The 65,667-nt window shown below is 50.2% G+C and overlaps 2 protein-coding genes and 1 long non-coding RNA gene across 13 annotated transcripts; 1 reads left to right on the top strand and 2 right to left on the bottom strand.

The window, feature by feature from the left end:
* Positions 1-12,350: 12,350 nt before the first annotated feature.
* Positions 12,351-15,825, top strand: LOC119527370. Its single transcript, XR_005215372.1, has 3 exons — positions 12,351-12,567; positions 13,305-13,398; positions 15,772-15,825. It is a non-coding gene; the product is annotated as an uncharacterized LOC119527370 (long non-coding RNA).
* PDZK1IP1 (PDZK1 interacting protein 1) lies at positions 13,924-19,575 on the bottom strand. Its single transcript, XM_037827296.1, has 5 exons — positions 19,470-19,575; positions 19,062-19,238; positions 16,618-16,726; positions 15,206-15,301; positions 13,924-14,659 (listed from the first exon to the last, which is right to left on the bottom strand). Exons 2-5 carry the CDS (start codon positions 19,126-19,128, stop codon positions 14,590-14,592), a joined length of 342 nt encoding a protein of 113 aa, XP_037683224.1. The 5' UTR covers positions 19,129-19,238; positions 19,470-19,575; the 3' UTR covers positions 13,924-14,589.
* A 20,453-nt stretch (positions 19,576-40,028) lies between these two features.
* TAL1 (TAL bHLH transcription factor 1, erythroid differentiation factor) lies at positions 40,029-54,963 on the bottom strand. 11 transcript variants are annotated; one of them, XM_037827292.1, is made up of 8 exons: positions 54,717-54,963; positions 53,404-53,540; positions 52,957-53,110; positions 50,277-50,305; positions 49,029-49,469; positions 47,535-47,629; positions 43,376-43,617; positions 40,029-43,289 (listed from the first exon to the last, which is right to left on the bottom strand). In XM_037827292.1, exons 3-8 carry the CDS (start codon positions 52,963-52,965, stop codon positions 43,227-43,229), a joined length of 879 nt encoding a protein of 292 aa, XP_037683220.1. In that variant the 5' UTR covers positions 52,966-53,110; positions 53,404-53,540; positions 54,717-54,963; the 3' UTR covers positions 40,029-43,226. The 11 variants fall into 11 exon arrangements, 10 of the variants coding, with proteins under 10 accessions (XP_037683220.1, XP_037683219.1, XP_037683215.1 ...); XM_037827291.1 differs by having other exon boundaries at positions 43,390-43,617; XM_037827287.1 differs by having other exon boundaries at positions 40,029-43,617; positions 53,404-53,787.
* Between the last annotated feature and the right edge of the window lie 10,704 nt (positions 54,964-65,667).

Here is a 65,667-nt window from a genome sequence, read left to right as displayed (position 1 = left end):
TTGGAATGGCGGGTGATGACGGTAGCACAGAATTGTGAACATAGTAACGCCACTGAATTGTATACCTAAAAGTGACAAAAATGAGTAATTTTAGGCTGTGGTATTTAGAATTATACAACACAAAGAGAGATCCCTGATATAAATTATGGACTATAAGTTAATAATATAATTATGATGCTTCAACAAAGGTACCACACTAACACAAAATGTTAGTAATAGGGAAAACTCGAGCGCAGGAGGTACATGGGAACTTTGTACTTTCTGCATGATTTTTCTGTAAACCTACAACTATGCTAATTTTTAAAATTTTAATTTAAAAAGTTTTTGAAGGCATGGGAGAATTTTGGGGTGTGATGGAAATGTTCTTTATCTTAATGGCATGGTGGTTACACAAGTGTATATTTCAAATCTAAACTTTAAGTTCATGCAATTTATTGTTTTTAAATTATACCTCAATAAAGCTATTAAGAATTATCCATATTAAAGTCAGATAAACATTTAAAATACTCATAGGGAAGAATAAATATCTGAAAGCAGCTAAGAAAATTATTGAAAGAAAATCTAGTAAGAGCAATTTTGTGAGATTTGAGAGGAGTATTAAAATGTAAATAATCTCTCTAGGTTCATATAGATATAGGCAATTAGAGCAGTGGGAAAAAGTTAGGGAATAGAGATATTGATGGCAGTATGTATGGTATTTTATTAATATATGACAAGGCTGCTATTTTGACTTAATAAGAATTGTTTTATTTCATCAATAGTGTTACACAAATGACCATCCATATGGAGTCTAAGGTTGAACCCCTATAATACAGCATGCAAAAAGATTAATTCTACATGGACTAAAGAAATAAATGTAAAAAAGTAAATTTTAGAAGAAATTTAGTAGCCTATATGAGAAAATCTTTTTAACAAAGGCAAGAATCCAGGAATTATAAAGGAAAAGGATCATATATAGTACTATCTATTATGTGGCAAAAGATAATAAAAGCAAAGTGAAATAAAAATGATATTCTGGAAAAATATTTGCAACTCACATTACATATAAAGGATTAATATTTATCATACACTAAGAGCTCCTCCAAATTCACAAAAGGAAATAAAAATCCAGTAAGAATCCAATGAAATTTCTTCAAATGGTGGATCTCTTCAAATGTGGATCTCTTCAAATGGTGGATTCCAATTCCTTTCCTCTTGAATATGATCTGGCCTTAGAACAGAATGCAGCAGAAGTGATGCATTGTGGCCTTCGAGTCTAAGTCATAAACTACAGTTTCAGTCTCATCCTCTCTTGCACTTGGGATCCTTGGCCTTGGAGCCCAGGCAATATGCTGTGAGGCAGCCCATGCGGAAAGACCCTGTGAAGAGAACTGAGGCCCCCAGCCAACAGCCATTGATTGCTAAACAGGTAAGCATTTGAGCTGCCAGATGATTCCAGCCCTCAGACTCCAAGCTCTGCAACAGAGAGTGTGGAGCAGAGACAAAGCAGATCCAATGCCCTTTCCAAACTCCCAACCCTCAGAAACTGTAAGCATAATAAATAATTGTGTTATGCAACTAAGTGTTGGGTAATTTGTTATGTGGTCACAGTAACTGGGACAGATATGCATAGGAAATCCAAGGGGGCCATAAATATGTGAAAACATGTTCCATCTCACAGCTACCAAATTGTCTGAGTTCAAATCCTGGCTCTGCTAATTCCTAACTGTGGAAACTTTGACAGGTTTCTTAATCTCTTAGAATAAATGTACCTTATTGAAGTAAACCCTCAATAAATGTTCACTGATACTAGAAATAGCAGCAACAGCAGCCAGGTTCTATAGGCACCAGAAGGAGGCAGGAAGAAGCAAAAGGTTGAGGAGTTTAAGGGACATGGAGAGATGTATTCATTAAAATGCCTCAAATTTGAGGGAGAACATCTTTTAATCTATAATATGCAAATACACAAATGCTCTCAGGTTGATTCTTACAGTAATTCTATGATGGGTGTAGAATAATTATTATCATTCCCATAGGAGAGAAATGGTTCACTCAAGACCAGACAGATAATGCACAGCAGAGGTGAAATCGAACCTTAGTGTTCTGAGTCTAAGGTCACAGTCATTCCCAGTTGGAGATTTCCAGGGGGTTCCTGGGAATCTGAAAATGGGAAATTATGGAGTATGTCCAGGCTGTGATGCAGGGACAAATTATACCGTGCACTCCATAGGCCACACACCCACTCCTTCCCATCAACATTTAGAAATAACTTGAAAGTTAACAGTCAAATGTAGCTATGGTGGTAAAAAGGAGAGATATCAAAGAAGCAATATGTACGTAAGACATTCATTCTTCTTTGTCTTTTGGCTACTTAAAGGATTGAGAGCTGGTTGTGCACAGTCTCAGGTCTCTGATTTCCACTGGATTCCACTATAAGCAGAGGGAATTGGGCTAGGAAGCAAATGCTGGGCCAGGGCTTTGGGACGAGTGTGACTTTCTCTATTTTAAAATGAGAAATCTGTCACGTGCATAGTAAGTGGCAGAGTCAGGATTTAACTGAGGTCTGTTCAGCCCAAAGCTTTAACCCATTCTTTCCTCTTTGTCACATTATCTTCTCTTCCTATATTGCCCAGCCTCCACCCCCACCCCCAATGCAGCAAGGGGCTAAGGCCCCAAGAGAGAAAGTGACTCTCCCAAAGTCACACTGCTCATCCCTCTCTTGAGTTTATTTTATTGGCTCTATTTTTATAAGGAATGAAATTCAGACTCCTTAGCTTGGGTGATGAGCCCTGGACAAACAGTCCAAGTCAATCTTTGTGAATTCTGTCTCTTTATTTCTAGCAGTGTTTCTTATCTTAATGTCTACTTTGTCTGATATTAGAATAACAACATCACATTACACAGTATGTCTTTTCACATCCTTTTAACTTCAAACTTTGTGTCATTATACTTAAGTCACGGCTCCTATAAGCAGCATATAGTTGGGTTTTGTTTTTATATATGATCTCTAATATTTGCATTTTAATCCACTTCATTATAATTATTGGGTTTCAGACCTGTCATCTTACTATTTGTTTTCTATATCTTCCATCCATTTTGTCCTTTGTTCTTACTTTCTTGCTGTCTTTTGGAATGATAAAGGGTGTCTATTATTTCATTTCTTCCCTCTGTTAGGTTGTTAGTTCTATATTCTTATTTTGTGTATTTTTAGTGGCTACACTAGTAATCACAACATGCTTTCTCAAATTGCTATAATCTACCTTAAATGAATGCTTTTGACAATTCCCTGAAAAGCAAGAATCTTTCAATACTTTAGCTCCTTTAATCCCCTTACAAGCTATTGCGCTATTATTTTTAAAATTTTAATACTCCTTATAATTTAAACTCCACTAGATATTTATTATTGTTTTTATTATTTTTCCCATTATTTTATTAAACAACAGTCATTAATTTAGATTTACCCTTCTCAGTGCCCTTTACCATTCTTTCCTGGAATCATTTTCCTTCCATTTGTAGAACTCCCTTTAGTATTTCTCTTAGGACAGAATTGTGGCAATGGATTCAATTCATATTTATCTAAAAATATCTTGATTTCACTTTCAATTTGAAGACAACTTTCCCAGGATTTAGAATTTTAAGTTGGTAGCTATTTCCTTTCATAATTTTGAAGATGTTATTTTCTCATTTCCTGTTTTCCTTTCTTGTTGAAAAGACGTCAGTCAGTCCTGTTGCTGCTTCTTTAAAGCCAAAATATCTTTTTCTCTGGCTGCTTTTTAAAAAATTAACTAATTAATTTTTTTATTAGTGCAGTTGTAGGTTTACAGAAAAATCATTCAGATTTTTCCATATACCCTCTCCCACATGCACACACACACAGTTTTCCCTATTATTAGCATTTTGTATTAATGTATCCAGCTACTTTTAAGATTTTCTTTTTATCTTTGCTTTTTACAATACTACTATCTTATGCCTAGGTCATGTTTTCTTTGTATTTATCCTGTTTAAGTTCTGTATAATTTCTTGAATCTGATTTGATGATTTCCCCTGTTTTGGAAACGTCTCACTGATATTTCTTCAAATATTACTCCCATGCCTTTCTCTCCTATTTTTTCTTCTGTTTTAAACATATCTGACTTGCCTCTTACACACTTTTCCTCATTTTCCATCTTGTCTTCTTTTTGTGCTGCAGTCTGGATATTTACCACTAATCTATTTTCCAGTTCACTAGTTCTCTATCATACATGTCTAATGTGCTATTAAACATACTTATTAAGTTTTTATTTCAGTTGTACTTTCCATTTGAGAATTTCCGTTTCACTCTTTTTTATAGATTCAATTCTTCAATGAGTTTCTCCATCTTTTCCTCTATTTCTGAAACCTATTAATCAGTGATTGTAATGTCTCTGCCTGATTACTCAATATCTGGATAACCTGTGGGACTATTTCTATTTTTTCTTTTGCTTTTTGGTCAATTGAACTGTTTCTTGGCATGCATGCTGAGCTTTTATAGAATACTGAACATTTTGTACCATAAATCACAGAGGCTCTGGCTGGTGTTTTCTTTCTGTGGTCTCAGCTGAAAGCCTAGGGTATTCACCAGAGCACTTCTGACTTTCCAGATCCTGAACACCAGTCTTTCTCTCCCAAATACCACGAGACCACAAATATTTGCTTAGTCCTTTGGCTTCCCCAAAGCTGCTTTCTGCTTGGTTTCTCACTTTGCATGTGCCTGTAAGGAGGTGCAAACCCCTGAGGGACTTAAAGTCAGAAAAGGTTGCAGGAAAGGCTAAAAACACTGGGCTTCCAGGTAGAACACCCAACTGAGTCTAAGGGAAAAGGCTAGGAATTCCCCTGGAGGGAAGTTTGCTCCTGCTTTTCATCATTTATTCTTTCCTTCTGTATTTTATCATTTTTTTTCCTGAAAAGAATAAAGTATTTTGTACAATTTCTTTCTACTTCAGAACCCAAAGAAGCTCTAAAGGGGTCCATAAAGGTTTGAGGATCCAGGACATGCAGGGCAAGAGGTTGATCCAACAGATGGGCATTTGTATGATGTGATTTTCATCTGTTGTTCCAAGACAAATGGGAGAAGCAGTATCTGGAATTCTTTGGACATGTTTCCTAATACCCAAGACACGGTTTTCACCCAGGTAAAAGAACAGGAAGCAAACTTGTTCCCCTTCAAACATTTCATCCATAGCATGTTCCACCTCTTCTCTTCCAGTACCTCCAGCTCTTACCTAGAAGCAGTGTTTAACATGACCAAACTCATCCACCTTGTCCAGCACATTTTCCTGCTTCCTGATGACCTGGTTTACAAATTCAGCTGTCAGCCTCCACTTTAATAAACATCGCCAGGTGGCCTGCGAGCACACAGGCTCATCCTGGGGCTTTGCATTGCCTGAGACCTCCACGAAACAGCCAGTTGCCTGAGACACAAACCGTGGTTATGGGCACTTCTGCCGGGGTGAATTGGACAGAATGTAGTATTTGGGTAGCCCTCAAGAAATAAATGGTGGCTTGAGGCTAAGCCTCAAGGTTTATCCTTGATAAGCTCAAGGCAGGGCTGGTACTAGAATCCCAAATTCCTGATTTCCAGCCAGGGCTCTGTCCACTCGGGCAGCTGTAGCACCTTCCCATCAATGTCCACTCCACACAGACCCCCCGCCTGGGCAGACTCCCCTCTCTGCACAGGAAAAGGGGTAGTTGCTGGCCCAGCACTGATCCTCCCAGGTACTGGGTAAGCTCTGCCATCTGCCAGCAAGATATTGCAAGCAACACAAAAAAGGTAAAGAACAGGAGCAGCTATTTGGCAGAGAAAGCACTGTATTTTGTAAACTGGCTTTGGGAAAGTGTTTCACCTCAAAGAAAACTGAACTACCCTGCACTGTTTACACTGTGGTGGAATTGATGAAGTGTAAATGGGTTCAACCCTTAGGGAAATAAACAGAGTGCATGTGCCTTACAAGAGCTTCAGAAACGCTCATATTTCTTGATGGAGTGATTCCACTCCTAGGAGTTTGTCCTAAGGAATGGTCATTGCTTCAGGGCCTTGATGTAAGGGGCACACTGACCAGGGTCACCCAGCTAGAAGCAGTGTCAAAGTACAGAGATGAATGAAGAATGGCCAGAAACCACACACCTTTAGCCCATCCCAGCTCAAGCTGGCGTGTTGGGAACTGGGGTGAAGAAAAAGATGTTCTGAAGTGCAGCCATCCAGGAGGCACGGAGGGGCTTCCGGGGTTGGGGGAGGCTGAAGCTATGTTTTCCAGGCAAACAGGAGCCCCACTGGGCCCAGCTGATCCATCAACAAAGCCTAGGTCCACCCAGCCCAGCCAGGTTGCACACTAATTCCAAACCTGGTAAAGAGGAGCCTTTTGGAAGGGGTAAACCAGTTTTTAATGCTAACTGGGCCAGGTGACAGGGGTGAGCAAAGAGTGGGCAATAGCTGGTGGACAAGGCAAATGGGCAGTTAATGGTTGGTAGGTAGAAGGAGGCTGTGCATGGTGGCCCTGGGTCTTATGCTAAAACCATCACCACAAATATGAAGCAGATGCTCTTTTTAACATCCATTTAAGGATATGAAAACAGATCCAGAGAGTTTAAGTGATTTGCCCAAGGTCCATGACTGATACAAGTGGCTGAGCAGGGACTGACTAACTCAGATTCATTCATTCAACAAACACTGGACGCTTGTTCTATGCAGGGACTGTGCCAGGAGTGCCAAGGAAGCCCTGCCCGCCTGGAGCTCAGAGACAAATTGCATAACCCACCTGGAGTGGCCAGGTGGGGAAGAGCTGTCAGGGTCAGGTGGATGTGCTCAAGGAGGTGAGGCTGGCTGTAGGAAAAATCATGAACCCTGAATAAGAGCAACATACGCAGTTGGGGATGGGGTGGCGGGTAGGGAAGCTTGGTAAGGGAGAGGAAGGGCAGGAGAACTTCAAGCAGAGTGAAATGTATGGCAAAGAACAGAGAATCCAGGCTGGAGAAGTAGGAGGAGGTCAAGTCACAGATGGCCTCAAGTGTAGCCATCTGGTGGCTTAAGATATTGCAGGCCAAACAGCTGTTGCTAACCTGCTTTTTTTTATTTTTCAGCATGCATTAACTCATTAACTCTGCACCACAATCCTAAAAGAGGGGTACCAGGTACCTTGGTTAACAACTTGCCAACATCACACTAATCTAAAATTAGCAGGGCGGCGTCTGCCCAGGGAAGCCTGTCTTTGAGCCCATGCCCACTGCCACCAGCCAACACCTGCCTCGAGGAGTTTAGACTCATCTCGCAGGTGTAAAGGGCTGACTGGTTGGAGCTGTTTTCGGAAAGGTCTTTCTAGCTACAGTGTGCAGGGAGGTTTGAGGGAGCAGCAAGAGAAAAGCAAGGGAGAGAGTAAGGAGGCTTCTGCCACCCTAGAGGCAAGATAGAGACCAGAATCATGGGAGCTGAGGGGGTGGGGCAGGAGGAGGAGTGGAAAGGCTTGTTGGAAAGTAAAAATCAGTGGGACTGGGCATCATAGTGGCTGTGAGGGAAGACAGGGACTGGGGTGACTCCCGTCTCTGGCCTGGGTACACAGGTAGTAGTGGCAGTAACCGGAACAAATGACACAGCTTGGTGAAAGATCAAACTTCAATTTTGGACCTCAGGAGTCTGTGGGGGGTGCAGGAGGCAACTGGATCCCGAGGGGAGTTAGGCTGAAGGTGCTGATTTGGAAGTTGATACTTCATAAGAAGTCATTTAAATGAATGCAGTAAAAGAGGTCCCCATGTCATTCATTCAACAAATATCTACTGGGAACTTCCTGTATCCGGGTCTGTGCTGGACAGTCAGACACTACGATAAACAAGACAGATATGGTCTCTGCTTTGCGGAGTTCAGAGTCCACCATCTGGCGGAGAGACAGTGAGCGCTGCTCTGTCCAGAGTGAGCCCCAAGCCCCAGGGAAGCCTGGTGAACCAAGGGCAGAGAGTCAGGAACGGCCCCCAGAGAACATGGCTATTAGCTTGTCAAATTGAAAGCAAGAGGACCAGACAGACCATCGTATTTTGCAAGAAGATGGGACTGCGGTGTCCTTGGAGAGAGCAATCCCAGCAGCAAGTTGGTGGCAGAAACAAGGCCACAGATGGTTGAGGGGGAAATGGTGGGGGATGGAGGCAGAAACTGCAAGTGCAGACCACTCCTCTTAGACACTTGGGGTAACCCCTCTACAATTTCCCAGATGCAATGACAAACACTATTTTCTTCTTCAGCTCCTCACTTCACATGCATTCACACACACACAAACATGAGAAATAGAACAGATGCTGGGGTAGAATGAGGAATGGATTTAAAGAAAAAAGACCAGGGTTCAACTCCAAGCCCTGCTGCTAACTGGCTGTGTGACCTTGAGCAAGTTGCCTCCCTCTCTGGATCTGCATTTCCTCCTCTAAAAAAATGGGACCAGTTTGGCCCACTTAATAGGATCATCATCAAGTTCCATCAGAAGTGTCCTACGTGTCATATACTAGGCCCCCAGCTTTGATGTAAAAACACCACTACCACCCTGACTGTGTCTGAGTTTATGGAAAGGCCCTCCCCAGCTTCTTATTCCAGCTCACTAGCTCTTGGGGCCTGGAAGATTCTCCCCTCCACCAGCCTCTCCCCATCCCTCTCTCCTTTTCCCTTCTGCTCCCTGGAGCTCTCTCTCCTGCCTGATCCTTTCCCCACTTTGCCAGCACCTGTCTACAGCACCCACAAGTTCCCAGCTAGAACCAGCCAAGGACCAGTCATTCATTTACAGTGTCCCTGGGCAGAACTGTACAGACTTCGGCAGTGCAGACCAACCAGTGTAGCCAGCTCCCTTAGGCTGGCATCTTGGTATGTCCAGGAGAGCAAATGGGCCAGTATGTTCTGTACCCAACAGCCACACAAAGCCTCCAGCCTGCTCCTCACTCTGACTCACTACATGACTTTGGACAGCACCTTCCCTGGGCTTCGTATTCCCAGGTGTAATATGAATGAGTTGAGCTAACTGATTCTAAGGCTCTTGCTAGCTCTGACACACTGTGGTCATGCATCCAATTCAGTGCATCCTGTAATATTAGTAGCAGTAAAAACAATAGCTAACATGTATTGTGCACTGTGTGCTAAGCACTATTCTATGTGTTTTAAATGCTTTATCACTTTTAATCTTTACATCGCTTATTAGATAGATACCATTTATTGTTCCAATTTACAAATGAGAAGAATGGAGCTCTGTGAGTTTAGATGATTGTTCCAGTAACACAAGTATTAAGTGTCAGAGCTGTGCTGCATCCAGGCTGCTTGATGCAGACCTGTGTTCTTTACCTTCCTGCTACCAGGGGGCATCCAGTGGCATCCAGTGACATCAACTCTTTAGACAGAATCTCTGGCTCAACCACTAACTGCTCAACTGAGTGTCAGACCTGAACTGTGCATCCAATGGCCCCTCCAGTACATCCTCTGAGGACAGCCCATGGGCTCCTAAACTCCACATGTCCATAAATGCATCACCCCCCACCCCTCCTCTCACTCATGCTCCGCCCCTGGCATCTGCCATTCTCAGTGATAGCTCCACCCAGGGTCCATGGTGCCTTCGTGCCAACTAGAAAAAGCACAGTCCCAAACTAGGATGCAGGGCCTGGTTAGCAGAGGGCAGACTGGATTTCTCTCCCCACCCCCACTTCAGTCAAGCACCCTTGTGTGGGCACAGTCTGCACAACCCAATGCTCCTCCAACTTCCAACTTGCTCAGGACGAACACTAGGATTCATCCTTGGTGCCTCCCTCTCTTCTCGTCAGGCTGCCTCTGTTCCGCATTTCCAGAGGGCTAGGGTCGCCAGGGAGCCGGGTCCCAGAAGCATACTCTCTGGAATAGTGGCCATTTCTGAGGGTAGGGGAGGTGTGAGGTCAGGGCAGGATGGCTAAGCCTCTGCCAGCCTAACCCCACCAGTAGTCCTGTGCTATTCATGGACTTAGCTCTGGGGCAACAAGGCAGGGTCACAGGAGGGCCGGCTGCCCTTGAAGCCCAAGGAAAGACTGGGCAGAGGTCTGAGGGCATTCCCAGCTCTTGAGGGGGTAGAGCCTGCCTGAAGCCCAAGTTCAAAGGCTCTGCTGAATTTGCTACAGAGTGTGCAGCCACCAGGTGGCAGCCAAGGCTATGGGCAGACAGGGTGAGCAGCCCCGGCAACTAAAGGCCAAAGGGACCAGTGATGCTCAGGGAGGTTCATCACTAACCCTAGGACCTACAACCAAAGAAAGCGCTTATGCATGTGCACATTTGTGTGCCTACGCCTGTGTGGGGTAGAGGAAGGGATACGGACAGACATCCAGCTGGACAGACGAACAGTTTCATCCCCTTCCTTTGGGCCTCGTCACCACTTCCTAGACTTCCCTTTCTCTGAGTTCAGCCCTGCCCTGGATGCTGGTGATGCAGAGAGAAATGTGGCCCAGTTCCTACCCTTGGGTTGCTCCCAGACTTGGGGATGGGTGGGGCTGGACAAAGACAAGTAAACAGATAACATGCTGGGGTGAGTGCAGAGGAGGTAGAAGGACAGAGGCTGGAGTTGCCCAGAGGATGCCCCTAACCCAGCCTGGTGGGTGGGGGGTGGAGGGGGCTTCCTGGAAGAAGCGACATCTAAACTTACCATAGAAGGATTTCTAGCAGGTCTCAAGTATGACAATAAAACAGTATCTCTGTTTCCTCCCAGCAACCCTGCAGTGACTATATACAGAACCAATTTTACCGACAAGGGAGGGAGAATCTGAAAGGCTAGAGGGCCACAGGTAGTGAATTTGAACCCGAGTCTGGCTGATTCCCGAGATCAAGCTCTTGGCCATGGCACACACTGCCAGAGACTGAAAAATGGAATGAGAGCCGAGCTGGAAAGTCAAGACTCAGGGTCAGATCTGGCTGGAAAGCAGATGCTTCCCACCCTGGTCCCACAGCAAGTTCTGAGCGCTCCAGCCATCTGACACACCCCTGAGGTTGATCCAACAGGACAGGACAGAATGTTTGTGAGTTGCTCCCCATCTTGCTTTCCCATTCCCTCTCCCCACCTCCCACCCCTTGCCACACCCCATTGAGAGGAGACTCGGCTGGTAAGCCTGGTCTGATGGCTCACTGGAGCACAATAAGCAGGCGTGAGTATTTCTGCTCACGTTACTCTAAGCATGAGTAAAGGAATCTTGAAAATCATCTTGACCACCTGGCATTCTGTCCTATAACTGGTGAGACTCTGGAGATAGTAGCTCCACAGCCTTTTTTGGAAATCAATTCGAGGCTGGAAGTCCCCCTTCAGGTCTCACTGAAGAAAGAAGTGCGGCAATCTGCTTCCCACTGTGCATCCCTGGGTGGAGGTTTCCGTGCCTGAGTTTGGGTGTAACCTATAATGCAACGCTATGAATTTCACATCTTTTGGCTGGCAGGGAGGGAGGGGGTGGGGTGGGGGATGTAGGCCCAGTTCCAGGAAGCAGGCCCAGCGAGAATGCCCTGCAGCAGTGAGACCCTCCTGGCCCCAGGCCTTGGGAGGCCAGAGCTGTTCTGCCCAGAGAGCTAATGGAAGGGAGCCACGGGAGCTGATGGCCCACAAAAAGGTGAGACTCCAGTGCGCGGCCAAGGGGCAGCATCAGGGCAGCTTGGGAGAGCGGGGAGAACTGGGGAGGAGGCAAAAGAGGCAACTAACTGAAAAGAGAGAAGGGATGCAGGGTGAGAGGGGGGACCATGGGACGGAGAAGAGGCAGAGAGGACAGAGAGACAAGAAAACAGAGATGAAAACAGATGCCAAGAGACGCGCTCAGAGAAACAGACTGAGAAACAGGCAGGGGTTGGCAGAGGAAAGAGACAAAGGAGACCAGGACTGGGTGGGAGGGGTGCTAAATCGGGAGAGAAAAGGTGCGGTGCGGAGGGAGCGGGACGGAGCAACCGAGCGCGGGGCTTAGGAGATTCGCGCCTGAGCCCAAACCTGCGCCCTCGCCAGGCTCCGCCCCTCGTCTGTCACTCCAGGAGCTCAGAGTCCCCTCCCAACCAACCCCAGGGATGGCGGGGAGAGCTCGCCTCCCGCCCCGCCCTAAATCCAGAGGCTCCCCCTCCGCAGGCCCCCCCTAGCGCTGCCCCCGGGGACTGGCTGTGCGGCCCGATAGGTGGTGGGGGACCCAGCTGGTGCGTTATCAGCCTCCTCCAGGAGCGAGCCCGAGCCACTCGGCGGCTGCCAGTCTGAGATTAGGCCCCGGGAGGGTCATTAAGCACCGCCCTGGCCCGGACCCAGCCTCCTTTCTCTCCCTGATCTGACCAGGCTGGCAGGTGGGAACTGGCGATAAGAAATGGGGGGCTCCGGCGTGCTGGGGCCGGCAGTTCCGTGCTCCCAGCCCCCTGTCAGGGCAGGAACATGGGCCTGGAAGGAGGAGGGGGTGGAGAGGAGGGGAGGCCAGTGCCAGCCCAGCCCCTGCAGGGACCCCCAAGGTTCCCACAGTCCTGATCCTGCCCAAATTGATGGACCCAGCATGGGGAGGGGGGTTCTAGAGAAGCCCCAGACAGAGCGCCAGGGATCCTGCCCAGGAACCACGTGGGACGGCTCCAGCAACTGCAGGAACAAGGTGAGCAAGAAAAGAAGCAGGCCCCGCCCCATAGAATCTCGCAGGTGTGAGTGGCCCGGCTTCACTTGCAGCAGGGACAGAAGCATGGTCAGGCCCTGTCAGGCTGGTAGGGGGGTCCAGGCTCACCCCCAGGAAGCAACTGGAACCAGAGATGGGAGGGAATGTGGCCCCAGGCAAGGAGAATCAGTCAAAAGATCCAGACCAGGAGGATGGAGAGGAGGAAAGGGGAGTTTGTACCTAGCAAGGGCCTGGCCCCCTGGGAACCTCCATCTCTCCGTCAGTAAGTTTAGAAGCTGAGCTGGCCACCTGACTCTGTCCTCTGGTCTAAACAAGGAAAACTTCTCAGAGGAAGAGGAACCTTAGCTGGGCCAAGAAAAAGGACTAAGGGGTTTCAACTTCAGAGGTGGGGTGAGAAAGCATCAGGCTCAGAAAACCTGGTGAGCTAGCAAAAGCCTGGAGTAGGACTCACAAGAGCAGCAGCCACCATTCACTAAGCTGAGGCCCAGAGAGGGCAAGCAACTTGACCCAGGTCACACAGCAAGGCAGGGGTAGCTCTGGGGCAAAGACCCTGCTTTCCTCCACTCAGGGTTTTTCCCTCTGCTGCAGCCTGTGCACTAAACCCCAGTGAGGTGGGAAGAGATAATTCTAATTTAAGATGTGTCTCCCCTCGAGCTATTTGGATGAAGCCTGGAATGGCAAAGGAATGGTTATATTGCTAAACAAGAGTGCTGTGACAGGTTGAGACGGATGGCAGAGGGAGAGCTTTGGGACAAGGTGTTCTGCCCACTACCCTCAGGCCTGCTCCTCTGGATCTGGGAATGCACCTCCTAGGTGAGTCTGTCTCAGGTTGTCACCGGAGAGAGAGCTAGCAGCTGTTCCCATAACACTGACAGTCCCAGGGAGGCAAGAGGCCTCCGGGGTCAGTCAACCAAGTTGAGTTGCACCTCCTCTCTCCTCTCCCTCCTGCTTCATTCCCACTAGGGCCCCACCCCCACCCCAGAACTGGGAGTCAGGTGGATTTTACTCCAGCTCTGTGGTGAGACTGGCCAGGTCCTCCACAGAGGGGAATCTGATGCTCAGAGAGGGCAGTGACTCTCCCGAGGTCACACAGCAAGTCAGCCTGGGACCCAGGACTCAAATCGGGGCTTCCTGAGTCACAGCCCAAGACTCTTCTCCTCTGGCATGTCCTATGCCCAAAGTCTGGGACAGAGGGTCTGTGACAGGGGATAGAGCTATAGCAGTGAGAAACAATTGAACAGGCTGCAATGCCGGGCGGAATGGACACAGGGATGGGGGTGGGGGGTTGCCACAGGTGGAACAACCCAGAATCACAGGTGTGCAGGACGGATCAGTCTTGGAAGGGGGTTAGGGGATGGCTGGCAGGAGGGGCTCGCCTGGAACAAGAAGTGGAGGGGTGAGATCCCTGGCCCCATGGGGCCCTCCACGTGGCCTCTAACACACTCTTCCTGCCCTATATACGTGAAAGAGGACCTGGACACATCTTGAAACTGACCAGCACTAGGGGCACCTGGCTCACGTCAGGGTCAGCCTCCCCCAGGAAGCCTCTCCCAACTGCTCTGCCCCTGGCTTCCCCTTCCTCCCCGACTCTCCCACGCACATGAGCACAGCAGACGCTCTCATGCATGGGTGTTTGCACACTCACAGACCCTCCTATACCCACCTTGGACACAGCCTGGCCCTTTCTCAGCCCCAGCTGCCCTATGGGCACAGGAGGTTCTGGGTAGTTCTCCAGTCACTATGACAGTGGCCTCAGGAGGTGATTGTCAAGCGTCAGAAAGATTTGGCCTCACTGAATGCCTGAAGGACTGTTCCTCAGTCCTGGGGCCTTCAGCCCCAGAAGTACAAAAAGTTTTTATTTCACAGAAATAAGGGCCATTTCCACAGTTCTGAGGAAGGAGATGAGAGGCAGGATGGGAAGTGCTGAACTGCCCATCCTCTTCAGGAAACTCTTCTGAATGGGACAGGAGTCCCCACAGAACTGGGGGCCCCAGGTGAGCAGGGTCACATGGGGGTGCTCCGGACCTTGCCCTCCTCGGGGACGTTCTCATAGGCATTCTCGTGCTCGCTGGACCTGAAAGAGGGTGACAGGGGCCTGGGGGTGCCATCATACCTTCCATCCCACCCCCTTCTCCCTGCTCCATCCTGCACTGGTGAAGTCAGTGTCTTCCAGAATAAATGCTTGATGCCCAGAAGGGGCTTCCCCTGGTCGCATCTGGCCTTGTGCACCTGAAGCCGAAGGCCTGTTAGCACCTCAGCCCTGAATCCCATCTCCCTCCCCTACAGACCACCCTCTCCTCACTGCAGTGATCCCCTCTCCACACCAACACCCCCCACCACAGATCCAGTCACTGAATCCCCTGTCCTATTGAGCCCCATTCCCTCATGCCCCTTGAGTCCCAGTCCACCGACTGAGGCCTCCCCCAGCTGAGCCCCTGTCCCCTTCCTGAGCTTCCTCTCCCCATGGAGCCCCATTACCCTAGTGGCCCTTCCCCTCACTGACCCCTCTCTCTCCACCACAAGCCCCTCCTCCCCAGTTTTCCACCCACCCCCCGAAGCATCTGGTCATAAGGACCCTTGTGCTCTGGAGCAGGCGGGCAGCCCAGCACCAGTGCCTCACCTGAAGCTGGCTGCCATCGAGGAGTACTTTCCATCCATTCCGACCAGGACCCCATCTGCCTTGTCTCCGATGGTCATGACCAGGTTCTCGGGCTCCCTGGGGGTGTGGCACATCAGCAGGGCTCCACAGGGCCTGACCTCTCTCCCCTATCAGCCCTGTTCCAGGTCCTGGTTCTCATAAGCCCATGGGGCAGAGGCCGCCCCTGCACAGAACCACCTCTGTCTAGCAGGACCCCCGTCAGCAGCCTGGTTCTGGCCTCACTCCCATGGGCGCCCACACTCTTCTCCCTGCCCCACTGTGGGGGGCCTCGGATCTGGGCCTGAGACTTGCAAAGGACTTATCCTAGGTCCGAGGCCTCTTGCCAGCCCTCTCCCAGCCTCCATTGCTGTTTTTGTTCTGACCTCAGCTCAGCCTCCAAGGGACCCAGTCAGACTCAGGCTAGGCCCCAGATTCCTACAGGACTTCCCTCGGGCGGTAGGAGCAGACGTGGTCAGTGGCCACTGAAGGCAGAGCTGGGGCCAGTGGAGAAAGACTCTCTGACAAAAAGTATCTCACCTCTTACTCAGGTTTAATCCCACTGTCCCCGCCACCATAGACACTGCTGGCACGATGGTCACCGGTCACCCTTATACTGCTCAGCTTTCCTTGGGCATCCCACAGACTCAATATGCCTCAAATTAAACTCAAATTAAACCCCCCAAACTTGCTCCTCCTTGTGTGTTCTCTGCCTCAGGAAATGGTCCCCAGGCTTCCTTCCCTCTGCCCACGGTGGCCTCCATCCTCCGAGTCCCAGGGAGCCCACTTCCCAGAGGACTCTCAGACCCGGTCCCTCTTTCCATCTCCTCTGCCGCCTCCACAGTGGGGACTCTCCACAGGGCTCGGACACAGCATCCTCGCTGGTCCCCCTGCCTACACAGCGGTCCTCCCCTACCCAGCCACCACACAGCAGCTGGAGGGATTGCTAAAGCCACATCTCATCCCAAAACTGCCGTGAAGACTTCAGTGGCTCCCTCTTGCACTAAGGATAAAATCCAAAGTTTGGATCATTGACATACAAGGCCCTGCTGACCTCACCAGCCTCCTCTCAGGCCTCTCCTCTCCCTCTCACCCCAACCACCTTGAGCATCCCGTATTTTCCCAGGGGAGCTGAGCGGGGCTGCTGCTAGCACCCAGGCCACCGTGGGAGGGGTGGGAAAAGATGCCCTTCTGGACAGATGCTGCCTCGCCCCAGGGTGCGTGGCCTGGCCAGCATAGAGGACTGTGTTTCAGCCCACCCACCCTCTATGTTTCTATCTGTATAGACGAGATAATGGCCCATCCTTCCTGGAGGTCAGCTATGTGCTACATGCTGGAGATACAGAGGGCCTGCTAGGGGACGGGCCCAGCACCCAGCACACTTGGACAGCACTCACGGCTCCTCCTGGCACCAGAAGTGGTTGATGGCAAAGGCGATTGCGACGAGGACCAGGAAGACGGCCATGGCGATGAGGCCCTGCATCCAAGGCTGCAGATTTCCCAGGCCTGCAGAGGGCAGTGAGTGGGCTGCAGCAGGCTGGGCCACAGCGGGGGGGCGGTGAGAGCAGGGGGGAGGGAGGGGCCTCACACCCAAAGGCTGGGGCCTGCATTGGGGGAGACTGTCCGGACCAGAGGAGACATTCTGGGGTGCCAGGTGGGAATGAAGGCCCGTCTGACCCCCACTGAGCTTAAGAAGAAATGGGGTTTTAGAGGAACGCAGCTCAGAGAGGGCAGGAAGTTCAAGAAGGGGTGAAGAGGCCAAGGAGGGAACAGGCTCTGTCTGAGATCCAGGCAGACCAAAGCCTCTTCCCCTCCCACCGGAGGGTCACATGCAGAGACCCCAGGGAGTGCCTGGGCCCCAGGGACCAAAGGGCAGCCCTGCCGGCCTGGGGTGGCTCCCCCTCCTCCTCCTCCCCTGCTCCCCCTGGCTGAGGGGCAGCCCAGAGCTGACACTGCTAGGCTGGCATCCGGAAGATCCTGTTCTGTCACAAGAGGTTTCCCGGGTGCTGGGTGGGGTGTGGGAGAGTGGGGCAAGCGGGGCTACTCGGTTAGGGCTGCCAGGGCTGCCCAGAAAGAAGCCTGGGGCAGAGGGAATATGGGGAGCAGTGAGCTTTCCTCTGGGTCTTGGAAGCCAAGCCCCTTGTAGCTCCTCCAGCCACACGCGCAGGGAATCAGGACCAGAGACCAGACCAAGGTCTTGCCCCACCCCCTTTCTGCCTTTTGATCCCAGACACCACCTCAAACCCTCAAGGTTTCCCAGAAGTCTCTGCCCTCAGGCCGCTGACAGCCACCAAAGGGCTCCCCTCTCTCCTGAACATCACTGTGCTCTTTGAGCCAGGGGGAAGTCAGCCATGTGGAGGAAAGACTCAGAGCAGGTAGAGCCCCCAGGAGGGGACAGAGGCCAGTAGGGGCTTCCTCAGGGGTCCTGCCTCCAGGCCAAAGCACCTGCATACTTAGCACCATCCAGGCTGAGCATCAAAACTTCCACTCTGCCTCACTCCTGCTCAAAAGTCCTTCCTTGAGTCTGCACTAAAGCTCTCCTGCTGTAGTGAAGGCCTTGCCTCTTTTCTGGGCTCTCTCTGAGCCTGGCAGCTATTGGCGAAGAAGGGGGAGTCTGGGAACTCTCTGGTAGGTAGCCAGGTCAGACCTCACTTATCTCCAGGGACAAAAGAATGTATGGTTATCCTGAGCACCATACCTGCCAAAAAGCTGTGTTTGGGGATTCATTGTTTCCCCCAGAAAAACAATGCTTCAGACCTATTGCTTCCACAGGTCAGTAGTTGCTCAGGACTGGAAGTTAAGGCTCAATCCCTGGGAGACCCCTCCCTGCTTCCTCCAGGTCCTGCAGCCAACTCCCTCCAGATACACCAGGGAGCACGGTCCCCTGATCCTCCTTCCGGGTGGCTTCTGAGGCACACATGGAACAAAAGGCAGAGCCTGGGGCTAGAGTTGAGTCCTGTCACTTTTGCCCTACTGTGTGACACATGCAAGTCACTCAACCTCTCTGATCTTCAGTTCCCAGAGAGCTCCCAAGAGCTGGAAGCAGACATTCGTCAGAGCTCGGGAAACCTGAGCAAAGGAGGGGGTGCTCTGGAAGCAGCTTTGCAAGCCCCCTCTGGACCCAAGTCCCACCTGCAGATTCCCAAGACTGGTTGCAGAAGACAGCGCAGGGCAGGTGCCAGGCCTTGGGGTGTGGTGCTTTACTGTGTGCAAAAACCTTCCACACCCTTGACTTGGCGGCAGTCCCGGGAGGTGTGCAGGGTGTCCTCACTTTATGGGTGAGAAAACTGAGTCTCAGAGGGAGGCAGAAATTTGCTCAAGGCCACAGAGCGAGAGAGAGACAAAGCTGAAAGGAGAGCTCAGGTACATGGCGAGGGCCATGCCGGAGCACTGTCCCCTCCTTAAGCCCAGGAAGTTGAAACACGAGCAAACACCGGATAGCACTTCCTCTTCCCTGAGTACAAGCCTCCACCCCCACCCTCCTTGTAGCCCACGACCCCTGTCTTCAGGACCCAGTCATCTCTAGGGCAATTCCTGCTCTTGGGGCTTGGGTCCCAACTCCTGTTATTCCCCTCAATCCTAGACCCAACATTTCCCTTGCTACCCCCATTTCTCACTGGTAGAAAACAAATCACAGACAGAAGGCTGGCTCAGAGATCTCTGCCTTTGGAGGTTTCGTCTCTGCCAGCCCTGCTTCCCCCTGCAAACTACAGGTGGCAAGGGAGATGAGGGAAGCCAGAAGACACACGCACACACCCGCCCCCAGCCATTCCTGGGTACCAGCACCCGGCCCAGCCCTCTCCTCACCGCAGCCAGAGGGGCTGGCCCAGCCCTGTGCTACCTTGTTGACAGCTGGCAGGTGACACTGCTGCAAGCAGGCCCAAAATGAGCAGGCTGAGAGCTGGCATGGCTGCAGGCAGCTCCTGGGGCTTCCCTCCGGCCGACAGAGTCTGGGCTCCTGGTGCTGCTGCAGGGTGTCTGTCTGTGTGCCTGAGATCAGCCCTTGTTCAGTCTGGCCCTGGAGGAGAGGAGCTAGTAAGGAACACAGAGAGGGAGGGAGGGGGAGGGAGAGGGAGGGGAGAGGTGGTGGAGAGAAACTTCCCTCCCTCCCCTGGTAATGAGCTGCCAGAACCTGGCCTCCCCAGCCAGTGCTCAGCCCGCTGGACAGGTATTTGAGGTCGTGATTCCTAGGCTAGTGAAGGAGGGGTTTCTAAGGACCAGGAAGGTGTGAGGAGAGTTTGAGCCTCACCTCTAAACCCTGGGCCTCCCCGGAGTTTCTGCCTGAGCTCCCCCTTCCTGGAAGTGGGGTTGGGCTCTGGGGAGAAGAATGGTACATTATCACTCCTGCCTTGAATGAGCAGGTGGGGCCTCTCAGAAGGCTGACGGATGGGATTAAGAAACTGGCTGGCTCAGGGAGGACGGGAAAACCCCAGTGGCCCAGGGAAGGCTGGGAGCTGCCTATCTTCCCTGGGGCCTGACCTGTTTCCTGTTCTCCCATCTCAGGTGTCTTGTCAGCCAAGCCAAACCCCTGCTCCTCCAATCCTGGGACAAAGACCCTGTTTTCTACGACCCCCTGGCCCTGCCCAGTAGCTCCCTAAATCCACCTGCTCCCATGGGGATCACTACAGAAGGCCTGCAGGGCCCAGCCTTCCCAGCTCTGAACCAAGCCACCAGCCAGCCCAGTTCAATGCTCCTACTTGGCCCCAGATGTGGTCCCTGGAAACTGGGCCAACATGTGCTTCCCTTCATAAAGCCCCAGGAAGGCTCCCTTGGACAAGATCTGATCTTGACCAGAGGCCTTTACACCTCAATTCATGCTCTATGATCCATCTCAATCCATCAGAGGGGAGAGAAGCAGGTGAACACAGCTGTGCTGCTGGACTTCCTGGCTGAGGGTGAAGGAAACCCCTCCCCAAAGTGGCAAGGTCCGATCTGGGGCCTGGAATCCCTGGGCCCTCAACCCTCGCAGCTGAGAGCAGACTTTAGGAAGGTTCACCCAGCCCCTGGAACAGGGAGGACCTGGAGTCAGACTCCTCAAAAGAGGCAAAAAGCCCCCCAAAGGCCCCTGGAGTCCATCAGGCCCTCCAGCTCAGGGACTGAGAATGGCCCAAACATCTGTTGAGGCCTGGGGCCAAGGGTCATGCTGGATCTCCTTACCCCACCCCATCCCACCCCAGGAGTACAGGAAGCTGCAGATGCTGACAGCCCCGCTCCACAGACACCAAGAAAGGAGCCCCCAGACTAAAGGCAGGGGGCCCAATCAGGAAGTCCCCCCACCCACTCACACAGCCTCCCTGCCAGGAGACCACCACCTGCTGCTCACACGACCTCCTGGGCCACCCTCTCTATTGCAGGGTGGTTCTGCCAGTGGGAGTCCCCAGACATCACTCCTCATGCCTGCTTCCTGTGTGTATGTGTGCACGTGCGTGCCGTAGGACCCACTGCCATCCAAAGAAGGGGTGTTTCAAGGTGACCCCGGGGAACCTTGGAGTTGAGCGCTGCCTCCCAGGCGTGTATGCCCTGTTCTCCTCCACAGCCCCACTTGTCCTCAGAATCTTCTGGCACAAAGTCTGGCTACAGCAGGCACAGTGCATGTTAATCAACAGCCAGCGAATCCGAACTGGAATGTAAGGGAAGGGGTTTAATTCAGCAAATATCCACCAATGCCTTTGTTCTGGTTTGCTATTGCTGCTGGAATGCAAAACACCAGAAATGGATTGGCTTTTATAAAGGGGGTTTATTTGGTTACATAGTTACAGTCTTAAGGCCATAACGTGTCCAAGGTAAGGCATCAACAGTAGGGTACCTTCACTGGAGAAAGGCTATTGGCACCCAGAAAACCTCTGTTAGCTGGGCAGGCATGTGGCTGGCATCTCCTGATCCTGGGTTGTGTTCCAGCTCTTCTCTCAGCTCCTGTACATTCTTCAAGATGTTGCTCTTGGGGCATTTGTCCTTGCTTAGCTTCTCTGGAGCAAAAGTCTGCTTTCAAAGCCATCTCCAAAATGTCTCTGTAAGCTGCAGCTCTGAGGTCTTTCTGTTTGTGAGCCCCTTTATGAGACTCCAGTGAACTAATCAAGGCCCATGCTGAATGGGTGGGGCAAAATCTCCACGGAAATATTCAATCAAGAGGTCACACCCTCATCAAAAAGATTAATTAATCTGCACCCACAAGATTGTATCAAAGAACATGGCTTTTTCTGGGGGAAATAATATATACAAACCGGCACAGCTTTCTTCAAGGGTTTTAAGCAGGAGACTCACATGGTCAGGTTTGCATTTGAGAAAACACCTCTGGACACAGTGTGAAGAAGGAAAGGGGTGTGTAAAGATTGGAGAAAGGGAGACCATGGGGAGGCTCTACAATAGCCACACAATCAATGACCAGGCCTGCACCAGGGGAGTGGCCGAGGAAGGGAATTGAGCTCTGTTTGGGAGGTAGAATAGCCCGGCCGTGGTTGCTACCACATGGTGACTGGCTGGAAATGGGTGGTGTGGGAGGGGTTGGAGCTGAGGGTGAACCCCAGGTTTCTGGCTTGGGCAGCTGCATGTACAGAGGTATCTTGGATGAGGCCAGAGAAAGTTTGAGGGGTGGGAGGATTGATGAGCTACAGGCTTGGATGTATTGTGTTGGTGGCGCCCGTGGACACTCCAGAGAGAGATGTCCAGAGGCAGTTGGAGCCTTGGGTCTGGAGCTCAGGCAAACGGTCTGGAAAGGACGGCTAGATCTGGAGTCCTCCTTGGCGCGGGAACGGTAACTGAGGCGTGGGGGTGCGTGATCTCCCCAGGAAGTATGTGTGTGTGTGGTGGGAGGAGGGCATGTAAGACCAGGGCAAAGGCCCAACTTGTAAGGATTTTCCAGAGGAAGAGGAGGCAGGAGGAAGCAGGAAGAAGACACCTAGAAGAGTGGGCATCCCAGAAGCCCAAGAAGGAGGGATCTGAGAAGAGGCCAGCAGGGAATCACTGCTGTGAGCCCCTCACTCCAGCCAGTCTCCCCAACCCCCAGCCCGGGGCAGCCCATTCTCTCCCATCTGTCCCCAAGCCCAGGTTCTGCCTCCCCTACTTCCCTAAAGCCAAAGCATTCCCTGAGCCAGGCTTTGTGGATGGGGGAGTGGGGGAGGCGGATGAGCAGGAAGGACATCGGCTGACCAACAGGAGAAAAACACACCTCCCGGGTCAAAGTCCCAAGCTTCAGAGCAAAACAATTTGTTCCGGAACAGGGGGAAAAAGAGTGGACGCTTGGCTTTCAGGTTGGTCCCTGCCCCTGGGGGGCCCTGACCCAGCTGGGTCGGGAGGTCAGCTCCCCAGCTGTACAGACACAGGCCTGGGTCCCATGGTAACGAGGTGCCCCCCACTGCTGGCCTGGCTTGGGCCCAGCGTTTGGCCTCAGGCCTCAGCAGCCCCACAGGGCTGGACCCCGTGTCCTCATTTCCGAGCAACAGGTCCCGCAGCTCCCTCCTGTTCCCAGCCTCAGCTCTGCCACCCCAACCCATCAGGCCCCCTTGGCCAGGCTCGCCATTGAGCTAGACCTTGTGAGATTCCTCCTTAGAAAAGCCAAAGTGGGCCTGGACGGTTTCCAGGGGTCTCCTCCTCCCCACCCGGCCCTGCCTGCCATCCCATTTGGTGCCAGCAGGTGGCAGTGTCCTGCTCCAATCCCAGGCTGGTTGGGGCAGGCAGAGCGCCAGTTGGCCTCTGAAGATTCTGTGACTTCCCCTCCCCCCAGCCCCCGACTCCCGCCCCCTTCCAGGGGTGGCTTGGAGAAAGGTAGGGTGGATCCTGATGTAGAAACAGTTAATGACAGTGCACACGGCATGCTCAGAAAGCACAGACACCTAAACTGTTAAGAGCTTATTCTGGAGGAGGTGCTGCTGAGAAAAGTTCGGTGGACTGTCGAATTTAGCAGAAAGACAACAGAGAGCTCAGCCAGAGGAAAATCAGGGAGACATGCAAGGAGGGAACTGCAAGCACATAAGGTTTTTGTTTTTTTTTTTTCCATTCATTCTTATATTTATCTTGTAGACATCTTTGCTGCAAGCCTGAGAGCTCCTGGAAACCTTGTTTTCTTCATTCAAACAGATCCTGCTGAAACTCTTTGGTGGCTTCTTATCATTCTTAAAATAAAATCCAACTTCTTAGCATGGGCTTGACAGTCCTCCTCTCCAGCCTCGCCCGGCTCCCGATGCCTCCTGCCACTTCCAAGCTCCTTCCCACATCCCTGCCTCCACACTTGCTCTTCCCGGATCACCCTTCCACTCCTGTTTGCTTGGTTGACTCTAACATATCTTCCAGGTCTTGTCTTCATTGTCACTTTCTTCAAGAGACCTTCCTTGACCTCCCTCCTCTGCCATCTGAAGTCCATCCCCTCAAAGAGTGTCTCTCATAGCACACTGCTCGTTTCTTCATAGCCATCATCACAAATTGCAGTTATACATTGATTTGTGTGTTTACTCACTTAATCTCTCTCTCCAGAAGGAAGGCATCGCGGCTGTCTCATCCCTGTATCCCCTGGCACCTAGTGTTGAGCACAGTGCCTGGGCACACTCTCAACAAACATCTTACAAAATAAAATCTCTGTATATCCAGTATATCTCTGGCTCGGCAGAAAGCAGAAGCTCAGAGAATGATATTTGAGTGAATAAAACATTTTAGCTCTAGTTGGGTCCTTGTCTCTCTCTCCCTTTTAGCTGTGGGGTAGGGATTGGGTCTGAGCCATCTCTTTGTGCAGAAGGGAAGACACACTCACCAGTCCTCTGAGTTCTGGGATGGGTGTATCCAGGAGAGTGAGCTCCCCACCCCTAGAGGTGTGCAAGTGGAGGCCGAGGACCAGGTCATCAAAAGGTTAGTCTGCAGAAGAAGTTCCAGCCCTTCCAGCTCTGGAAGCCTGTGCTTCTGTGATTCCACAAACAGAATATGATTGATTATATTTTTATGTTTTAAAAAGGTTCTTACGATGAATCAAAGACCAAATTTAAGAGCCAGAACTATAAAACTCTTAGAAGAAAATTCATGGAAGCATTTTCAGGACCTCATGTCAAGCAACAGTTTTTTAAACATTACTCCCAAGGCAGAAGCCACAAAAGGAAAAATAGATAAATGGAACGTCATCAAAAGTAAAAACTTTCGTGCAGCAATGCACTTTATTATGAAAGGAAAAAGACAACCTACACAATGGGAGAAAACATTAGGAAACCATATATCTAATAAAGATTTAATATCCAGAATATATAAAGAAATCCTTTTATTCAATAACAAAGAGACAAACAACCCATTTAAAAATGGGTAAAAGACATGAATAGGCATTTCTCGAAAGAAGATACACAATGGCTAAAAAGCACATGAAAAGATGCTTAACATCACTAGCCATTAGAGAAATGTAAACCAAAACCACAGTGAGATACCATTTCACACCTGCGAGAATGACTATTTACAAAACTGAAAATTACAGGTGTTGGAGAGGATTTGGAGAAATAGGAATGCTCAGTCGTTGGTGAATGTAAAAATGGTGCAGCACTGTGGAAGACAGTTTGATAGTTTCTCAGAAGTTAAGTATAGAATTACCATGTGGCCTGGCAATCCCACTTCTAAGTATGTACCCAAAAGAATTGAAAGCAGGGACTCAAACAGATATTTGTAAACTGGTGTTCATAGTGGCATTATTTACAATTGCCAAATGATGGAAGCAACCCGAGTGTCCATCAGCTGATGAATGGATAACAGAATGTGGTATATGCATACAATGGAATATTATTCAGTCATAAAAAGGAATGAAGACTCAATACATGCAACAACAACCTGGATGAACCTTGAAGACATCATGTTGAGTGAAATAAGCCAGATATAAAAGAACAAATATTGTATGATCTCACTGGTATGAAATAATCAGAAAAAGCAAACTCAAGGAGTCAGAACCTAGAATACAGGTTACCAAGGGACCGGGTAGGGGTAGGGAATAGGGAATTAATGCTTAAAATGTACAGTTTCTATTTGGGGTGATGGAGAAGTTTTGAAGTTTTGGTAATAGATGGTGGTGATGGTAGCACAGCACAGCAAATGTAATTAACACCACGAAATTATATATTTGAATGTGGTTACAAAGGGAAATTTTAGGTTGTGTGTATGTTGCTAGAATAAATTTTAAAAAAATCCATGGAACTGTACAACACAAGTAGTGAACCCTAAGTTAAACCATGGACCATAGTTAATAGTACAATTATAAAAAGAGGCTTTCATATATTGTAACAAATGTACCACACCAATGCCAGGTGTTAATAATAGGGAGGTATTTGGGAGTCCTGTATTTTATGCATGATTTTTCTGTAAACCCACAACTTCTCCAAAAAAAAAAAAGAGTTTTGAGGACAAAGCCTTGGTTAGAAGCCGTGGTGAGTCCCTCTCCTCTCTGACTTGAGAATTTCATTCACCTGCCTCCTTTCACTTAACGATCCCTTCATAAAGCCCAGGGTAGAATGTGCTATCCTTGAACTTGGAAGGGGAAAACATTACATCTGCTTTCCACTAACCTCTAAGTGAAATTTACCATTTCCTTCCATCAAGAATGAAGGTAACAAACCACAGTCCCTCTGTGACATTTTCATGTCAAAACCATAATGAGATACCATTTCACACCCGCGAGAATGACTACTATTAACATCAACGTGATGTCTTCAAGGTTCATCCAGGTTGCTGTTGCTTTAAATCCTGGAAATATCATTTCTGCTCATCATTATAACATCATAATAGTCATTGGACCCTCCACTAGATCTTATTTTTGAATACATTATAAAGTTGTACATAAGTTACTATATTGCAAACTTACTATTTTTATTATTTTGATAACTGTATTTCAATACAATTTATTTCCTTTGCAATGCTGTATGCATTTTATTTTACGTATTTAAAAGCATTACTCCGAGAAGAAGACCATGGGCTTCACCAGACTGCCCAAGAGTTCCATGGCTCAAAATGGGTCAAGTCCTGACTCACCAGAGGCCTGAGACAGGTCTGCTGAAAGCAACGCCCTGTAACCTCGGGTCAGACTGGGAGAAAGGCCGGCAGCTCTATGGACAGAATTAGCGCAGGCTTAGAGCCGAGGGCTGTGGTCTGATTGCATAGGTGCTCATCCCCACAGGGCGCCCCAAGGCCTGGGTGCTGGAAGGGGCAGAAAGCACCAGCTCGGAGTCAGCCAAGCCAGGGAATGTGTTGGCTGTGACTCCTGGGTCCTAGGAGACCCCACTGGGCCGGTAAGATTTTTGGCCAGGAACCCCCAGTGGGTAGGATAAATCACCCCTTCCTGCTGCCCACTCATCCAGCCAAGAACCAAAGAGCTGGCCCAGTACCAGGAGCCCAGGCTGCTAGCAGAGGTCCCAAGGCCAAATCTTTGCCCAGTGATTCCAGCACAGCCTTGGTCCCCCACCCAGAGCTCCAGGCCAGCAGGGGAACAGAGCTGGGGCTTCAGGTTTCTAGGATCACAGTCCCTCCTGGCCTACAGAATCATCCTGAGCCGAGCCATCTACCATGGGACTTGCCCTTGGGAAGACTATTACTGCAAAGGAGAGGCTAGGCCTGCTTACAATTGCGCCTAAGTGTCTCTCCCTGAGTGCCTTTTGGTTGCTCAGATGTGGCCCTCTCTCTCTAGCTAAGCCAACTTGGCAGGTGAAATCACTGCCCTCCCCTACTATGTGGGATCAGACACCCAGGGGTGTGAATCTCCCTGGCAATGTGGAATATGACTCCCGGGGAGGAATCTGGACTTGGCATCATGGCATAGAGAACATCTTCTTGACCAAAAGAGGGATGTGAAACGAAATGAAATAATTTTCAGTGGCTGAGAGATTCCAAAAGGAGCCAAGAGGTCACTCTGGTGGGCACTCTTGTGTACAATATAGATAACCCTTTTTGGGTTCTGGTGAATTGGAATAGCTAGCAGTAAATACCTGAAACTATCAAACTACAACCCAGAACCCTTGAATCTTGAAGACGAGTGTATAACACTGTAGCTTATGAGGGGTGACAATGTGATTGGGAAAGCCATATGGACCACACTCCCCTTTGTCCAGTGTGTTGATGGATGAGTAGAAAAACGGGGGCAAAAAAAAAAAAAACTGAATGAAAAGTGGGGTGGGATGGGGGGGATGATTTGGGTGTTCTTTTTTACTCTTATTCAGATTCTTTATGACGTAAGGAAGGTGTTCAGAAATAGATTGGGATGATGAATGCATGACTATATGATGGTGCTGTGAACGGTTGATTGTACACCATGGATGATTGTATGGTATGTGAATGTATTTCAATAAAACTGAATTTAATTAAAAAAAAAGAATCATTCTGAATAGCAGGATCTTGTTCTTTATTATTCATCTGGGGAAACTGACCCCAAAAGGGAAAGTCACCAACTGGAGGTCACACAGTAAGTTAGTAGGAGAGATGGGGCTGAACCCTGGCATCCCGTTGTCTAGCTCATGGCTCAGTCCCTCTGACAAGCACCTACTTGTTGGTCAGTTTCCCAAATAGCATTCTGGATTTCTTTCATTGATTCATTCAACATATTTAGTGCCTACTGCAGGACTAGGAATACAACTGTGAACAAGACAGAGCTTATATTACACGATTGTCAAATTACAGTTGCACTAAATGCTTCAAAGGAGACACACAGGTGCTAAGAGTATATAAATGAGGTCACAATCTAGTCTAGGGAGTCAGGAAAATGTAGTATTAAACTTAAGATTCATTTATTCATTCAACAAATATTTATTGACCAGACACCATTCAAGGTGCTAGAGATACAACCATGAACAAAATAAAGTCCCTGCCCTTGTGGAGCTTACATTCCAAAGGAAGAAGCCAGGAAACAGATTAGACAAATAGATGATTGATGATGATGGTGATGATGATGATGAAGATGAAGAGAGAGAGATAGAGATGGAGATGGAGTTGGAGGTGGAGAGAGAGAGAGGCGGATAGCAATATGGGAAAGACAAGGTAAGATTAGGAGATTGCAGGTGCTAGTAGACAGGGGTGTGCTAGTAGCAAGTAGGCTGTGGACGGAATCTAGGAGAGAAATGGTGGTGGCATGGAGAGTCATGGGAAGATTGAAGAGGAATTTAAAGATTTTGGCTGGCGGGTTGAGGCAACTGCTTGCATGCAGCAGAGAGGGACTAGGGGAGACTTGAGGGTGGCATCTAGTTCTCTGACTTGGACAACTGTCTGGATGTTGGTGTTATTTTTTAAACTAGAGAGTACGAGAAGAACAGCAGGTTGCAGGTGAGGAGAGCATTTATTCATTCGTTCAACAAACCTTTACTAAATGCATGCCCTGTGCTCCTCATAGTTCTAAGCACTGTGGCTACACAGCCCTGCCCTCAAGGAGCATGTGTGTTAATGGATGAGACAACGAGCCACTGACATTGAGCTCCAGTGCAGATGAGTTGAGTCTGCAGGGCCTGGGGGACCTGTTAGGGCACAGCTCCATGTGTGGTCTCGTGTTCTGGGGGGCAGTCTGGCCTGGGAATAGAGGCTTAGAATTCAACCGCTTACGGGTGACGACTGAGACCTTGGACATAAATGATGCAACCCAGGATGCAGAAGGATGAAAAGTTGGGCTAGGATCCTGCCAAACTCATGGGAAAATGAAGAAGTAACACAGATAGCTTTTTATACTGCTTATGATAATATTGCAAGCATCAACCATGCTTCAGGTTTCAGTGAATTTGGAATCCGGCATTTAGTTAACATTTCATCTTAACTAAAACTATTTGCTCCCCTTGTTATCAATTTTGCTATTGGTCTATAAAATATTTGAAGAAGCTGGAGTTTTCAGCCTGAGAAGGAGCAGCCTCAGAGGTCTGTTTTCAGATTATCTTCGGAGTTGTCCCAGATCAGAAAAAATGTGCTGGGAATGATGAGAGCCGTCGAAGGAGACTGGATTTGGTTCAGCAAGAGAAAGACCTGTCTCGCAGAGCTGTCTAGTGATGGCAAAGACAACTCTGAAAGGTGGTGAGCTCTCCATCACTAGAGGTGTGGAAGCAGGAGCTGTGAGCTTGTAGAGGGAGGTAGTGCACAGCAAGGGGCAGAAGAGGGGTGAATGGACTCGATGCGGGAGTCTCTGGGGCCCAGGAAGGTGAGCTGAGGGTTAAGAGCCTCAACCACTGTTAGCTGTGTGACCTGAGGCAAGTGTCTTCACTTCTCTGAGCCTCCTTTCCCAGTAATATTCCACTGCATTTGTCAGAGGTCAATACATCTGAATGTCTTGTAGCAATGGATACTTGGTAAATGTTAGGAGCAGCCAAATCTGCACAGGGTGTCAAGTGTTTGAGCCACACAGCCCTGCCCCAAACCAATCCTTTTTTCAGAACAGACAGCCCCAGCAGGAGGTGAGAAGTGTTACAGGCACATTCTGCCAGCCACGTGTTCTTTTTCTCAGTCTTGAAGGAGCCACAGCCAAACCATCTGACCATTTCACACTTGGAGCTTTTGTCTGAAATGGTCAGATTTTAATCAGGGAGGGCCAGGGAGGACTCTCAGAAAGAGGCAATATTTGAGTTAAAAATGGGTAGGAATTAACCAATGATATCTGAAACTATGATGCTGTAACTCATTACATTTTTTGAAATTTCCTATATAACTACTTGTTAAATCATACTTTGAAAGATATTTTCTATCTGTATATATGTGTTCCAGTTTGCTGATGCTGCCATTTTGCAAAACACCGGAAATGGATTGGCTTTTATAAAGGGGGTTTATTTAGTTACAAAGTTACAATCTTAAGGCCATAAAGTGTCCAAGGTAAGGCATCTACCATGGAGGGCCTTCACTGAAGGATGGCCTTTGGTGTCCAGAAAACCTCTGTTAGCTGGGAAGGCACGTGGCAGGTGTCCGCTTGCTCCCACATTGCGTTTCAAAATGGCATTCTCCAAAATGTTGCTCTTGGGGCGTTTTGTCCCCTCTTAGCTGCAGCTCCTCTTCAAAATATCATTCTCAGTTGCTCTGAGGTCCTTCAGTCTGTGAATTCCTTTATAGACTCCAGTGATCCAATTAGCACCCACCCTGAATGGGCGGGGTAACACCTCCATGGAAATTATCCAATCAAACATTTCACTCACAGCTGATTGAGTCACATCTCCATGGAAACGTCCAATCAAAAGTTTCCAGCCTAATCAACCCTAATACATTTTCTGCCCCCACAAGATTGCATCAAATATAGTGGCATTTTGGAGGCCGTAATACATCCAAACTGGCACAATATGTTACATTTCACAATAAGGAAATAACTGAAACTGTGGAACTGTAACCCATAACATTCTTTGAAATTTGCTCACTAACTACTTGTTAGATTGCACCTGGAAAGTTATCACTTTATGTATCTATGTTATATTCTACAACAAAAAAAATTTGATTAAAAAAAATTAACCAATGACGATATTACCGAATTTACAGACGAAATAATATCATGCTTGGGATTTGCTCAAGAATAATCCATTGTGGATAAGGGTGTAGATGAAACAAGATTCCCTACAGGTTGGCAATTGTTCATGCTGGTGATGGATTCAAGGTGTTCATCCTCTCTACTTTCATATGTGTTTGAAAATGTCCATAATAGAAACTACAAGAAAATTTAAAAATATGCTGAATGTTAACTGTTAACTGTCATTTAGCCCCTTCCAAAGATATTTGAAAGCTAAAGGTAAGTGACTTAAAGGTGAAAGAAGAAAAAAAAAAAAAGGAAAGAAGGAAAGGAGGGTGGAAAGGAGGGAGGGAGGGAGGAAGGAAGGAAGGATCTGTGAAGCACAAAAGAAGAAATTACAATAAAGTGTGGGATGGGTTAAAGAGCTTGAGCTCTGAAACGAGACCAGGTGGAATCCTGGTTCTGCTTTGCACTGGCGGTATGACTTGAATGAGCCCCTCAGTTTACTCATCTGCACAATGGGATGGTAATAGCACCTTCCACCCAGGTTTGATGAAAGGAGAAGTGAGATGGTGCATGTAAGGTACATGGCACCAGTAACTGCTCACTGAATGGCAGCTAATGACAGAGCCCTGTCTCCTGGTTCATATAACATTCAAACCCCGATGTCTCCCAAAAGTACATTTCCAGCCCAGACTCCTCCCCTGACAGGTGTCTCAAAAATAAAATATCAAAACAGAGCTCCTGAGCTCCCTCGACTGAAAACCTGCTCTTCCCACAGACTTTCCCTCTCAGCAGATGGCAATCCCTCATTCTAGCTGTTCAGGTGAAAGACCTCAGAGTTGCTCTTTACTTCTCTCTTTTTCTCTCTCTTTCCACATCAGATCCATCCGTAAATCCTGTTGGCTCTTTCTAAATGTATCCAGAGATACATTTATACCCACCTTACCATCGCCATTGCTATACTCTGTCCAAGCCCCCATCACATCTCACCAGGCTGATTGCAATAACTTCCTGCCTGGTTTCCCCATGTTCACCATTCGATCTATTCTCAACATGGCAGCCAGGGTAATTCTTTCGAAAAGTTGAAATTTAAGTCCAATCATGTCTTTTACCTACTCAAAATCTTCCGATGGCTTTTCATCTCACCCAAAGTAAAAGCTGACGTCCTCACAGTGGCTGAGGAATGCCTTCTCCTCTCCTCCCCTCTCCAGCCGCACTGGCCTCCTTGCTGTTCTTTGGCCATGCCAGGCCTGCTTGGGCCACAGGGCCTTTGCACGATCTGTTCTCTCAGCCTGTTAGTCTTTTTCTCCAGACAGTTGTATGACTTGCTGCCTCATCTCCTTCAGGTCTGTACTCAGGTGTCAGCTCATCAGTGAGGCCCTCTCGCCCTTTCTAAAATTGCAACCTCCCTTAAAACACATGAACACACTCCCCACTCATTTTCCCAGTTTCATTTTTCTCCTTAGACTTATCCCCATCTGACTCACTATTTCACTTAATTCATCTTGTTTGTTACCTATCTCTCCACCCAGAAGATATGGGATTTATCTTCCCATAAGGGAAATATTTTGCTCATTGCCCTATCCCCAGGACTAAGAACAGTGCCTGGCATATGTTAGATGCTCAATAAATAGTGGTTACATTTTTAAATGACAGGCCAAGGGGCTGATATTGGAGAAGTGAACCCTACCCAGAGTCTCTTCCAATCACACAAGCAGGTGCCTACCTCTCCCCCCAGCCTGCCGTTGGTTCCACACACAGGAATACCAGGCACAGATACCAGATGCAAGTGCATTATGCAAACCCTTTCCTACGGGAATGGGGAAGGAACTTCTGGGGTGAAGAGTCCCAGCCCTGACCAGCTCACAGACAAATAGGGGAGACGAAGCCAGGACTCAAACATGGGCAGATGGTGAGCAGCACCCAAATATGGGGCTCTGCGAGTTGAGAAATAGGAGAGACTTCAGTCTAAGGGGGGAACAAGCAGAGGCATCATCTAAGATAAAGTTTAGTACCCAGAACTGTTACTGGTGCTGGTAGACTGCAGTGAGGGCATTGCAGGTATAGCAAAGGCTAAAAGTGGGGAAGTAGGAGAAATGGATGCAGAGGCACTTAGGGAGCTCACAGGACCCTTAAGAGAGGACAGAGCAGGGGGATGGAGGAGAGAGAAGAGGGCGAGAATTTTTCATTCTGATCTTGGACCAGCATGGTTTTTGAGGATGCCCCCTGGAAAACACAGGGGCAGTCTCAGGACCATGCTTGTGCCCCCTTTCCCCTCTGGATCTCTGTCCACGCCCCTCAGAGCCTGGGGAGCCATCAAAGTGAGTGATGGCAGGCTAATCATGGCCACTTGGGTCTGAGAAGGGCCCCTTTTCTCTATCTCTGAGGACCCTCCAGCAAGGACAAGTGCAGGACAAAAGCAGAGCCCCCCTCCTAACCAGCGCCTGCTCTCATTAGCATCACAGAGACAGCCTGCTGCCAGGCTCCCTGCCTCCCAGCTGCAGCCAGGCCGCTGGACCCACCAGCCCGGCTTTGGCTGAACCCCAGATGAGCAGATGTGGGCCCTGGAGGGGACTGTGGCCAACCACCCACCCACCCACAAAATCAAGCCAGGTGACCACCACCCTGTCAGCCCCTTTGGCTTCTCCTTACATCGTCCCGTAGGAGCTGCTGCAGCCGCCAGAAAGTCCAATGAAGGTGGAGAATCCTAGAATTACAGAATCGGCAACTCCTGGGGTGATAGAAACCGAGGTTCTTAGAGACCTCAAATTTTCCCTATGATTAGACATGCAGAGTAGAATCTTAGCAGCACAGACCAGGGCAATCTGAGCGGATTGGCCCCCTGGTTTAGGCTGCTGCATTAGAGTGTGCCATTGCCAAACAATAAAACTGTGGACTTAGGATCCTGCAAGACTTTGCCTCTCAGCATGCTATAGCAGGTAGCACATCAGAGCCAAGAGGTCCCCAGGAGGTCCTGGGGAGAGATTGGCTGGGGGTTTGGGGATGGGAGTGTCTGTCTGTCTGGATCCCACCTATTCAGGGGCAATGGAGAGGGGGCGTGAGAGTGATGGGGAAGCCTGATAGTACATTGAACACAGCGGCTCCCAGGGGGCTGCTGGAGCAAGAGGGGCGGGAGTGCTGAGGGAAGGAGCCATGGCCAGCCTGTGTGGGAACAGCCAGAGGGCAGCAGGCCCAGCCCCCTGAGATCCCACAGAGCCTGGGACCCAGGAACACCACAGGTCTCAGGCTGCAGAGGGTGAGCTGGGAAGGGCTGAGGACCCTGGGCTCCTGGGTCTCAGCTGGCTGAGCTGTCACCAGGCACGGGATGGGAAAGGGTTTTCCACCCTGGTCCCATAGCTCCTTTGAGTCTCAAAATGGTAGGGGTCTTGGGGACCTTAGGCATAGGATGGCAAGGGGGTGGGGTCTGGGCTGGGGGAGGTGATGTTATCTTTAGATCACCATCTGCATAACTGAGACTGAGTCAGGAAGCATTCTGTGTCCCCCAAAGCAGGGCACTCCCTAAAAAACATATAACCAAACCTCCTCCCTGCTTGGCGAGAGGATGGGAAGGTGGGCTTCTCTGGGTTCTCTTCAGAGTCATCTGATCCTAATGGTCTGGGACTGTGTGAAATCTGTAGTGATCACAGCAGTGTTCTGAGGATTCACCTGCTTTGGGTGGGGCAGCTGCCTCTCAAAACAGCCGGGGTTAGAATCCCAGCTCGGCTTCTTTCTTAACAGCGTGACCTTGGGCAAATTACTTACCCTCTCTGAGCTCAGTGTTTATCATCTGTAACACGGAAGTAACCATCCTCTCACGTTGGGTTCTCGTGAGGGACCACAGATGGAAAGCACAGCTGTTGGACATAAACGGCAGAGCACCAGGCGCAGGTGAGCTAATCTCTGGTGACCCACGTCCTCCTTCTGTGCTCTCCAGGTCTGGCGTCTGGAGGCCCTCAGCCTCGCTCTCACAAAACCTACTCTTCACAAGGGATCCGGATAGAATCTGGTCTTCCCGGGTCCGTCCCTTGGGGAATGGCATTTTAATGGGTCAAAGCTTTAAGCTAATGGTGGGACAGGGGTTGGGAAAGTGTGTTGGGAAAACATAGAAAGACAAATGTATTGGAAAAACAAAAGAGGTGACTTGGGCTTGGTTGCAGAGGGTGATTCTGGGCTCTCCTGAGCATCCTGCTCTCAAGTTCTGGTGTCCTGGAATAACAGCCTTACTCCTCTCAACGATATCCAAGTCTCCCTCTGATTCTGTGGAAGAAAGAAGCCCACCTTCCCATTCTCACCAAGCAAGCTTGTTGTGTGAGGCTGTGGAGGACAGGCTCTGGGACTCCCCCCGGCCTCCCGGCCTCCACTCTGGCCCCTCCACATTGGCTGCCAAATTAATTCATAAGACACAGATCTGACCTGTTCCTACCTGCTCACAACCCTTAGAGGCTCCCCATTACCCTCCTGGCACTCAAGTCCCTTGGCGGTCTGGCCCAAGACCTCTCAGCCCCATGTCCCTCACCACATACCACATCAGCCACACAGATTTCAAAGCATATCTGCTTTGCCCAATATGGTAGCTACTAGCCACATGCGGTGATTGACACTTGAATTAAGATTGAATAAAATTAAAAATTCAGTTCCTCGGTTGCACTAGCCACATTTCAAGTGCTCGATAGTAACACGTGGCTGGCAACTACCATATTGGACGGCGCAGAGAACACTTCCATCATCCCAAAATGTTCTACTGGACAGCGCTGACTGAAAGGGTGGAGAAAGCAGCAGTTTGGAATTCTGGAGACCTGGGTTCTAGCTGCAGCTTGGCTCCTAGCTCACACGGAGTTTAGAGAAGTCCCGTTGCCTCGCTGAGCCTCGGTTCCCCATCCGCGCAGCCTATCCCACATGCTGTGCAAGGCCAAGCACAGTCAGTGCTTGATGAGGGCCTTTTGATTGGCGCTTTCACCCACTGCCCTGGATGAGCTGTCATCATCAGGCCCATGCAAACCTGGGGAAGCAGACGGGCAGGTGAAGCTGATGTGGAAACTGAGGGACCCAGCTGCCCACTCCCCAGGCCCCCACAGCTCCAGAAATAACCCAGAGTCCAAAGCCTATCCAAGCAACCTTCCCTGGGTTTCAGTTTTTCAGACAGTTGTCTCCCCAGCCAGCAAAGTCATAGCCAGGGAGGCAGGCCCTGGAGAGGGCGTGGCTGTGGCATCTCTCTCCATAGGCATGAGCAGGCCCGAGTGAAGCCTGACAATCCCTAACTCGTCCCTCCTGAACCCGGAGAGAGGCCCAGGCAGGGCCTTGGAGCAAAAACAGCTTCAGGGGCTGGCCCAAAGGGGAGGGGAGAGTGGAGAGTGGGGGGTCAGAAATGCACTATCAGCACTGCCCGTCCGCCCTGCTTCCTCTCTTCAAACAGATCACATCCTGTTATTGTGTGGACAGAGAAGGCCGGGAGATGGGGAGGAAGGCAGGGCTCGGACCACGTGAGTGGGGAGAGGCGGGGAGAGTAAGGAGGAGCCAGAGGGAACGTCCTGGTGGGCATCGTGGTGGTGGGCATTGTCCCAGTGGACATCGGGTAGCTCCAGCAGCCCCGCCCTGTCTGACCCCACGTTGCCTGGGCAGGAACAGGGGACCCACGGGGGAGCACCAGCACCCCTGGAGCAGCTTGTATCTGCCATCGAGAGAACACGCTGGGGCTCAGGACAGGCCATACCTCCCTGCAAAGGCACCTGGAAGAGAAGAACAGGCACCTCCTCCAGGAAGCCTCCTCCAGCCCCGCCTCAGACTCCTACAAGTCAACAAACGTTTACTCTAAGCCTCCACTGCCAGAGCCAGGTCTCCCACAGCCGCTGGGCCTCTTTCCCACTCAGGGCACTCACGTCCAAGGTTGTAATGTGCTGTGCCCTTTCCCCTACACCCCACTTCTACCCCACCCCAGCTCCCCATGGACAGGATAGGTGGGGCCCTTGCTGGCTCTCCAGCACTGCCCAGGGTGGGGCAGACCCAGGGAATCTCTACTGCTGTGAAGGGTTAATGCTCCAGCATCCCTCTCTGTCCTCTTTCTCTCTTCCGCCATTCTCAGGTGCAGCTTCTATCCCCATCCCATTTCCAGGAATGGTATTAACTGTTTTCTATAAAGACCAAGCATTTTTACACATATTAGTTTAAAATACCATGACAGTCCTGTGAGATAGGTGTTAATATTGTCATTGAACAGATGAAGAAACTGAAGCTCAGAGCAGTTAAGTGATTTACCCAAAGTCACCCAGCTGGTACAACAAGTGGCAGAACTGGGACTAAAACTCAGGAGTGGATGACCCCAAGAGCCAGACTGTCAGTGGCCCAACTACCTTCCCTGCTCACTCCTGTTTGCTCCCTGACATGACATCACTCCAACTGTCCTCACTGCCCACTGTCCTGCAGCTGTGGGCAAGCTCTGCAGGTCCACGTTGGTTGTTCCTGGTCCGGGGCAGATTGCTGAGACACACTGAGCTTCTCTCTCCTCAGCATAGCCCAGACCTATCTGCTCTAAGAGCACCAACTACCTACTGACTGTTTCTCGCTGCTTCCCTTCCTGAAGGGCAGTGAGCACTGGCTCTGGGCTCAGGCCTAAACACCAATCCTGGGTGGCCTTGGTCAAGCCCCACCCCTCCGAGCCCCTACCCCACCCAGGCCTCATTTCCTCCTCTGGACAATGGAGAGGACTCCCTGGATGGTCTCGACTTTCTCCTCGGCTTCCTCTGACTCGTGATTGCTGAGCCTCTATGGCTGACACTCAGCGTAGCACCATGGCCCATGTCCCAGAAGGCTGAGCAGTGGTGTTTGTTTGGCTCACATGGGCAGCCCTGCCAGAGGGGGAGAGCAGGCTGCTGGGCAACGGTTAGTTGTTTCGCATCTAGGGAAGGGATAGTAGACAGGGATGAGGCTGCTGTGAGCAAACCAGATAAACAGCCTCCTGATGTTCATCGCTCCCCCACTCCACCCCACCCAGGTCCAGTACGATAAGCAGGCTGCAGGGGCCCAGCCCAAGAAAGCCCCTACCCCTCCTCCCCCTACCAACAAAAACAGCCCAAGTACCTCGGCCAGCCCAAGGGCCAGTCCGTCTGCTCCTGACCAGCCAGGGCCGTGGTTTAGAGGTGGGGAGTTGGAACTGGGGACTTTGTAGGAATCAGCCTGCCTTCCCACCCCTCCAGCCCCCTCCACCCGTCCTTCCATCCTGGCTTCGGAACTCAACCAGGAGATTCCATGCAGGGGAAACTCTTCATTCAGCAAATCCTGAAAGGAACCTGTGTCAGGCCTAACGCAGGGCACCAGAGGAGGAGAGACGAGTCAGATGTGCTCTCACCCTCAGGAGCTCGTGTTTTAGTGGGGAAGCACACAAGTAGACAAAGATCAGACAGTGCAGAGTGAAAGGGCCACAGCAAAAAAAAGCACGAGGGCCTGGGATGGAGGGGGACCCAAAGGAGGCTGCTGACCCCATAGAGTCAGCTTCCTGGATGCTGAGGACAAGTTAACCAAATAAAAGAGGGGAGGTGGACTATCTCCTGGCAAAGAAACAGCAGGTACAAAAACTTGAGGGTTATTAAAACAGAAAACAAAAAAAACAAAAAACAAGGCCTGGAACAGAAAGAAGGAATGGAGGATAGTACAATAGTAGCAGAGAGAAGAGAGGAATGGTGAGAAATGAGGCTGGAGGGATTGGCAGGGCCATTTCTGGCAAGACTCCAAGACTCCAACATGCTGTCCCTTCCCTGTGGTGGACAGAGGCCCCTCAATGCCTCAGGAACTCACTGGCCTGGGAAGCAGGAGTCCTGGTCCTGCCTTACCTGCCACTATCTGTCACTGTGGGATGTACAGCCCTGAAAGATTCCTTTCTTCTCTGGGCCTCAGTCTCCCTTTCTGGAGTCGTGGACACTAGCCCAGACCATCTTCCCAGGGCCTGCCCAGCCTGGATATGCTGGTCTCTGCCTTGGGGCCACGGTTCACTGGCCCTTTCTCTGGCCCTTCCTGACCTCTCTGGACGTGGAGTACTTTGCCCTCTTCTGGAAAAAGTCCTTCTGGAAGTGGGGTGCTCCTCTCCTCCCACTCTTCAATCCATTGCAGTCAAAGTGGCTACCTCTGCCACTCCCCCAATGTCACCCTCACCACCCATCAGAGATCTCATGTTGCTAGAACCAATCACCACTTTCAGGACTCTTCTTGCTTGACCTCTCAGCTGCAATGGTCTTGGCTAACCACTTCTTACTCTCCAAACACCACACTCCCAGTTTCCTCCTCCATCTCTGACCGCTCCTCCGTCTCGGTCTCTCTCAAGCCCTCCACAGAGTGTCCCCTTTGTTGTGCTGCTGCTCAGGACCCTAAGCCTTTGGGAATAGGCCAGGCCCTGGGGCTGGTGCCCACCCACCACCAGCAAGATCCACAGCCAACTCCCGCAGACCTCCCACCCCAGGGCTACATCTCACCATCCTATCTACCCAGGTACTTCCTTGCCCTGAGCCAGGGAGAGGCACACTTGGAGTCTTCCAAATCTGAGTCATCCCTACAGGCCAAAGCATGATCCCGTAGCACTGTCCTGCCTTTGTCCTCCCAGCTAGGGCTGGAAGCTCCCTGAGGACAGAGGCAGCCAAGATCACCTGGCAAGATGAGCAAGGTTCAGCCCAAAGAAGCCAGAGCGATCCGTGGGGCCTCAAATCCCAGCTGGGGGCAGTTTTTCCCTTAGTAGTAATCACCTTCTAACTTAGTATATAATCAACATATTCATTATGGTTTTGTGTGTGTGTGTGCACACGTGCGTTCCGAGTTTTGACTGTCTCCGCTGCTCGAACTGAAGTTCCAAAAGAAGAGGGCTTCTTTGTTTTGTTCACTGCTGGATCCCCAGTACCTGAAACAGTACCTTACTGTTAGTAAGTGCTCAATCAATTTGTTAAACGAATGAAAGTAAGTCGGAAGCCCGCATGACTTACTGAGGTTTCCTACAGATCAAATGCCCACAAGCAGTGGTCTCCCCAGAAAACTAAAGCGTCTGCCTCTGAACCACATTCCAATTCCTGGGCCTCCAGGAAGCCCTCCCATGTGACACGGAGCCTGCCCCAGAGCCTGGGCACACTGCCCCCAAGCCTTCAGCCTCCGTGAAACCTCAGAACCCACTCCTCCAGAGCTAGGCCTGAGAGCTGCGGGGCTGTCTGATACCAGGGAGAGAGCCCCTCTGTGAGGTGGCAGAGGAAACAGGACGGAAACACCCAGGAGGCCAGGCCTCAGGCCTCGGGGTTGCGGGAGGGAATCCCACTCACTAAGAGGACAACCGAGTCCTGGAGACCCCTCCGCTTCCATTTCAGGGGAGACAGGTTCTGGTCATGCCTTTCCTTTCACGCTCCCAACTCTCAGGCCTGGGGGTGCAAAATGCAAGCAGAGTCCAGTGCCTTTGTAAAACTTTTATTTAGAAATCTTCCCGATATATCGTTATATATATACACACATCATTCCCACATGGGTTTTTTTTCGCTAAAGAGTCACACGCCCACAGTGCTGGCCTCTGGGCTACTCAAAGATCAAGGTACCTGGAACGGCTACTCCTCTTCTGCAGAAAAATGCAGAGGCCAATGCAATGCATCACATACAGTACGACATTGACGGAAAGTGCTGGGCCCGCCCACGGAGACGCGGCACTATGTACACGGGCAGGGGGCAAGCCTCTGGCAGGGGGCCACGTACCGCCGCCATCACAAGTACGACCAGACCCACCCCCAAGAGGCCGAAATAGTTGTCGGCTGACTATAGATGCTGTGCCCTTTGTTTTATTTTTGGAAAAGGATAAAGGTTGTACCATCTTGTCATTTTCAACTACAAACAAAAGACGAAGAATTTTTCTTAAAAGATGTGATTCCCTCCGGACACTACATTCACCTTTGTTCTCAGAATGTTCCATAATGCAACATCCTTTTTGTTCTGTTCAAAATGTTTTGTTTTTTAACTTTTCATTTTCTCCCTTTTGTACAGATATTATTGTTGGAATGTTGCCATTTCTTCATAGGGTGAGGAAAAGGCAAAGGAAGGAGGAGGGTGGGGGGAGCAAGGAAAAATGAAAATTAAAATTGTGGATCTTCTTCCTCAGTTCTTACAAAGGCCCGAAGTCTTGCTCTTCCCTGCCCCAGGACCGTTTTGGGTAGTTGCATTATATTTTGCATTTTCTGTCCCTGTTCCCATACTTCTTTTCCTTTCTCACTCCTGTTCCTTGAGACAGAAATGAGGACAATCTGGCAAATGGGGGCAGCCTGCATAACTCAGGCCAAAGTGGTTTAGAACCCAAATTACCCAAATGCTGGGCAATTAAAAGACGGCACCACTGGACTCAGCTAGGAAAACCCCACTGTAGGACCGATACTTATGCTCGCAAAACCCTTCCACTTTCATGATCCCATTCAATCCATACCACAGGGTATTTATGAGAAACACAGGCTCTGAGAGATAACTTATCCTGCAAGTCTGGGAGAAGAGGGAACTGGAAGCTTGAGTTCCTGAAAGAATGTACAGATTGTCTCATAGAACCCACCCACCCATCCACGCTATGGTGACTTAATTAATCCACTTGGAAGCCAGCCTAGTCTCAGAACCTAGGACAGTTGCTCCATCTTTAGAGGGATGGAATTCTTCAAAGGATCTCCCAAGCATTGGAAAGGAACCAGTCCTAACGTTCATCAAAATATGATTTTTGAGGGCTGAAATGAGATAGAGTGTCAGAGTGCCCCAAGAGTTCATGTTGCCCCCATCCCCAAGAAGAGGACCTCACAACTTAAAAGGAAAAGGAGGGGAGCAGGGATCACTTCCCCGTCTGCATACAGCTGTTCTTGAGGCCTCATCACAGCATGGGAAAGCCACTGTTGGAGGGGCTTTCCTGACAGCCGGGGTGATGGGTTCTTGCACAACAGGGGAGGACCAGTAATGTTCCCTCTGACTAAAGGCAGAACCTGGTGGAAGAGGCTGAGAGTGACTTGAGGGTCTAATGACAGATATATAGGACTTCTGTGCAATGTGTTACAAGGGCTTGGAATGCAGGTTAGAGGCAGGCCTAGCTTATGAAAATCATGTCCCACCATGTGGATTGATGCAAGAAATAAAGGAGGGGGCAGTCCACTCTACAAAAGGATTCTTCACTTTACAAAAGGACTGGCTGTGGTATTTCTTTAAAAGATGAAGGATGGGGATTTGATTTACAAAAATTTCATGTACAACTTTTCAAGGGGGTGCACTCCTATTTCATTACGCCAACCTCCCATCCATGCCCTTAATAACTGAAAGCTGCACTGTTGAGGGGAGTTTAAGATTCTGCTGAGAGAATGTCCATATGTTTGGATCTTAGCCAGGGCCTGGTATCTCACTGGATTCCCCATGCCCTAGAAGTAGGGCTGTATCTGGGTCATTCTGAGATCTAATGATTCTACCAATAACTGAAATCAAGCAAAAGTCCCAAATGCAAGGAATTCATAGGACAGAGTTTGTGCTCAATTCAGAACACAGACCAAGCCATCAGCAAACAGAAACTCTGTAGCAGGGAGGTCCCTCGAAGCTTCTAGAATGCACAGACGGGACCACACATCCACCCTCAGCACCAAGATGTGCCCCTCAGCACACTGGCCCCCCAACATGAACAATGACGTATAGCTGAAAATTTAGGCGGGTCACTCTGACACAGCCTAAATTTGAAGCCCACATGCCTAAAATATATTTTGCTCAGTTTTACTCTGTATCATTTTCCCAGAGCCCTTTCTCTGCCTTTGCACAAAGCCCACTGGGGCACACTCAGAGTTGCAGGCTCCATCCCCACAGCCATTAGGAATCCCCACAGGATTAGGAAGGCAAGTCTCAGTGGGGAGAAAGCAGAGCTTTGATTTCCAGGGCAAGAAGTAAGGGCTGCTGGGATTTCTGCCCAACTGGCCCAGCTAGCCGAGGGAGGCTGTCCACTGGCTGTCTTCTTCAACCAGGCCCTGATGAAGGCACCTCAAGTCTTGTGACTCGCTACAGCAGCTGGCAGGCTGGATGGATCAACATGGGCCTGGGTGAAGATGGGGCTCAAGAAACGGGCAGCTATTGGGTACCTATAAGTTTGGACAGAAGTGGCCACAAAAGCCACCCCAGCCAGCAGGGGAGGGGCTGAAGGCAAGGCAGAGGCTGTTGGATACCTCAGGTGAGAGCTGACAACCCCATGTTTCAGCAAAGACAGGGCTCCCAAACTCCAGGCCAAAAACAGGGACAGTTGAGCCTCTTATTTGTGAAGTCTTAGGGATTTGGGTAAGGAGGAAGACCGTGCCATCTTCATAAAAAGTACCTACCACTTTGCTCTGTTTTTCTGTTCTCCTACTGGTGCAGGAGACAGATAAACCAGCCCCAGGGTCAGTTAGGGCTTCCCAAAGTTCAGGCATCAAGGAAAGCTCATCAAGTCCACTGCCCTAGTTCATTGCTGCCCATTTCCTACCCTATCTGCCCTGATGTCCACCATCCCAGTGGTCTAAGGGCACCTTCCTGGCTTGTCCCGGGTGGCCCTGGACCCATCACCGAGGGCCGGCTCCATCAGTGGCGGGCAGCATGGCAGGATGCAGACTGCGAGCCGTGTGCTTAGGTGCAGGCTCCTCTGTATAGCTGTCCGGGCTGGCTGCCCCATCCAGGGAGCTGCCACAGCTGGAGTTGGGGGAGAGCACGTCCTGCAGGAGGTCATCAGGGGGCGCGCCGCCCCCACCCCCGCCCCCACCTCCACCAGCCCCCACCATGGGGTCCTTGCCAGGCTTGGCCCGCTGGGTGCCTTCCTCCTCCTGGTCATTGAGCAGCTTGGCCAGGAAGTTGATGTACTTCATGGCCAGGCGGAGGATCTCATTCTTGCTGAGCTTCTTGTCTGGGGGATGCGTGGGGATCAGCTTGCGGAGCTCAGCGAAAGCCCCATTCACATTCTGCTGCCGCCACCGCTCCCTGCTGTTCGTGAAGATGCGCCGCACAACTTTGGTGTGGGGACCTGGGGGTGGGGTAGCAGGACAAGAGTTAGGAAAATGGGCTGGGGATCTCCCGAGGGGAATCTGTGAGGAAAGAGAAAAACTATCTATTGGGAAACTTGGATTGACACCTACAATGCCTCCTTCCCTTTAACTTAGAAAACTCTTATTCATCCTTCATACTTCAGTTCCTAAGTTTCCTCCTCTCTGAAGATCTAACCAACCCCCATGGTCCTACAATCCGTTTATCTCCATCACTCTGGATTACTAATGTATGTTTCTGTGCTTGTCTCCTCCTCTGAGTTGTAAGACGTGTGACGACAGGGATCATGTCATTTATTCATTTGTGCCAAGGGACCATATAGCATAATAAATTAGGAAGACAGACCCCAGAGTCAGACTCCCTGAGTTCAATTCCTGACTATTACTTACTAGTTGAGTGACTCTGGAAAAGTTATGTAAACTCTGTGCCCAGCTTCATCATCTGTAAGATGGAGATAGTGCCACTAACTCAAGTCAAAAGTTTGTTACATGGATCTAATAATACAGATTAACTGCTTAAGACAATACTTGCCACAGATTATCACTTAATAGATTTTAGCTATTATTATTCACTCATCATATATTTACTAACAACCAGGCACTGTGCTAAGCACAAAGGAATAAAGGCAAACAAAATATACACGGTCCCTGCCTTCATGGAATTTATGTTTTATTGCAGATGACAGATGATGAACAAGTAGTAAACAAACAGGAGGCTGAAGCGGTAAGTAAAAGATGGAAAGGAGCGACTACATTTAGCTAAGGTGGTTGAGGAAGTCCTTTCTGAGGAGAGGGCATTTATGAGGCAAGAACTTAAGGTTGAAGAAGAGCCAACCATGCAGAGGGAATGGCATGTGCAAAGGCCCTGAGCTGCAAAACGGCTGAAACCAGCCTGGCTAGACTCGTGTTTGCACAATCAGAGTAGGCAGGGTCCAGATCCCATAATATAAGGTGTGTGATTTTGATTCTAAGGGTGATGAAAAGCACAGAATAGGAGCTTAGTAAATGTTTGCTGACTGACTGACTGTGGGAACAAGCGGAAGGTGGGAGGTGGGAGGGAGGACAGAAACCAAGGGGAAAGACCCTACCCTGTGGGCTCTTTCCCAAGGAGAGGAGTGAAGACAGAGCCATGACAGCCAGGGCCTGAAGCTCTAGGCAGGCTTCCGAGGGCTACCTCGGTCTCCCTCGGCCTCCCCATCTCTACAATGCAGGTTGTGGATTTGGCCAATATTCACTAGCATTCCATGTGCCAAGACTCATAGAGCAACAGCAGACACCAGCACACATGTATGGAATGTCAATGGTATGCACAGCACCATGCCAAGTGTTGGAGTCTGACCTGGGATTCCCAGAGCCAGGAGATGATGGAGCGGGGGACCTGCTAGGGCTCCCCAGTTCCTGGGCTGAGAGGGTTGCTTCCCTCCCCTCCACTGAGACCCAGAGCCAGGCTCATAGCTACACTCTTTCAGAAACCCCTGGAACTAGACCTCAGGATGTGGAAACCGGGGTAGGGGAGAAAGGGAGGGAGGGGCTGAGATATTGTCTAAGTCCCGCTGATCATTTTACAGTTAAGGAGGCTGAGGCCGGGGCAGAGGCAAACCTTGCCTCAATGGTCAGTCCTGTGACCCAGTTCATCCGTGACGACACTTCCTGCTTGATCATCTCTCTCTCTCCTATGTGTACGTACACATACACACACACACACACCCAGAAACCCTGTTTTTGCAGGGAAGATCACTCATCCCATACCCACAGCGCCTCTGAAGCTTCTCTCCAAAACCCAACAGGCCTCAGCCCAGCTGACTCTTTGCCAGAGGCCAGACCCAGGCTGGGATAAACACAGAACACCTGCAAGGCAGTCCCACCCTGGGCTGCCCCAGAGGAAATAACTTCCTCTTCTTTGGTCTCCCAATCGGATGGAGGGAGTCCCTTAGCTGGGACCCAGGAGGACCAGTCGCTGTACCATGGCCCAGCCACTGCTTGCTGGTCTGGAAGGAACTCCTGGGTGTGGTGGCAGAGGGAGTGGCATGACTGCTGTCACAGCGAGAGCCAGACTGACCCCAGAAGGGGAGATGGTTGAGGGAGGTCAGGACCCATTCCAAAGCTTAAGATTAATGCTCTGAGGATGGTCCAGGACTCAGCTGTGTGACCTTGACCAGGCTGCTTAACCTCTCTGAGCCTCAATTTCCTCATGTATAAACTGGAAACAATAATATTTGCTTGTGGTGAGTATTAAATAAAAATCAAGCATACAAAGTCCACAGCGCATAGCAGGCACTCAATAAAGATAGCAAATGTTGCTATCAATTGTTTACCTGCACCCCTTCTCTGCTCTTTGAACAACTGTCTGAGGCCCGCTCTGTGACCAGCTAGCTCTCTGCTGGGGGCTAGGCAGAGTCATGAATAAGGCAAACGAGGTCCCTGGTGTTAAGGAGACCTCAGTCTCTGGCACAAAGAGGCTTACCGTCCCTGAAACCCTTCCACAGATTCCGGACACTGACATCTCCTCAGGACCTACCATGAGCCAAGCCTTCCATTGTTCTCTCTCAACAATCTAAGAGGAAGCTATTATACTGCCCATCTTACAAATGAGGAAACTGAGGCCCAGAGAAGGTCAGCAACAAGAAATTCACACCAAATCCTGACTCTAAATCTTGCATTGGTTCTGCTTCCATGGACTCTTTTGGTGCAATCTCTAATTTCAAAGTCGGGGAGACACCTCCCACCCTCCCCCGCACCCTCCCTGACACCCATATTTCTGCCTGTTCCTCTCTAGCTCCCTCATGGAGAACTACCCACCTCTCTGCACCTTCCTCTTTCCTAAGTCTGTCCATCCCTCTGGGACCTCTGTCTCACTCTGGATGGGCAATGAGTAGGTGCTTGGGAGACATTAGTAGCATTTATGGGTAACTGCTTCCCTATATTCTTGTACTCCACCCCCCCCACCCAACCCGCCCTCTTCCCTTCTCCTTCCCTCACCTCTACCCCCACACACCCTCTGTGCCTGATTTCCCAATTCCTCTGCCCCTAGTAGAAATGCCTCTTCCCTGGGGGACTTCAGGACAACTACCTCCCCTAGACTGATGAATGTCACACCCACAACACCCTTTCCTCTTGGCCCTACACCCTGTTGCCCGGCTGGAGGGTGGCTCGTCCTGGCTCCAAGACCTCAGGCTGCCCTTCCTACAGGAGCCCCAAACTCCAGCCAGGCAGAAGCCCTGGAGCTCCAGGTATTTGTTTCAAGTTCCTGAGCTCTGAAGAGCCTGCTCTCCTGCCCCATGTACTACATCAGGTCAGCCTTGAGAAGGGGGGTTAATGCTCCAAATTTCCCACTCATCCAACCCATTCTCCCAAGTTCAGGCAGTTGACAATAGCAGTGCTGAGACCCCTCTGGGGAAAAGTGGGGGCAGGGTAGACTCCAATATCAGGAAGGGGAACAGAGAACAAGAGCCCCACAATACAGAGCCCCTGGGAAGAGACCCTTGAGGGTGCAATTCCAGGCAGGAAGCAGACCCTAGACTCCAAAGAGGGCCAGAGGAAGAGGGGCAGGGAATCCCTGAATTAGGGGCCACCATTTGTCCCCCCCTCCAGGGTCCTTGTCAAAGTGTAGGAATGGAGCCCCAAGTGGGCATTAGAATGAGCCCCAGAGGTTTGGGCTAAGGGCCATTGTGCTTCCTCTCCCCCCATGTCTCCTCCTCCAAGGGCATGAGCATGACCCCATAAATTCCCGTGGTCCCAGCTCAGTTGCAGTACAAGGGGCTTAGCAGTCTGGGGTTCCAAGGCAGCCTGCCCCTCTATATGTGAGACACCTCCAGAGTGGTCCCTGGTGGTCCCTCCCTCAGAAGGTTCTAACCAGCATGCGGGATGGGTACAGGGGTGGGGGCTGTGGTGGACTCACCATCAGTAATCTCCATCTCATAAGGGGAGGGTCTCCTCTTCACGCGGTTGTTGGTGGTGAACATAGGGAATGCATCAGGCTCTCCAAAGAATCCGCTGTGGCAGGGAACAGGCGGATCACCAGATCACATGTAGGGTGGAGGGAAGAAAGAGGCTCGTTAGAGATCCTCCCCATTGGTGCTTAAACCCCCCACCCCAGAAAAACAAGGGCAGCCCTTGTCCCTTAACACTTGAATTGGGGATAGGAGCATTAAACACACACACACACACACACACACACACACACACACACACACACACACGGTTGGTTGTCCCTCCCTCTGAGGTGAGACAAGCAAAGAAAGAAAGAAGGGGCCACATAACTGCACACTTTCCACACAATAACACACACTCACAGAAGCAGAGGTGAACACATTGTGGCAACACAAAAATAACATTCACACACCACAGACACACACACCCCTCCCCAAGGCCCAAGCACACCTTCCACACAGACAATGCCGTCCCTACAGGGGTGCCCGCACAGGCAGATGTAGCCTTCACACCGTGATGATGTGCGACTCCAGCACCACAAACGGGCACGCTGCCCCCTCCCCCACTTCCACTTGGCCCCACGGGCCCACGGAGAGACAAGAGACGGGAGATCTTGACTCACCACTGCTGACATGCTCCCCCTGTTACTCTCTGCCACCATCTACTCTGGGCTCTCTGTAGCTTCTCTTTAGGGCTCTCTCCGAGTCTTGCAGATCTGACTGTCCCACACTTTCTGTCTCTGCCTTACCTTTCTGCCCCCTATCCCAACACTGCCTCCATCTCTCCACCATCACCAGGGTCCCAGCAGGGAAATGGACGTCCTGACACGAGTGGAGAAACAGGGTGGGGACCAGAAACCTCAACTTGGGGCAGAGAGGGGCTCCCAAGAGAAGGAGAGACAGACCCTAGGTGGGCCTCATCAGAGATTCAGAGCAGGGTGCTCTCTTACAGCCACCCTCGGATCCTTACCTCTTACCTGTCCACAAGGGCTGCAGCTCCCAGGACACTCGCCATCAGCAGCAAACATCTACTTCTGCTCTCAGCGGAGCACATTCAGACACACAAACGCTCCCACCCGCTCCCACCACACACGCACCACACAGCTCACATCCATCTAGTCACACACAAGCACACCACTGCACCGCGGAAGGGATGCACCGCGGAAGGCATGCACCCCTTGGCTTCCACACACCCGTGCACGCCACAGTCACACCGCACCCCCGTATCTGCCCCCCCAACTCCCCAAATACACACTCTCTCACAGAGGACTCCTCTCTCACGTGGGGGTGTTCCAGCTTCCGAGGCGCTTCCGCCCATGGATTTAAAACCACCTCCTCTCTCCCTGCGCCCCTCCCGCAGTCCCCAACGGGAGGAGGGCAGTCCGCTCCCGACGTGCAGAAGGGGAGCCCCGGGTGCCCGTGGCCGCGCCGTCCACGCCCTGGCCCCCCTCCCGGCCCCTGACCTGCCGAGCGAGGCGAGCGGTTGGCTGAGGCTGTAGAGCAGCGCGCGGCCGGGGGCGACGGGGGCCGCCAGCGCCGGAGGGCTCAGCTGCACCATGCGGCCTTCGCTGGGCAGCTCCGCGGGGGCCGAGGCGGGCGCGGGCGCGGGCCCGGAAGGTCTGCACAGCTCGGTGGTGGGCACCCGGTGGCGCGTGTCGGCCGCCGCGGAGTCGCGGCCCTTTAAGTCTCGCGCGGCGCCGCCCCCACCGGCGGGGCCGCCCCCCGGGCAGCCGCGCGCGCCCAGCTCGATGACTGCGGGCTCCGCGGGGGGCGCGCGGCTCGTCTCCTTGGCGACGCCGTTCAGCAAGACCAGGTGCGGGGGGGCCATGCGGGCATCGGCCGCGTCCGGTCCCTCTAACGGGGGGTCACTGCGTGCCGCCTCGCTCGGCGGCCGCTCCGTCATCCTGCAGGCAGACAAGCGGGCACCCGCTGTTACAGCCACCCCCGGCCCGCGGGCGTGGGAGAGGAGTCAAGGGGGAACGGGCAGAGAGAGTAACTCACGCTCTGATTCGTGAGAAGAGGAGGTGGGCACACACCCGCCCTCGGGGCCTGAGGGCAGAATGGGACTGGGGCAGGAGGGACAAGGGCTCTCTGGATTAGGAGAAGCGGAGGGGAGTGGGTGCCGGGGAGATTCAGAAACTGAGAGGTTCAAAAAGACAAAGAAGGAGAAAGAAGACAGCAACATTGGAAGAAACGGAATACACCAGCGAAAGAAAAACAGAAGGGAAAAAACGAGGAAGGAAATGTTGAGTGAAAGAGGCGAGAAAGATCACCCAGTCCTCCTTCTCAGGCCGCAAGGGAAGAGGAGGGAACAAAATCCCCGACCTGCTCTTCCCGCCCCCCTTCTGGTTTTGGGCGGAGAATCTACTGGGCGGAGTTGGGGTGCTTTTCAACCCTCCTTGTCTCAGCAATCACCCTACATCCCGCAGCCTACCCCAGACAGAATACACCTAGAAGCCCCCCAGCGCGGGGTGGAATGGAAACTAAGGGGGCTGTGCCCACAGTGGCAGAGCTGGCAATAAATTATTGGGAGGAACCAGCCTCCCTCACCCTCTGGGCACATACTCAACGCGCTGCGGGAGAGTGTGTGTCTACACCAAGCCAATCCACCCCTTACTCTGTGAGCAGCTAGTAACCCCAGCTGCCCTTACCCCCACCCCAACCCGGAGATGAGGGACCTCACGGAGGGAAGTATAGGATGCCGGTCCTACCTCCTCAACACTGCAGCAGTTCTGCTCAGCTGGACTCAGACGTGAGACAGAATTTGGAAAGACAAGGACAGCCTGGCTGAAGCAGTCTGGATCCCGGGCACTCAAAGGTGCTCCTGAGGCCCATGAGGTCTGGGCTCCCACCTAAAAGCTGGAGGGGTGTCTTGAAGACCCTTGAACCCTTCCGGCCCACCCCCTTCCCTGTCTCTTGCCTTGGTGTCCTCTTCTGGGAAATGGGAGGAACACCTCATTTATGCACTAAAAGCACTGTGCAATTGGCTCAAGGAAACATAATTTTTATTGGCAAGGAGACTGAGTCCGTGAGGGGACCACCTTGCCCAAGGTCACATGCAGCCTTCTGGCTACAAAACCGGACCAGAACTCAGATCCCGCTGTCTGCCGTACTGCATAAAATTCCCAGGAGCCAAGGTCACTCCCTCTCTCCCCCACAACCTCACTCCAGGATGACCACAATGGCTCCACTCTCCATCAGCATTGTTCCATCACCCTGCTTCCATCCCCATGGAGCCAGTCCACCGCAAAAATAAAAACAGGAAAACCATGAGACTCTGGGTCCAGAGTTTGGAGGTGCTCATGAATAGTTTTAATTATACATGTATACATATATACACACGTAAATACATACACACACATATTTATGATCAACTCACCAGCTGCATAAGACACTGTTAAAATAAGAGTTCCGCTCTCAAAGAAATATAATTCGAGTATTTTAAAGCAGAAACACACAAACCCAATTCAGCCTCAAGTGGAATCCATCTAGTCATTCGCCATAGCCAATGAGCTTCCATTCTGCCACTGCACTGCTCTGGACCGCAGTCAGGTCAGCCAGGGAACCATCCTCCCCACCCCTGAAGGAAACTGGACCTTCGCAGCCTCGTCCCGAGCGCTGCCCAATCGCCACCAGGTATCCGAACCCACGGAGAATCCCGATTCGAATCGCGTTCCCGCCCAGGGTCGGCTAGCCCTCGGGCCCCGCCCGGAAACGACAAAATCTCCCGGACCTGGTGCACACAAGCTGCAAAGGCAGTGGGTCCGCGACGCTTCATTCCAAGCGAGTTTACGATTATGGCGGAGACAATAGGTCTGCATCCACAGAATGCGAAAGGTGCGCGAGCCGCGTTCCACCTCCGTAACGCGGCGGCCACCGCAAATGCCACCGACGTTTGCCAGCTGGTCCGCCCGCCTCCCCGGCGGCGGGGAAATCCAACAGCCAGTGGCCAAATTTACAAGCCCCAAAGTGCTAGTTCCCTACCTCACCGTTCCGACACACCGGTGTCCACCAGCGACACGTGCTTCTGCCCCAGCTTCTAACCGAATGACCAGCAGCGTGCACTGCAATCGCCAGACTGAGCTCGAGCCCTCGTTATGACACATTTATACCCTCTGATTAATTCCGCTACTCCCGCCGTAGGAACGGGTCCCCCAGGGGCTAGCGGAGCGCATCTTCCAGATGAGTTGACCCTGGCCTCAAATGCCCTCTCCAGATGAGTATAAATATCTATATCTCTAAGGATCCCCATGAGAAACGCATGATTGGCCCCCAGTGTCTGTGGCCTCTCCTGCCTTCCTGGACCTCGGGAAAACCCTGCGGGCTACTTCGCAATCAGGACCCCCCCCCCCCATCGAGGTCCATGTCCCGGGGCCCCGAGGGAGCCACTGCAGGATTCACAAGCACCCACGGTTGGGTTGTCGGAGACTAAACTTCGTCACTTGGCTTCGGCCAAGGTTACTGAAAGAAAACCTTAGTGATTTGGGTTTGTTTTTATTTGGGGAGGATGGAGAGGAGTTAGGTTTCGGGCTGCATCGTTCTAAACTAGAGCTTTCGATCATTACAGTTCCTCCGCCTTTGTGCCACCAAGACTTAGTTAGCTCTGTGCCCCTAACACCTGATCCTCATCTCCTGTCGCCAGATAGCCAGACCTTTACCGTGGGTGGACCTGAACAGGACCGGGGATCAGGGGGCTCCTGCGGGCTGGCCACGCGTCTGGAGCAGCTCCCAATGCCCTACACCGAGAATTTCTTAGATGAAAACAGCTTCCGCCGTGCCCAGGGCTAAAACCGCCGCGTTCGACCAGGCCTCGGGTCCCTCATACCGCACCCGCACCCATACGATCCCCCTGGGGGAGCCCCAAGCCTGCAGAACCAAAACCGCCACGGAACCGAACACCACTTTCCCCGCCGCCACCGAGGTGGAGGGAGCAGGGTGTTCCAGGGCGGCCCCGCCCTAGGCCTCAAGCCCCGGGTCGGGGCTCAACGAGTCGGACTGCGCTGGCCAGGATGGCTGCGGCCTTCTTCCTGCCGGAGCCCCAGGCGCAGCCGGCACCACCCGGATATAGCCGCCCAAAGTCGCCGGCCTCATGAAGCGTCCACAGAACAGAAACCGATACAGGCACCCTGGGAAACCAAATCGAACCAGCTGGTTCTACCCTGGCCCCCAAAAATGAAAGGGCCCTGCTATAGGCCACACAGGCAAGCCAGCGACAAAGTCACATCCGCGATCCTCGGCCTCGGGTTGTGCTCCCTTGCCACCCCCACCCCACCCCCCTCCATCGGAGACTGGACTCTCCTTGGTCCTCAGCCTCCCGAGCTCACAGCCCGGAACCCGAGGCCTCCCTGGAGTTTGTTCCTCCAGACACGCTCCCTCCTTCCCCAAACTCACCTGGGGCATATTTAGAGAGCCGCGCTCCTCTGAATAGGATCTCCACTCCTCCCCCGGAGAAGGGAGGGGGTCGAAGTCGAGGTTGTGGACGTCTCTGCTTTCCCACCTCCCGCTGAGAGGCCAGCACTTAGGCCGCGGTGTGGTCCTGCGCGGTCTGCCGCGCCCAGAGTGAGTTTCCAGGAAAGATGGGGGTGGAGAGAAAGAGGGAGGGCGAGAGGAAAGGAGAGAGAGAAATGAGGGGTCAACGACTGGGAATTACTTCATGCCCCCCCGTCAACCAACCCAGGGAATCGCAACTAGCTTTTGGCCCCCAGCCAGCAAGTATTTGGACCTCTAGGGTACCCTCCCCTCCCCCTAAAAAGAACCCTACACCTGACCAATCAGGGGTAACTATTTAGTCCATGAACAACAACCCCTCCCGGCAGGCTTCTCCGAGCACTCTCGGACCCTCCAACCAGGCTCTGTCGCGTTCAGGGTAGTCGAGGTTGTTTTCTAAGCACAAGTCTACGCGGTTGGCTCAGGAACCCGGGCCACTCCGGGTCTTGCCAGGGCTGCGTCCAAATCGCGGAGGGGTCGTCCGGGACCTGGCGTGGATGACCGCGGGACATATGTGTCGGAAAAGAGGAATCGAGTCTTCAGATCCAGGTCCGTGGGGCAGAATCTCAGATTTTCCCCATTCTCTCCATGAACCCCACCTGCTCATCTCCAGCCCAAAGCGAAACCAGAACCCCATTCCCAGGGCCGCACTTTCCCGCAGGAACCGAGTCGGAGCAGCGTGGAGCCGAGAGGATGGGGGTTGGGGGTTATTTGATCTACTCAGGTCCCCTTTCCCTTAAGGATAAAAAAAAAAAACGAAAAGAAAACCCGTCTTTCCCTCCACCACCCCTATGCAACAATTTTCGATTTTTCAATGGTTAGGCCAGCAGTAGGGAAAATTTTAATAATTCGTTGCAGCAATAAACAAAGCAAAGGGAAGGGTCAAAAACAAACCCAACGCTGTTTGCGAGGGTGTAGTGATATTTTGTTTTTTTTCGTACCCTCCCCCCTCCCCGGAGGGTTCTGTTATATTTGTTCGGCCTAAGTCGTCCAGTTTATGGTCGTACATCGAAGTTGTGAAAGCCCCCTTCCTTTTGCCCCAGGTTTGGTGGAAATATAGGAATAATTCTTCCCTGAGGGTTCATTCAATGCAGAAGATTTTCTTTCTCCTTTCTAATCCAAATTGGGGGGGGGGGCGGGGTGGAAAAGAAAAGGGGGGGATCCACCTATTCCCGGTATGTTCGTTCGGGATTAATTTTCGCTTTATGGCTGAGTCTGTCTGTCTCCATTTTCTCCCCACCCCAAGCCAAGCAACTTAAAAAAATAGAGGGGAGGAAATCGACGCCGCTTTGTTCTCCCTCCAAAAAAGGGACAAGTCGCTTCGTTCCTGGGCGATTATTTTAATTAAAACAGGATGATGACAATGATGATGACAATGATGACATTAGCATCGACAATAACTGGCAAAACAAAATCCTTTCTTCCCGACCTAGGGCAGCACCGACCCGGTCCCTCCACAGCGCCGGGACCTGGCCGCCATCACCGACGCCACGGGCACCCGGACTCATGCGGGAAATATCGCTCACCCGGGGAGGAGGTGAAAAAATGTTCCCCGGACACGAGCCCCAGGATCCCCACCCGAGGCGGTAAGTCTGAAGAACGCGCCCATTGTCCTTTCGGGGCCTCTCCCCCAGACCCCTGGCGGCCGCACTCGCGAAACTGACCAGAAACGGACGAAGCCGGAGCGTGGCGGGAACAGAAGCCCGCGTCTACCAGCTTGCAGGCGCGGGCCTCGGCGAGCGCTGCTCAGCTTCCAGCCCGGAGGAGCCGCCCGTCCCCACAACGAGCCCCCAAACACCAAGGCACAGACTGGCTTCTGGACAGAACCGCCGCCGACCAGGCTCCGTCAGCTCATCCACGCCACCACTGGCTCCCGAATACATCATAATTTGGAATAAAATGTGAAATCCCGCTCCCCGCCCCCACTGCCGCCGCCCCCACCAGTGCCTCCATCTCGCCCTCCAGCCTCCCACCCCCGCCGCCCTCAGAGATTTGCAAATGCACCTCTGAAGGACACACGCACACAAGCACGCAGCCCAGTGCGGATACGAACACACACGTCCCAATCCAAAAGAAGGAAAGCAAAGCAAACACAACCCAACACAGACCTACAAGCCGACATGGTCAGGCCACACACTGTACAACACAACGATGCAACGAAATCAGTCAAACGCACTTGCTCACGGGCACACACACCAACTTACAATGACACACGCCTGATACCACGAAACCACCCAAACACAATCGCAAAGCCCACATAACCCAACTCATCGTAGAACAGACAGACTCCGACCCTTGTAGAGAAAGCAAACAAGCGTAATTATATAGAGAGAAGAAACTCAGACAGGGCCTTAAAGGGTCCGAATCTACACAAACAGAGCAGACATCATCACGCTCGGACACAACCTATCGCCAAGAACACACTTGGAAACAATCGACATCGCCCACAGCGCACATATACGCAGTCACACAATCCCACCGCATGCACACAACCACGAAGAAGTGGAAAAACCAACCACCGCCTCGCGCATTTCTGTATATTGCGTAAGGAAAAAGGGGAAGGAAGGAAGAGAGTCTTCGAGGCGGGAGGGGCGGCGAGGGCGGGGGCGTCCGTAGAAAATGCCCCCCATCGAAAGAAACCGAGGAAGAAGGAGCAAAGATCTCTTCCGAGGAGGGCGTGGGGGGAAAACGAGGGCGGAAATTGGTAAGGAATTCCATGAAAGGCCGCAGGTTGCTTTTCCCCTACAAAAAGGCCGGAATGCTCACGTTTTGCCAGTACGGGGGGGAACGCGTGTGGCCATTTTGGGGCCTGTTCCTTAGCGCCAAAGGCCGGGTCCCCGCCCCCGGCGTCCCACCCCCGCCTGCGCGCAGCGCCGCACTCGGGCCACTCCACCAACGCGCTCTAATCCCGCTCACGTTCTAGGCCTCGTTAGCATGGGCTGGAGCGCGCCGGAGCAGTGTGCGCCACCGAGATAAGGCACTGCCGCGGGTCCGCCCGCCCCCGATAAGCGCCTGGGCCATTATGGGCCAAATGATTCATTTTAATTTGGCAGTTTCACCGGAGGGAGTGGGGACTGGTTGCGCGGCACAGGGACCGGCCCCGAAATGCGCCCCCCGAGAGAGTAGGGCGCGCTAATAGCCGGCCGGTCCAGTCCGCTTTGCTGATTCCGAGGCCTCTCGGGAACCTGGGCTTCCCACAACCTAAGCCCCGTGGGCTTCCAGACACCTTTCTTCGCGGACTGTCTTCTCAACACCCAGCCCCCGCCTCTGAAGACCATGATCCAAAACCATCATCTCCCAAACCTTGCCCCAGCATTCATTCTTTCTCCCTGTGCCTAGACACCCAAATTTCATTAGGCAATTCCCTTTATCCCACAAAGCTTCCCTGCTTTTCCCCTTTTCTGCTTGAAAATAGAGCCTGCTTGGCCCTAATGTCAAAGACTGAGCTCAGCGCCAAGGGGCTCTGTCGGGGGAGGGGGCAGGGAAGATGGAGAAATTAAAGGGAGAGATTAAAATGTCTATTCTGCTGAGTTTCAGGCGGAGCCCAGAGCTGGGAACACTCCTTCCCCCAAAACGTTTTTAACCAACATTTAAATCTTGCTACTGAAGGAAGCACTGTTCTAAGCACCCTATAAATATTAATTCATTTAATGCTCATAAACAGTCTTATGAGGTTGGTGCTATTATTATATTCAATTTACAGATGAGGAAACTGAGGCACTGTGTAAAAATAACTTTCCCAATTTTACATTGCTAGTGAGTGGTGGAGCTTGGATTTGAGGCAAATCTGGCATCCGAGTGCTCTCTGAAGCTCAGCTGGCAGCCAGAGCCCAGGCTGAGGTGAGGCATCTTGGATCAACTCATTGCAGGGACAAAATCTGAATGACGGGATAGAAATCTGAGTTCCAAGAGGGGTGGGTGCGTGGGGCTCAGCCCAAGAAGGGTTTCATTCTTTCATGGTGAAATGAAAAGAACACAGGCTCAAATCTTACAAGTCACTTAGTCCTGCACCTCAGTTTCCTCATCTGTTAAATAGGGAAATCTTGTTTACCTCTCCAGAGTAGTTGTGATGATTAAATAAAATGACCTTTAAAAGGTGGGATGATAATTTATGGGCTTCACTCAGACCAGGACCTGGGACAACATCCTAGGCACTTGCATGGGAGTTTGGGTTGTCATTATAGGGAAGGAAATTAAGGCACAGAGAGAAGTGACATGGCCCAGAAAAAAAAGCTAGGAACCAAACCCAGGTATACTACCCAACCCACTACTCTACCCACTATGCCAGGCTGCTTTGTCCTTCCAGCAGCTCCATTGAAGCCTGAGAACTGGGGGAAATCTCCTAGCCCTGGTCACCAACTGAGTCCCAGTCAAGAACTGCACCCAAAGTGTGGCCTTGGTGAGAACCCTTGCCCCTCCTTGTTCATCAGGATGACTCTTTGATATGTTTTGTTCAGTGCAACCTGTCCTCTTTGTTCCTCTTGTGCTCTCTAATGGAAATTGGGGTACCATGTGGATACAGCTAACTTTCAAAGAATCCCACTGGAGAAGGTTGCCCATTGTTCCGGTTTGCTACTGCTGCTGTTTTGCACAACACCAGAAATGGATCGGCTTTTATAAAGGTGGTTTATTTGGTTACAGGGTTACAGTCTGAAGGCCATAAAGTATCCAAGGAAACGCATCAACAATCAGGTACCGTCATTGAAGGTTGGCCATTGGTGTCCAGAAAACCTCTGTTAGCTCAGAAGGCACATGGCTGGCATCTGCTTGCTCCCATGTTGCGTTTCAAAATGGTGTTCTCCAAAATGCTGCTCATGGGACATTTTGTCCTCTCTTAGCTGCAGCTGCTCTTCAGAATGTCACTCTCAGTTGTTCTGAGGTCCTTCTGTCTGTGAACTCCTTTATAGGACACCAGTGATCCAGTTAACACCCACCCTGAATGGGCGGGGTAACACTTCCATGGAAACTATCCAGTTAAACATTTCACTCACAGTTGATTGAGTCACATCTCCATGGAAACAATCAAATACAATCTAATACATCTACCCCCCACAAGATTGCATTAAAGAATATGGCTTTTGGCAGGACATAATATATCTGAACTAGCACATCCATGTTCTGAGAAAAAGAGTCTAATTCCCAGACTTGCCAGGGGGCCACTAAGAAGGAGCCTCTGTGGTCTGCTTGGTCCCATGTCCCACTCTATCTTTCATGGCTCCATCCCTACCTGCCCAACTTTTACCAAATCAAATTGCACTCTTCCTCTTTTGTGCCTTACTTAGCTTCTGCTGGTCCTTCTGCCCTTTGTCTCTCCTCTTCCCACATCCAAAGCCCAGCCATCCTTCAATATCCGATCTTCATGCCTCATCCTCCCCGAAGCCTTCTGCACCCTCTCCCCAGCTCCTCTGCTTTAATGTCTCCCTCCACTGGTCCCCTTTGCCTTTACTTGGCTACATTACCTAAGAGAAAGTGTGGTGGTCATTTAGTTCTGAGTTTGAATTCCAGCTCTGCCCCTCTGCCATGTCTGTGGGACCATTGGGCAAGACATTTCTCATCTCTGAGCACCTGCAAAATAAGGCTAACCATCCCCATATCAGAGAACCCATCTGAGGAAAGCCTCCCGGAGGAGATGATGCCTGGACTGAGATGTGAGAGTGGGACTTGTGGTGGGGAGTAGGCAGAACGAGAGAAGTGAGCCCTGAGAGCCTTCCAGGCAGGCTGAGGGGCTAACTGGGACAAGGGCTGAAGCAGAAAAGCTGCAGGTTCATGAAGGGAACAGAAAGAGTCCAGTAGGGCTGGAGCTAACCTATGGATCATCTTCAGGCTTTTTCTAACCATTTTGTTGATTTGGTTGAGGGCAAAGCATCCTATACAGGAGCAGATTTGCATTTTTAAAAAGTGCTCTGGCTACAGTGTGGAGAAGGGGTGTGTGTGAGTGGGGAAGTTGCTGGAAGACCTGCTCTGAGGCCAGTGCAGTGGTCTGGGGAGGAGGACTGGAGCTTGGATGAGGGTGCTGGCAGAAGAGATGGCAACAGGAGGGTGAAGATGACACGTATTTAGGATGTAAAACTGTTTTGCAAGGATTGGATGAGGGGGGAGGAAGAGGGAGGAATCAGGGAAACCTCTGGGTCTCTGGCTCTCACATCTGGCTAGAGATGGTGTTTTTCCTGGGGGTGGGGAGGCCTGGAGGGGAAGCAGCAGAAGGAGGGATTATGCATTTGATTTTGAGGTGCATGAGTTTAAGTGTCTTGGTTGAATGATGTTACAGGGTTTTTAAGGGCCCTGCTGGGCACCTGCAAGTGGTGTGGAGAAGGAATAGAGACGGGTGGATTGCTGGTCAATCCTACAGTAGAGAGCGTGCCCAGGGGGACCCGGGAGGCGGCGTTCACCCCACCCCCACACCACACAAACTCATCCCTGAAGCTCCAGCTTCTGAGGCGTCCGGCAGCGGTCCTTGACCTCGTCCCCCAAACCCCGGGCCTGGACCTGCCGACTGGTGACGTCTACACTCTTCCCCCTCCCCAGTTTCCGACAGTCGGGTGGAAAAACGGAAACCGCGCACTAAGCAGGGCGCCGCCCGAAATAGCATCTGGTGCTTGTTGGTCAGCGCGTCGTCCGAGCGTCCAGGGGCGAGTGACGTGCCCGGGGACCCGCCAGGAAACGCCTCCCCTCCCCCACCCGCCGCACACGGGGGCCTCTGTCGGGCAGGAAGCCGGGAGCGCCTGGGGTGGGAGCGGCGAGGGGGCGGGGCGGGAGGCTGGGACCCACCGAGTCCAGGCGCGGACCTGGGACCTGCGAGAGCCAGGGTGGCGGGGACAGCAGCCTCTCCACGCTTCCGACCTCAGGCCGTGGGCGCCCCTCTCCGGCCGGCCCCCATCCCCAAAGCCTGGGTTCTCCCGAACCCCGAAATCCGAGGCTTTGAAGTGTTTTCACGTGTTTCTGTCTGCTTTACCTCTGGGTATTAGACGATCTCTGCGCTTTCTCCCTCGAGCTCGTCCTCTAGAGGGTTGTGCTCAGTGTTCACTCTGAGGGCCAAGGGGATTTATTTTCGATGAATTTGGGTTGCGGCTGCTTTATGCCAGAAACTGTCCCAAGCACTTCATAAATATTAATTCAATTTAATCCTCATAACAATCCTCACAACCACCTCCATTTTTTGGGTAGACAACCCGGGCATGGAGAGGCTGAACAACCTGAGGAGAACACTCAGCTGGGAAGTAGTGGAGCCAGGATTCACACTTGAAAACGCCCAGCGTTGGTGAGGATGTGGGCCAGCGGGCATTCGCATACGTTGTTGAAGGGAATGAAAAAGTAATTTCACTGTTTGGAGACCTGTTTGGCAGTTTCCTATAAACTTTATAAAAACTTATAAACTTTATACATTTTGTGAAGATGAAGTTTCCTGAGAGAACTGAAAAATATACATCTTCAAAGACTTGAACACAAATATTCGTGACAACTTTATTCATAATGGCTAAAAACTGGAAACAATCCGATTTCTGTCAACAGATGAATGAGTAAACCAATTGTGGTACATCTATGCAATAGAATACTACTCAGCAATTAAAAAGGAGCAAAGTACTGATACATTCAGGAATTTGGAACAATCTCAAAAACATTATGCTCAGTGAAAGAAGCCAGATACAAAAGATTGTATACTATATGATTCCATTTATACGAAATTCTAGAAAAGGCAAAGCTAGTCTATAATGGCAGAAATCAGATCAAAGGTGGTGGTAGTGGATAGATGATTGCAAAGAGGCACAAGGAAACTTTCTGGGTAATGGAAATATTCTATATCTTGATTATGGTGGTGGTTATATGAGTGTGTGCATTTGTCAAAATGCAATAAATTGTACACTTAAATTGGGTGCATTCTATTGTATGCAAATTGTACCTAAATAAAGTTAAATAAAAACATTATTTGTGCTCTGCTCTAATCAAGATGGCTCAGTGAGAAGCTTTGGGGCTTTAACCTCCACAGAAGGTTTGAACAGCCAGCAAAAACTGACAGAAACATCTTTCTCAGCACTCCAGAAAATAGTTAAAGGATTGCAGTAACAAGGTGAGAGCCAAATCAAGAAAAAGGCTACCTAGAAGTGGTAGGTTCTCCCCATCCCCTCCCCAGCTTGGCATAGAGCTGGCCATGCTCCCAGTGCAGATCTCTGGTCCTGGTACCAGAGGGAGCAGAGTAGCCTTCGTGCACGTGCTGGGAGCATGTATGTCTGGCATAATCTGTCTGGTGGTGGCCTGAGGGATTCGCTGTACCAGAAGTTGCCCTGAGTGTAGAAAGTGGCTCCCAGAGCTCTCCTACAGATTGTTGTCAAGTGGCTGCCTGAGACAAGGGATTGCTGGCTGTAGGACATATAATGCAGTGCCTAGGACCATAAGGAAACTATTTCCTGTGGAAGAGGGGACACTTGGAACCATGTGAATAGGGAATTCCTTGAGCCAAACATGCATACCCAAGACAAGAACATGCCCAGAAATGACCAGAAAGGCCCTTATGTTTTGGCCTGCACAGGTTAATCTGCAAAGGTTAGGAAAGCTGTTTTCAGTTTGTGCCAGTTTGAATGTATTATGTCCCCCAAAACGCCATTATCTTTGATGCAATCTTGTGTGGGTAGACGTATTAGTGCTGATTAGAGTGTAGTTCTTTGAGTGTTTCCATGGAGATGTGGCCCACCCAACTGTAGGTTATAACTCTGATTGGATAATTTCCTTGGAGGTGTGGCCCTGCTCTTTCAGCATGGGCCTTGATTAGTTTACTAAAGCACTATATAAGCTCAGACAGAAGGAGCAAGCTTGATGTAGCCAAGAGCAACACTTTGAAGAACACACAGGAGCTGAGAGAGTAGCTGCAGCTGAGAGACACATTTTGAAGATGGCCATTGGAAGCTGACACTGACATTTTGGAGAATGCCATTTGCAAACACCACCTGGGAGCAAGCGGACACCAGCCACGTGCCTTCTGAGCTAACAGAGGTTTTCTGGACACCAATGGCCATCCTTCAGTGAGGGTACCCAATTGCTGATGCATTACCTTGGACACTTTATGTCCTTAAGACTGTAACTGTGTAACCAAATAAACCCCCTTTATAAAAGCCAATCTATCTCTGGTATTTTGCATTCTGGCAGTATTAGCAAACTAAACACAGTTTTTTACTTTTTTGTTATTATTTTTGTTTTTTGTTTTTTTTTTTTCAAGGAAAACTCTCTCATAACACTAGCTAGATACAAGTTTAAGGAACATATGCCACAGAGTCTAGATTCCAGTTGATGACACACTAAAATACCAAAATGTCCAGGTTTCAACAAAAGATAACAAACCTTGCAAAGAAAAAGGAAGCAATTGGCCCAGGCAAAGGAGAAGAATAAAGAATTAGAAACCATAATGAAGGGGATCTGAACTGGGACACTCCAGAAAAAGACTTTTTAAAAAGGGCCCTAATTATGCTCAAAGAGCTAAAGAAAACCATGGACAAAGAACTGAAGGAAATCAATAAAATAATAGATCAACACAAAGAGAATGTAAATGGAGAGATGGAAATTATGAAAAGGAACCAAACTGAAGGCCACAGTAACAGAAATTAAAAATTCCCCTGAGGGGTTCAACAGAAGATTGGAGCTGGCAGAAGAAAGAATCAGTGAACTCGAAGATAAGGCAATTGAAAAAACCCAGTTTGAGGAGCAGAGAGAGGAGAGAATGAAGAAAAGCGAACAGGGCCTGAGAAATCTGTGGGACACCATCAAGCATACCAATATGTGCATTGTGAGAGTCTCAGAAGAAGAGACCGAGAAAGGGGAAGAGAGAATAGTCAAAGAAATAATGGCTGAAAACTTCCCAAATTTATCGAAAGTCACAAACATATGCATCCAAGATGCTCAAAAATCTCCAAGGAGGATAAATCCAAATAGACTCACACCATGTCATGTTACAAGCAAACTGTTGAGTGCAAAAGATAGAGAATTCCAGAAGCCACAAGAAAGAAGCAACATGTCACATACAAGGGAACTTCAATAAGATTAAATGCTGATTTCTCAGCATAAACCATGGATTCAAGAAGGCAGTGAGATGACATATTTAAAGTGCTGAAAACAAAAAATGGCCAACCAAGAATTCTGTATCTGACAAAACTGTCTTTCAAAAATGAGAGAGGGATTAAGACATTTCCAGATAAACAAAAGCTGAAGGATTTCATTACCAATAGATTGGCCCTACAAAAAATGCTAAAGGGAGTTCTGCAGATTGAAAGGAAAGGACACTAGAAAATTGAGTGAAATCATAGGAAGAAATAAATATCTGTGGTAAAGATAATTACATAGGTAAATATAAATACCAGCACTCTTGTATTTTTTATTTGTAAATCCACTTTTACTTCCTACAGAATCTAAAAGGCAAACACATAAAATGTAATGGTAAAAGAAATGTAACAAAATAAGGTTTCAGTGGCTAAGAGATTTCTAAGACAGTTGAGAGGTTATTTTGGAAGTTACTTTTATGCAAACTTCAGCCAGATATTACAAATTGCCATGGTATGTCAAGCCCCAACCAACAGCATTCCTGAAAACCCTAAAGAAAACCTAGGACTCTGTCTAAGTCTCTATGAAAGTTTTACTTGTTAAGTTTATTTTGCAGAAACTTGAAACCTCCAGGTAACTCCTATGCCAGATAAGCCCTGAAACTTAAAGTTACCAGTCTCTCCCAGAACATAACCAGTTGCATTCCCCTACTCTGTGATGTCTACACCCCTTTTCAACATGAAGAAGTTAGAATGGTCATTGCCCAAATATCCCTGAAGACTGAGAAAATGATCCAACGAGAGGGAGGAGTTATAACAGAGAAGTTAGGATTTAACAAATGATTATGACTACTGAATCATTATATATATATATATTTCTTTTTAGCTTCTAGTGTATTAGAACAGCCAGAAGGAAATACCTGAAATTATGGAATTGTAAGCAATACTATACTTTGAAATTTGCTCTAAACTATCTGTTAAATTGTATTTTGAAATTTATCACTTTTTTGTATATATTTCACAATAAAAATGTTTAAAAAATTCATTTTAAAAACATGTAATGGTAAATCAATGGTTTTTTGACTGATAATGTATAAAATGTAATTTGTGAAAAGAACTGTGCAACATTGGGGACACAGAGGGGTATAGGAACATAGTTTGTATGTGCTATTAAAGTTAAGTTGGCATCAAAGCAAATGAGATTGTTATTGATTTAGGATGTTAAATTTAAGCCCCATGGTAACTAAAAAGAAAATATCAGAGAATATCAGAGAATATGCAAACTCATAGAGACAGAAAGTAGAGTACAGGCTACCAGGGGAGGGGAGGAGGGGCTTTAGGGAGTAAATGCAAAAATGAGTTTAAGGTTTCAGTTTGGGGTGAAGGGAAAGTTTTAGGAATGGAGGGTGGTGAGGGTAATGTAACATACGGATGTGATTAATTTCACTGAACGGTATGCTTGGGAGCAGATTGGATGGGAAGATTTATGTTGTATATATGTTTCCACATTAAAAAAGAGAGAGAACTAAAGAGATAACAATAATTAAATGTAAGCTCTTAGGAGCTGAGAATGGAGGAGAAAAGCCTCAAAAGGACATTATTGGGCTGTCTTGACCAAAAAGGGGCAAAGAAATGAAATAAAATAAAGTTTCAGTGGCTAAGAGATTTAAAATAGAGTTGAGAGTTTATTCTTCTGCATTATACAGATATTCCTTTAATTTTCTAGTGTATTGGAATAGCTAGAAGAAAACACCTGAAACTGTTGAAATGTAATGCAGTAGCCTTCATTCTTTTTTTTACAAAAATTCAGTTTTATTGAGATATATTCACATACCGTACTATCATCCATGGTGCATAATCAGCTGTTCACAGCACCATCATATAGTTGTGCATTCATCACCCCAATCAATTTTTGAACATTTCCTTACTCCAAAAAGAATCAAAATAAGAATAAAAATAAAAGTAAAAAAGGACACTAAAAGCATTCCATCCCTCCCTCCCACTCCATTTTTCATTTAGTTTTTGTCCCCTTTTTTTTCTCGTCTGTCCATACACTGGATAAAGGGAGTGGGAGCCACAAGGGTTTCACAATTACACAGTCACACCATGTAAGCTACATAGTTATACAGTCGTCTTCAAGAATCAAGGCTACTGGTTTGCAGTTTGACAGTTTCAGGCATTTCCTTCTAGCTACACCAATACACTAAAAACTAAAAAGGGATATCCATATAGCGCATAAGAATGCCCTCCAGAGCAACCTCTTGACTCCATTTGAAATCTTTCTGCCACTGAAACTCTGTTTTGTTTCATTTCGCTTCCCCCTTTTGGTCAAAAAGATTTTTTCAATCCCATGATGCTGGGTCCAGGCTCATCTCTGGGAGTCATGTCCCTCATTACCAGGGATATTTACACCCCTGGGAGTCATGTCTCACATGGAGGGGAGGGCAGTGAGCTCACCTGCCAAGTAAGCTTAGAGATAGAGAGAGGGCCACATCTGAGCAACAAAGAGGCACTCAGGGGGAGACTCTTAGGCACAATTATAAGTAGACGTAGCCTCTCCTTTACAGTAATGAGCTTCATAAGCGCAAGCCCC

Source organism: Choloepus didactylus, chromosome 2 (assembly GCF_015220235.1).
Source record: "Choloepus didactylus isolate mChoDid1 chromosome 2, mChoDid1.pri, whole genome shotgun sequence".
Taxonomy (NCBI): domain Eukaryota; kingdom Metazoa; phylum Chordata; class Mammalia; order Pilosa; family Megalonychidae; genus Choloepus; species Choloepus didactylus.
The sequence above is the reverse complement of the archived record's forward strand: the minus strand, read 5'-3'. Positions and strand labels throughout refer to the sequence as shown.

Coding starts and splice junctions, on each gene's coding strand:
- PDZK1IP1 (XM_037827296.1), bottom strand. CDS start 19,128: ATGCCAGCTCTCAGCCTGCTCATTTTGGGCCTGCTTGCAGCAGTGTCA. Junction 15,302..16,617: donor TTCTGGTGCCAGGAGGAGCC/GTGAGTGCTGTC, acceptor CCACACCCCCAG/GGAGCCCGAGAACCTGGTCA. Junction 14,660..15,205: donor TCGATGGCAGCCAGCTTCAG/GTGAGGCACTGG, acceptor ACCCTCTTTCAG/GTCCAGCGAGCACGAGAATG.
- TAL1 (XM_037827287.1), bottom strand. Junction 49,470..50,276: donor ACTGCTGCAGTGTTGAGGAG/GTAGGACCGGCA, acceptor GTCTGCCTGCAG/GATGACGGAGCGGCCGCCGA. Junction 47,630..49,028: donor CCGCTCGCCTCGCTCGGCAG/GTCAGGGGCCGG, acceptor TCCCTGCCACAG/CGGATTCTTTGGAGAGCCTG.